The sequence below is a fragment of the Panthera pardus genome, unplaced genomic scaffold (assembly GCF_024362965.1).
Source record: "Panthera pardus isolate Hobbes unplaced genomic scaffold, ASM2436296v1 HiC_scaffold_16, whole genome shotgun sequence".
Classification (NCBI taxonomy): domain Eukaryota; kingdom Metazoa; phylum Chordata; class Mammalia; order Carnivora; family Felidae; genus Panthera; species Panthera pardus.
Window position 1 is genome coordinate 115,609,453 of NW_026526721.1, and position 70,518 is coordinate 115,679,970.

The window sequence follows — 70,518 nt, forward strand, 5'->3', positions numbered from 1 at the left end:
AGAGTACCATAGATAATGTGAACCTTTAGTGGCTTAACTGGCATAGATGGGATATATCTTTTCATTGACACTCTATTTTCAAAAATTCTAAAACCAGAGAGTGCTGTCAACTGTAACCATCTTTATGAAAGCAAGACTTTTTTTTTTTTTTTTTTTTTTTTTTTTTTTTGCCAATAATAACACAAGGTTCTAAGAACTACACTTGGTGCTAGGAGGAAGTGAGAACTCTATACCTAGAGAGGAGATAAATTTCTAATTAGTATTTCACATTAAAAAAAAAGAAAGAAATGTGAATTGGGAATCTCTGAAATCTGATGGTTTCATATCTAGTTCACAAATAATCAAAAGCCCAAGCTCAGGGCTTTCCTTTTGAGTTTGCCAGACTATATATAGTTCTCCCCAACCCATGTTAAACTGATGCTGTTCTTTAGGGACCAGGGCCTTCTCCAAGCTTCTTCCTGGAAAGCAGTATGTTTAGGTACTAACTACACCAGCACTGATTCACAAGGGATCCAGCACACTGGTTACATCTTGGCCTCAAAAATGGGCTGTCTGGAAGGCTTCAGAGCTGGGGAGTACAGTTCTGTTGCCAGCCCTTAAAAGTTCTGAGAAAACTTCACAGTCAACAAATAGAAACATCTAAATGCCAGGCCCATCACCAAAGAAGGTTAGTGCTATTTTCATTGTCAGCTAAAGCAAAAGAAAAAAAAAAAAAAGAAAAAAAAAAAAGAAAGAAAAAGAAAAAAAATGATAAGCATATGGGCCAATTGAAAGGTTACATCTTTCTTTTGGAGGTGGTTTGCTTCTTAAAGGTTAACTTGAATGCTTGACTTTAAAAAATCAAAATCATCAGCTGCAAATGCTTAAAGCAGTTGGGGGTAGCTTTTGAAGAAGAAAACAAAGGATCTGAAATGGTTGAAAATTACTTAGCCCCCATATAAATGGTGCTTGTATATTTATATGCTTATTCTGTAAATGTACACACACACAAACCACAACTCATTTCTCTTCATTTCTCAAATATGATTGCTTGTACTTAGGCATTTTTTTGTTGACACAATATAACTTTTTAATAACTTGTCAGCTGTTCCAATCATTTGGTAGTATCCAGATTACAATGCAGTTGAAATATGAATCAGGATGGCTTTCTACCTAAACCAAAATCTACAGCTACACACAGAAACCAGCCATTTGCAGCATCCTGTGCTCCTGCTAAATAGGGTCTAACAATATATCTCGCTGTTCACATTCATGTATTTCAAAACCTAATAGCCCATGAAGAAAAGTATGAAGAATACATCTCAAGAAGCAGACATTAAAGGTACCAGCAAAATAATAGGCTACATTTAAGTTTGAAGCATTTTTGTTAAGCATCCTACATCATTAATGACTTTTTCTTTGTGGTGGGTGTTGTAGAGAAGAAAGCATAAGGGGCTTTGGCATAAATATTGGCTTCTGCTGTAAAAGTTCCTTTCCTGTGAGTGTTATTCACAGACACACACAGTATTCCTCAAATGTTTTTTAGAGTAAATATTGACCCCTAAAATTGATATTTAAAATATCCTACTTAAATCATGTATCGTAGTATAATTATTATACAATAATATTAAAGTAATAACCAGGAACATAACAAATAATGACACATTTATATTTCCAAATTTGAAGTCAACTGCTTTTATGAATGGTCAAAAGAAAAAATGCACTCATTTACTATCTTCTCAAATATACTAAAAAAGTTAAAAAGTATTGTTATTATTGTGATTATGATCACTGTCATAAATACTCATGTCAGGCTCCCAGACATTCTGATTCCTAATGGGAAGAGAAAGGATTATTAATTGAGGTGTTTATCTGACTTTCCTAGAGAGATGGAGCTATCTTTATTCTTCTTTCCATGTTTAAAAAAATTATTGGGCCTAATGTCTGGTGTCACTTCAAGTACTACACTGTTAATCAATCTGGAACCTCCAAAGCCAATTGGGGCCAGCTTTTGGTCTCACAAATCTTAGGAGTTAGAAGCAATTCTTATGTGGGTGTTCAACTTCCTTAAATATCACCAAACCTTGCAAGGTGGCGCTCTTTTCATGGAAGGTTGGTATTTACTCTTAGAATCACAATAGTATTTTTTAAAAAGTTAAACGCCACCACCTCCAGTTTTCCACGTGCTAAATAAAGTGCAGCAATCCCTTCCGCCAATAAAACTTTGTCGGCTAAAAGTGACAAATACAAATGGCAGTAAATGAAAAGCCACGTCAACAAAGAAATTTTAAAGAGAATTTAACATTTTGATTTTGTAATTGGTCAATGGCATACTCTGAAAAATTAATGTCACTTTAAAATAGATGTGAGTATCTTAAGGGGTTCTTACACTTTTGTAGGGTTTCCCCCTCTTACTTTGCTTCACTGAGTCAATATGGCCTGTGATTCCCTGAAACACAGAGTATATTAAAAAAAGCAGGTCCAGGTTCGTCCTTGCCCACAGTGAGGTCAGTTTCTGCCTCCTGCTCTGACACATCCACACCCTTGCAGCTACAGCCAAGGCCCTGATTTGTGATCTCTCCTACGTTGTCTGCTTAATGGGGCGATCATGCAAGCTACAACCAGAGACAAAGAAGCTCGCGTTCCTACCAGCGCAGCTAACTTCGAAGGAGCAGCATAGCTTGCAAATCTATCAAACTAAACTGCAAGAAAGACAATCTGATTTAGAGAAAAGGCGTTCTGCTACAGTCATTAAGCACAAGTAATTTAGATTTTTTATATTGTCTCCTCATTTACAAATTTACTGTATCAACGCCAGCCAATGGAACGAATTTCTTAAGTAAATGAGAAATAAATAAAAGAGATAGAAAGATAATCAAATTACATAAAATAATTCTCTTCCCTAGATGTATTTTTGAAAGAACTAATAACAGTGGCAAAATTATAGGAATAATAACATATCATAGGAAGTAATTAATTTAAATTAGCATCACGTTTGAAGAAATATAAGTAAGACGCTTTATGGACGTTTACTTTTGTACAAAGAAGGAAGGTCTGTAAAAGCATGCGTCAACATCCTGAAAATTAGTTATAGCCGTAAATGGTTTAATTGAAGACAGCAATTTAAAATATGATATTGTAAATCTGCAAGTCGGTTTCAGCCCGGGGAATTTAATTTGGGGGGCAGCGGAACCCTCTGCTTCAAGTTCATTTGCAACACTGCAGAGTGAGCCCCTGAGCTTCTGACAATTCACCTACATTAATATTGATGTCGCCTGTGCAATCTATTTCTGTTATTTTTATGGTTGTTATTCTACGTCTGCAAAGGTCATTTAAATTATACAGCGGCCAAAAATTTGTTTCATAAATTTTGATATAAATACTAATTACACCCTCTCGGAGAGCCAGCAGGGTAGCGTTCATTTATCACGTTTATACGACCTGCGATGACAGAAAAGAAAGGCGAGGGAGACTGGAAAGCTTTTCTCAAGACCCACTAAAGCTGGCCGAAGAGGCAGCAGGTTGCTGGGGGTGAAGAAGAAATTCCTACCACAATCACTGAGATTTAAGAATCTTTAATAAGGTACGAAAGGTTACCAAACAGTTCTGGAAACTAAAGTGTACATACGAGTTTTTCTAGCCATAAATATTGAATAGCTGTAACATGAATAAACCGGCCCTTTACATGCGGATAAATATGGAAACTAGGAATTATATACATTATGTGGTTGTATCTTTTGCCAAAAGCAACGGACAGTTATAGTTTATATCTTTTTTAATATCACTTTACATAAACAAATGGAACAGTTTGACACGCAGATCCAGGCTCGTACTATACGAATTCTTGACAGGACGTGAAACAACATTTTACTGCACTAAAGTACTTAGACTTTGGGACGAAATGTTTGCACTTTATACAAAAAAAAAAAAAAAAAAAAAGCACATTAATACCAATAATATTCTGTTAGGTCGACGTGGAGACTGAAATCGTACAAAGTAATTCACATTTTGGTACACATTTACTAGAACATTCTTGCCATTCAGTACAAACAGTTGGCTTTCGGCCGCCCACCCTCCCTCCCCTCCCCCACCCACCCAGCCCCTCCCCCCTCCCCCAATGCAAAGACCACAACGCCACGAACCCACCCGCCCGCTCCAACCGAGATATAACTATTTACAGAATCCAACAGTACATTTTTTAAGCTAGTAATTCTGTATTTACAAGAATGCAAAGAAAAACAAAAACAAAAAAACAAACAAACAAAAAACAAAAACGGAAGCCCAGAGAGCCTGTTCGATTCCGACGAGAAACTGGCCCTCGGTCGGGGTTGGCGGCACTTGGTCAGGCGGCCGCCTTCTCCTCGACCACCCTCCCGCCCCTCGGCTACCAAACCTTTGCCAAAAAAAAAAAAAAAAAAAAAAAAAAAAAAAAGGAAAAGAAAAAGAAAGATAAATCAAAGAAAAAGAAAGAAAGAAAAGGGGAAAAAAATAAAGGTTTGGGGTATTCTTTCTCTTACTCGGTCCTGGGTCTTTTGGCAGGTTAAAAAAAAATAGGACTGCGGGGTCTGGGGCGAGGGGGTGGGGGGGCTGTGTTGATTCGCAGGGTTCATTCAGTAATATTTTGTGTACGTGTGTGTTCAGTCTCTTAAATAGGGTTTTGCTCGGTGTTTTGTTTCTGAGTTTAAACGTACCATTCATTAAAATTGGAAGAGAGCGCGCTGTGGCCGGCTGTGTGGTGGACTGCGGAGGAGGAGGGCGACAGGGAGCTGGTGGTCGGGTTGTCTGTGGAGGGAGACACGATGGTGGGCGGCGTGGAGGACTCGTAGCCGGAGCTGGCGGCGGGCGAAGGCTGCGAGCCCTGCGAGGAGGATTCGTGGACCTGCGGGAATAAAGTCGCGTTTTTACGGAGATACCGAGCGCGCGCGGCGGCCGCCCAGCAGGGGTGAAGGCCGCGGGCCGCCTCCCCACGCCGCGCTGAATCCCGTGCAGCTCGCGGGAGGCCTGGCGGGCCGGAGGGAGGCTTGCCCGCCTCCGCCCTGCGAAGGCAGCGCTCCAGAGAGGCACAGCGCCCCCGGGACTCACAAAAGAAAAATAGAACTGGGAAGACAGAGGCTGGACTGGAGGCCAGAGCCCGCGATGGTCCCTCCCGCAGCCGCTGGACTTTGCTTGCTCAGAATTAGGTAAGCAAACGCTCAGGCCTGCGCGCAAGAGCCCAACTCTTCTGCCGACGCCGGCGGCTCCAATGGCGGCAGCTTCGGCAGAGCCAGCCCGCCGGTACAGCCCTAGCTCCCTACCTGGGCCAAACTGCCGCGGTTTCTGCTCCAGTGCACACTTCTTTTTACTTTTCTCTTCGGCGGTAAACTTAGAACGCCCTGGGGTGCCCCCACCCCCCCCCTTTCGAGCCCCTGCCCTCTCCGCGCGGTCCCACTCAGCAAAGTGGGACCGGTTCCTGTCTGCCTGCGCCCCCGCTCCTCCCGCCCGGCTGCCACTCGCCGCCCGACCCTGGCCGAAGAGCAGGGCAGGCCCCGGCTCGAAGGCGGGCAGCGAGAGCGCGGCGATTACCTTCATGTGTTTGCGCAGCGAGCTGGGGTGCGTGTAGGACTTGTCGCACATCTTGCAAAGATAGGGCTTGTCGCTCGTGTGCACGTGCATGTGCTTCTTGCGGTCGCTGCTATTGGCAAAGCGTCGGTCGCAGCCTTCGAACTCGCATTTGAAGGGCTTCTCCCCTGGTGCGAAAGGCAAGGAAGAAGTCTGATTAGAACAAATCCTGCAACTGTTTTTAAAAATATAAACCATGGAAGAAAGAAAAAAACAAAACAAAGCAGCCCAGTGTTAATACTTTGCAAGTTCAAAAACCTGGGTCTTCAATAAAGTCTTATATCTTCAGCGGAATTATTGGTATCTGAACCATTTTAACTCCTAATCCAATCAGATCCGGATTTAATTTTTTAGTATTATTATAAGTAGTGGTAGTTTTCCTAGATCCCAGAGCAGCAGCAGGTCTGACTGCTGGTTTTTCTGCCTGAGGCTATACAGACGATTTCCGGCGGCTTCTACCTAGCTCTTGGTTTCTAATTTTCGCATCGCGAGCTGCTTCTCCTGCTGTTTTGCTCTTCTCTCCACCCCCTACCCCCTCCCCGATGCTCCGCACCCCCCTGGTCGCCTCCTCCACCCCACCCCACCCCCTACACACACTCACATTTTATAAGGTAATCGGGGCCGAGAGCTCGGCGCCGCAAATTCTTCCCTCACTCCGGCATTAAACCCCAAGTTCCAAACGCGGTTCACAGAAATCACCCCGGCAAACCAGAATGGGAAAGCAGACAGGATTCCCGGCCTTGTTGGCGCTAGAGGCCTGGAATGGCCTGGGACTCAGACCACAGCCTTGAGCTCGCCGCGAACTTTTAACTGTTCCCGACCGGTCTCTTTATTTTTAAAGGCCAATGCAGAATATTCGGTGTTTTGAAAACTACCTCATAGAATCTAATTGACAAAAAAAGACTTCGCCTTCCGCCGACTATCCCAACTCTTCAAGCCTACTCAAAATCAAGTCACTGCTAAAATTGGGCTCTTTATGCAGAAGTCTCCAAAAGCCTCCTCAGGCCCAACTTACTTGCTTTCAATCCTCCGCCCCCCCTTTCGGTTTTTGTTTCTTTCTCTGCGCCTTCATCCTATCTCTTCCAATTTTCTCAGTTCCTTCCTTTGACAAAGTCCTCACTAAGGTGCGTGGAGAGAGATGTTGGCTGGAAGCAAACGTTTAGATTTGTCTGCAGCTGGAGCGGCTGGCGCCTCCGCCGCCGAGAGCCTGCCACCTCTCTCGGCTTCGCGCGCACCAAGGTCTCCGCAAAGCTGGGCTTGTCTCTCTGCTCTCCCAGGCTTTTTAGTCCTCATTTTAAAATCTATATTCCTAGATACATCTTGTCCGATCCTTTCTATGCCTCTTCATAATTTCAAGCCTCAAACTGAAAACAACAACAACAACAACAAAAAAAAAAAACCAGCACACACTTTTCACTGCCTGCCTACTGGAAAATGACGCCCAGACCCAATCGCGGCCGGGTTTGTGCGCCCCGGCCGCTGACTTTTGGATTTCGGGTCCCAGACCCGGGATGAGGGGTGAGGATTCAAGAACAGCGTTTTCGTACCTGTGTGCGTCCTTTTGTGGATCTTTAAGTTCTCAGAACGCGCGAAGACCTTGCCACAGCCAGGAAAGGGGCAGGGGAAGGGCTTCTCGCCCGTGTGCACGCGGATGTGGTTGACCAGTTTGTATTTGGCTTTGAAGGGCTTGCCCTCGCGCGGACACTCCTCCCAAAAGCAGATGTGGTTACTCTGCTCAGGTCCGCCGACGTGCTCCACAGTGACGTGCGTGACCAGCTCGTGCATGGTGCTGAAAGTTTTGTTGCACGACTTTTTCGGGTTGGCCAGCTGCTCTGGCTCGATCCACTTGCAGATGAGCTCCTGCTTGATGGGTTGGCGCATGTAACGGAAGAAGGCGCCGGCGCCGTGATGCGCGGCCATGTTCACGTTCATGGGCCCATAGCCGTGCAGCTGCGGTGCTGCATAATGCTCCGAACGCGGGCTGGTCACCTGGCCGTACTGCTCGGGCCGCGGGTACATGTCCCCGGAGAAGCCAAGCCTCATCTGCCCGTTGACCACGTTGGGCGACGCGTGGCCCGCCGCCTGCTCGTGAAGGCCAGGGAAGAGGAGGTGGCCCGCGGCGTCCGTGTGACCGTGTGGGCCCCCGAAGCCTCCAGCTGAAGCAGCGAACAGACTGTGCTGAGCGCTGGCTGCCGCTGCCGCGTCGCCAAAGCCCCGGTTGCGGAACAGAAAGTCCCGCGTGGAGTTGAAGGCTGCGCTCGAATAGGAGCCGACGTGGCCCGGGTGGTGGTGATGGCCCAGGGCCGCGGCAGCCGCGTAGCCGGGCGCTTGAGACGTGAAGGCCGTCTGGCCGGCGGAGGCCAGCTCGTGCGAGCTGGGGTTGAGCTTGAAGGCGCCCATGCCGTCGGCGAACGGGTTGATGCCCAGGCCCACGTCGCGCTCGGCCACGTCGCCCGCCGAGTGGTGGCGGGACGCGCCAAAGGTGGTCACGCCGATCGCGGGGTACTGGGGGCCGGCGTCCAGGAGCATCGTGGCTGCTCGGGGCGAGCCCCGGCCTCCCCCGCCCCCCCCACCCTCGCCCGCCGAGGAGGGAAAATCAGGAGGAGGAGGAGGAGGAGGAGGAGGAGGAGGAGGAGGAGGAGGAACGGGAGGCGGAGGAAGAGGAAGAAGAAGAAGAGGAGGGAGGAGGAGTCGACCCACCTCGCGAAGTCCTAGCCCGCAGGCAGCGGCGCGACGCGCCGGGACGCCCGCCTGACCAAGCTCGGGGAAGCCGGACGGCTCCGGGCCGCAAGCAAGGCGGGCTCCGGCTCCCGCCAAACAGACCTTGCCGGCCCGGCTCGCACTTTCTCGCCGCTCAGTCTCTGCCGAGAGGACCTTGCGTCAAGGCTGCCCAGGGAAAGGCATGGAGCATCTCAGCCCCCCAAAAAAAACTTCCTCCCGGATTTGTAGCATAGAGGAATGTGAGCGCCGGAGCCGCGACTGCTCGCCCTTTCTCCGCCTCGCGCCGTATGCCCCTCCTTACTTCTCCACTAGCCCCTCGCCCTTTCTTTTCTCTCTCTCTCTCTCTCTCCTTTCTCTCAGGCTCGCCTTCTCGCTCCTTCACTCTCCTTTTTCCCCCTCTGCTTTTTGCGAAAAAAAAGGGGGGGGGAGAAAAAAGAAAGAAAGAAAAAACCAAAGAAAAGGCGCAAATCATGCACAATATTGTCTTTTGCGGTTTATCTTCCTGGGGAGAAACTTTCACCTCCTCAGCCGGGCGGTGAGCGCGAGACTGATAGCAGCAATCATTCCTGCAGATAAATGAATTGAAAGGACGACACCGTCCCCCCCTTGATGAATGGGAGCAGGGGGAGGTGTCACGTGCTGCTGACGCGGGCGCCCATTGGTGTGCCCACACTCCCCCCTCCTGTAGCCGCCGCGCCAACGGAGGGCGCGCCGAGGCGCCGCGCGCCGTTCATTGGCCCGCCCGCCTCATCAATCCCAGGTATTGTAAAGCGCTTGACATCCCCTTTTGACAAACAGGGCTGCCAGGAGTAGCAACTTTTTTTTTTTTTTTAGCCAAATTTTTCCCTCTTCTCATGGAAAAATTGTTTTGCCACGATTCCTTTTCCTTCTCGCAGTGATATACACTCCTTCTCTCTTCTGATGCCTCTCTGTCTCCCATTCCCTCTCCCTCTTCCACTCCCTCTCACTCTTATTTCTATCTCTATCATCTCTCTCTCTCTTTTTCTCTATCTAGTCCTTCTTCAGACCTGCTCTTAGCTGAGCGATTAGCTACTCCGGGCGTCTCCGAGAGTAGGAGGTGGGGATGGGGCTGGTAAACACAGCTAAGGCACTTCCAGAATGTCCCGATTCAGCAACTTTCTTTTCTTTCTTCTCCCCTCTACCCCCACCCCTTCAAGGGCAGCAAAGGAGGCTTTTGTTATTTGCTCCTTTTGAAGTTTGCTTCCCTCTTGCCTCGTCCCCCTCCTGTTCATAATTTAAGATCTCGGTAGCACACGGGCACTCCACTATGAATTTACAAGAAATGTGATTTCTGAGGGTAATCGGCTGCCTCGATTTTCTCACTTTTATCAAATAAACCAGGCTTCCTGCGCTTCCCTCCCCCCCCCCCAATAAGCACAGGTGGATGAGCTCTCTTAACTTTCCAGATTGTTAAGGTGACATATTTTTGTGTGTGGCAAATTGGAAACATTGTTGCCGAGTTGGGTTTTTTTTCTCCTTCTCCTGGGTTATTCTTCTTTTTTCTTCCTTTTCCTTAGTCTCCCTGGTTTGCCCCCGCTAACCCCCTCCCTCTGCACTCCTGTTCCCAACCGAGGCCCCTTTCATTCAGGTAAAACTGTAAATTTCCCAACGCGCCATTGTTCTTCAATACTGCCCAAAGCTCCCTAGAAATCCCCGAATACTTTTTTGGTATTTAAATCCCCGATAGATAGGACCAATGTAAATTTTGTGACATTCAAACCTTTTCTGGTTCACAAATCAGTCACCCTTGTCACAGTTATTGAAATTCCGCAACTCGCCACACCAGGACGGTGGAAAAAGCGGGCGCGGTCTTTGTTGCCGACCAGGCTTTTGATCGCCAGAGAAAATTTACTTACCTTCAGATGAGTGAGCAGAAAAAGAAATAACACTCCCTTTGATTTAGTTAGGAAAATGCAGACATTTGGATTCAGTGCAAACATACAACACTCGCTTGTTTTCGCGATGCGGCCCTCGATTAACCTGTCTTTGCCCAGCGCAAAGTCTATTCAACAACTGCGCGTAGTTGCTTTTTGTCCCGTCCACAAAGAGCCATTGACTATATATTAAAATGATTGTTGAAAGGTAGAGGAGTATGGCACTTAAAAGCAGGAAAAAAAAAATCCCTGTGACTCAATCAATTAAGGCGAGCAACATTTATGCATTTCAAAAAATGCACGCAGATGCGGGGGGTTGGGGGATGAAGGTTGCATTTCTGGAAGCTCTGTTTAAAACCCAACAGCTCCGGCCGGCCGGCCGAGGGTTTAGCTGTAGCGTCTGCATATTCATTAGGTCTAATTATTTTCTAGTAAGGAAAACACAAAAAGCCAAGAGTCGGAATCCTTCAATTTGCCCTTTGTTTCTAACTTCATTTGGCTTCTTTGCAGCTGAATCAGAGCCCTAAACTCTTCTCAGACAAAGAAACCTCAACTCATCCTTTCACTGGCGGCCCCGTTAGGAAACTCACCAGTGCCCCGGCGAGAGGAAAAAATGAAAATGAATATTTTTTTGCCCAGTCGCCCGCGCGGGCCGCACCGCTGGGAGGAAGGCAGGGTCAGCGGCAGCCTCTCCTCGCCTTTCTAATTTTCTGGTCTTTTCATCGACTAGATTATCGCTTGGTGTTGGCAAGATGAGTTGCCCTTTCCCTGGGCTCTCCCGGCTCAAAACTCCGCTTGTGTATCTGGGATGGTTTCCCGGTGTCTGAAGGGACCTGGCCAGCATTTGCGCTTATTGTGCTGGGAAACAGAAATTTGAGAAAGGAAAAAAAAAAAAAAAAATCATATGTCCTGTCCCCAGCAACAAGTCAGTATAGCAGCCCAGTATTCCCCACCAACTTTGAGTGGAACCAGGTTGGGGAATGGAGGGAAAAGGGCTATGGCTAGAGGGGTGGTTTTTCAAAAACAAAACAAAACAATTAGTTCGTTCAAAAGATGTATCAGAACTGCTCAAGGGGAAGTTGGATCTTGCCTTCATTTCCGTTGTAAAAACCTTATTTGCAAGGAGAAGTTTTCTCTAGAGGCTGTAATAGTGTTCTCACTAGGGAGAACAAATATTGAACCCACCTCGCCTGCCGTTCAAAAAAAAAAAAAAAAAAAAAAAAAAAACAAGGGAGGGGACCTGAGGGGGAATGGTAGCCGTTGGGAGGGGGAGAGGGAAAATAATTCTTCAAAAAAGAAAAGTCAGTGCTCTCTCTCCAGTCCGTGGAAAATCCAAGGGGGACGTTGACAAGAGGGTATTTTTAGGAAACGCTTCCAAATATACAGGGTAAGAGTGAATGTGAGGAAAAAAAAAAAAGTTGTGGGTTGTAGAAGTTATCAAGTGGGATTTGCGGCGCTCTCTGCAGGAAACGCAAGCGGCTCCAGTTCAAAGCCACATGCACCAACGTGACATATAAGCCATTAAAATATCATCCTGACGGCTCATTTCTGCTTCATCATACATTCCCTAACTGCTTCCCGAAAGCTGGAAAAGGAGAAATGAAGGATGACCGCCTCGCTGGAACCACAAAAGAGAGGCTTGGAGGGGTTTGTGGTTCCCCCTCGGCCACCCCAAAGTGATGTGCAGAAATGAGGCGATCCCGGCAACAGGTGGAGCGGGGTAAGTGTGTGAGTCCAGGGGGCAGATAGATGGGACCTGTACAGCCAGCTGCCGGGTAGCAAGCGCCCTTCGCGGGGCCACTGGCACCCAAACCCCACTGGGGAAAGAGGCCCAGCTAGACTTTCTCCCCATCCCCTCCCTCATTAGCCCCCCAACCGTGGGCATAGGCCCCACCCCATTGACATTGAGGGGAGGAGGGGGCCCTTCCGCCAAGGGCAGCGCTGGGGATGAGTCCATCTTTTCTTCCCAGGGAGGGGGGGGGGCAAGGAGGACGAATGGGTTCCCACTGGCACCGGGACCAAGACCAGCTTCTTACCCACCCGCCTTTCCTCCCCTCCTTGTAAACTGCCTGGGTGCCCCACCATAGGCACAAGGAGGGGAGTCGTGGCGGAGAGCTTTCTTTTCTCCAAGTGAGCGGGACCCTCTCCAGGAGGAGGACCCCCCCCTCCAGGCAGCTTCTCGCCCCGTCCCTGCGAGGATGGCAGGGAGGGACCCGGCTTCCCCTTTCCAGGGTCAAAGGAGCTAAGTCAGCCTTGCTGGCAGCAAGATGATGGAACTTCTCCGCCCCAACCGGAGGGGAGATGCTGGCTGGGTCAGCCGCGGGGCCCGGATCCTCGCCCTCGCGTATCCTGGTCCTGCTTCAGGAAGTTGACCGCTGGGATCCGCTCTCTGCGCGTAGCGGGCCACGGGTTCGGGGCTTGGCTTTCCTTCTCCCAGATTCGAACGAGGGCTACGACTAGTTCTCTGGGGAGCAGGCCGCAGCCGCCTAGAATTCTGATCAGTATCTTAGACATTTAGGGACACAGAAAATTTGGGGCAAGTAAGGCGGGAACTGAGTCGAGATGTGAGAGAAAGCTAGGACTGCCTCAAAGGCTCGACCGGAAAGTTTTGGGTTGATGAATGAGGTTGGCGGTCCATGGGGACAGCTGGAAGCCAGCGAGGTCTTAGGAATGGAGAAGGGGTATTGAAGGGCTGTACTTTGGCCGGCACTGTCTGCAGGAGGCTCCCTATGGATTCCAAGGCCATATTTCTACACACTTTCGAACAGCATTGGCCTCAGAGCGACCCAAGGCGAGGCACCAACTTCCTTTCCTCTATCTAGCTGCCGGCAGGTGGGGGTCGGGGGTGTTCAAAGAGACGGTTAAATGTCCCGGCTTGTCCTGCTGGCAACCCACTAATGCATACTCTTCTTTGAGCCCACGGAGGTCACCCAGCCTTCAGCCCGCAGCCGGGAAACCCCGGAACTCTTTCCTCAAGGGAGGAGAAAAAGGCGAGAAGGCCGTCACACAGTCCAGCCTTGTCTCTGTGCTAAAGGGCCTGATGGAGGGGAGTCGGGGAGATGTCGGTACAGCTGGCAATAGCAGACTGCGGGTAGAAGCCAGGAGCTTTTTTTGGTTTTGGCTTCAGAGCTCCCTGGCAGGCTGAAGGGCCCCTGTTCTGCACCGTCCCAGCTGAGCCGTGGCCGAGAGGCCGGCATGCCTTTGCCTGAGTGCCTGCCGGTTAATCAGTGCAGAGCAGCGTTCATGGCTCCCGGACTAAAATCTCTGGCTTGGAAAGCAGGCTGTAGGTGACCTCTGACCTTGAGCAGGCTTGAGCAGTCCAGGGTGATCCTACAACGTTCAGCCTCGGTGTTCCCCCAAAGAAAAAGTGTCTTTTGCGTGTACCCACCGGCCCACCTGCTTGGCTCTCCCCCAAACCAATTAATTACGGCGGCTGGCTGGCACCCTTTCCTCTTCTCAAAGTGTGAGGAGGAAGGTAAGTTCTGATGTCTCCAGGTTGTGCTCCTGACTCCTGATTAAGTCGCCATGGGAGTGTGCGGAGACAAACCAGGAGCAGTAATTTGAGAACTTAGCCAAGCATTTTCAGAGCTTTTATATCCCTGCCTTAGTGGGGAACTCATGTCTAGGGGCCCAGGGATTGTTCCCATATTCTTTCACCCCTCCTTCAGTGAGATAACTGGCTTGCTAAGTGGGACCAGAGTTTGAACCAAAGGAGGAGATATTTACCCTGGTTCTCTACACCAGCCTGGTGATGGAGCTGCTACAGAGCAGCATAAGCTCTCAGCTGCCAGGCTGCCAGCCCAAAGCCCAGCCTCTGCAGCATTTGTTTGCATGCCTGTGGGTTTGTAATGCACAAAAGACTGCCAGGATCTAGGGATAGAAGCGACCCAGGCCTCTTAAGCAGGGAGGGACTTGGGCAGCATTGTGGGTGGATGGGGCTCTCTAGGGAAACACACCCATTTTCCTCTGAAGCAAAAAGGTAAATTCTACTAATCCCAACCAACCAGGATGTTTCCAGTGCCAGATATCCTGCCATGAGGAAATTTAGAGCGATGATGCCTCCCGTGCCAAACTTCAGTAGGAATGTAACGTTGCCCCCCCCTCCCCCCCCCCCGCCGTTCTTTCCTGATTTGTGCAGGGAAGAGCTTATTACTTTTGGGGATAGAAGCCTTTTGTTTAGAAAAAAATTGAAAATAAATAAAACCCTCTGGGAAAAGGTGAGTCTACCCCCCCCCCACACACACACACCCCTCAGGCTTGGACCTAGAAAAGATAGAGGAAAGGGCAAAAACACACAAGCTAGTTCAAGCCCAGGTTGAGGGTTGAGGGAGAGAGAAAGAGATCTTTGAGCATAGAGAATTGGAAAGCCTTTGAGATAGCAGAGCCCCATTTGGATTTGGCCTGTGGTTCAACAAGTTAAACAATCGCTTGTTCTGTGGGCTGGAGTGTCAAGACAGGCAGACGTCCTCATTGACAGAGGGCGTGCTGTGTTTGTCCAGCCTGAGACCTTTTCAATGACTGTTTGTCTTTCTAGGCCAAATTGAGGGTTGGGGCTGGGTGGATCGTCTCTCTTTGGCTGTTCCACTGTCTTTAGTGTTGCCTGACAGATGCAAAGGTCCCCAGGATGGGTTTCAGACTTTAAGATGGCCAAAGGTTTGGTAGCATTATCCACAAAGTGAATTTGATAAGGGATGCAAGTATTACGGGAGGGGGGAGGGGTTGCAGTTCTGACATTCTTAACTAAGAACTGCAGCCAACCAGGACCAGATGACAGAAATGATACTTCCCCCCCCCCCCATTCTGGTGAATTTTATACTAACTTTAAAAAATCAACCGATGATGATTTCCAAATGGGTTTGAGGGTGGAAGCCATGTAAGGATAAGGGATCCCACACCACTATGGGCAAGATCTACAAATCCACAAAGAAATTTCTCTCTTCTCAATTTCAATATTTGTACCTCAATTTTTAACCTGTCCACCTCCCAGAGGACACCTAGCCCTCCTCATCACATTTTACTAAACTCAGTAAACTTAAAGAAAAAAATGGGAACTTCTCATGCATTAAATTCAAATTCAAGAAGTTAGAGGTATTTGAACACTGGCTGGTGCTTAAATCCTATTTACAAGGGAAATCAACAAATGAATTTCACAAAAAAATGTCTAGGAGGAAAATGATTTTTAATATTTTGTATCACGAAGGATATATTGTTTTGCAACGGTAGTTCCCAGCAGAGTGCTTTCTCTCACTTTAAAATTTGAAAATGGTTTAAGAAAGACTGAAAGACTCTTCAGACCACACTGTTTTTCACTCATATATTAAGGCCACACAATCTTGCCATACAAACATGTATGAAATTGTTTAACCAGTGACCATCTCTCTTTTCTTCTCAAACAGGCTCAAAGTCAGAAAATGAGATACAAGACTTCCTTGGTGATGAGGAAAAGATTACGGCTTTACCGAAACTCCCTAAAAGAGTCTAGTAAGTTAAAATCCTCTTTTGAATATTGGTTTGCTGAAGTTATTCTTTTATAGTGGGAAGTTTTGTTTGGTCTTCTGGTTATGTTGAGTTGTGAGCTTGGAGATATTTCTTGAGTTCCAATGAAACTGAGAACACCTTGGCGTTTGATGCATTTGCACACAAATCAGTGACACAACATCCCACCAGCAGCCAGCTAATCCCCCTCAATGCCTACTCATCTGGACATTCCAGAATTAATATTTGACGACTCTCTCATTGAAACAACCACCCCTGACCTTCTGCAGTTCCACTGTCACATTATTCTATGACATATTCATCTTGAATTCATTTCCAGACGATTTGATTGGAATGAGGTTTGACATGTATTGGCTTCCATGAAAGGAGCAGACTTTGATCTTGGTGATGGGGTTTACATGATATGCATCATCTTTACCAGGGACACCAGCCTTCTGCAATGTGGCGGCAACTACGTTCCCACAATGTGGTGCCTGAACAGGGAGTGACTGACAGCCACTCTGTCAGGAATACCTTCATTGTGAAGAATTTAATTTAATATTCCATTTAGAATAAGCATATGATTTAGGGTTGGGTGTTTTCCCTTCCAGGCGCTTCTAGTTTTCCTCATTTCAACTATACCACCAACTGACGATGCTTGCCTCCAAGGTATTCCCTTGGTGGAAGGAAAATCAACCTTCTTAACAAAAGTTAAATGGACAACTCAGGAAATGGCTTTCTTCTATTATTTTGGGATAATTCGATGGTAGAATTCTCAAGAGAGATGTGCTTATTATGTAAATTCACTTGTTTTAATCCCTCAGTGCTGTTCTGGAAGGTCTTTGACCATGTTTCTTAATCTTTTGTCAAAAGATGTTTAGCAGAACCCTTGCTTGGAAATTAAATTTTACCCAAGTATATTTTCTTTCATACTCAGTTCCATTAATGATGACTAAAGCCCAAACTTCCATAGCAGAGGAGGGAAATCTCTTCCTTTATCTCCAAAATCCTAGATCTCATCTCCTTTGTACAATTTGGGCTGGGACATACAGGGGGCTCCTGGGGCTGAAGTTATTATTTTTTTTCATAAGACTAGAGACAACCTCTCACTGCAGGAATCTAAAGTCTGTCTGTGAATAGCCTATAAAGAGGTATGTTTCTTGTTTGGGGTGGTAACCTGGCTAGAAACAGGGAAGAAAGGATTGAACAAGTGACTGCAGATCTAGATGCAAATATTCAGACAAGAAGGCTTATTCTCATCTAGGCTCTGTGTGGTGGCCCTCAGCTCCTGAGACCCTGCTCTGGGCATAACCTGCAACAGATAATCATCAGTTAGCATTGCTTAAAAGATCAAAGTGGAAAAATAGCCTAGCTATTGATCTGAAACCTCCCCCATTTCTTTCTTTTCCAAAGGAGAGAGGTCAGACATTCCCCTATTTGAACCAGTGATGTGAGGAGCTCTGGCAGATGGCAGGGCCACCAAATGTCATATTTCTATACAACAGGGCTAAAAAATCACTTTAGTGTATGCTGTTGCTTTGGCCAGGCTGAGGTGAACAAAGGTTCTTAGGGCAGGATTCTGGGCACTGGATGGATGTTTGGCATCTGGTAGTGGAGCTTGCTCCACACAGGCCCCTACAAAAGCCTACAGTGCTTCTTTGAATTCTGCTGAAGATCTCTGGGCTGCAGAATGTGGTGGTTTTTCTCCTGCAAATCAAGTAGGAAAGTGAACTCAACAGGGCTGTAACTCCCAGCATGGTTAGAAAGAGAATGCTCCAGCCAAGCATTTGGTATTGGGAGTCAGTGTGGTGAGATAACTTTCTGAAAGAAAAATTGTGAGCACCACTGAGGAACACCACTCCTCAGCCTGCCCTGTCAAGTCAATGAAGTCAGGACTCTTTGATACTTGGCACTGGAAGACTCAAAGAAACCACCCCGAAAACTAAAATATACCTCCCTGCCATCGGCGTTCCACCTGTCATCTGTGGTTACCTGGATACTGTTTTGGGTCTTATTTCGGAGATATGCCTTAAAGACCCTCATGTAATCACCTAGAGTTCCCTGTCTATATTAGTGGCTAAATGGATTTTTTTCCCTCCCTGTCTCTGTCCCTGGGAAAATGTCCCTCTAGGAGAATTCCTTGTCCCATTTCTGTGTTTAGCCAACGTGTAAACCATGTGGCTCCAACGAACTTGCAAGGATCAGACAGCCTTACTGACCTGCAGGTCAAGTAATCCCTGGCTACTCAAGAAGCATCTACCCGGGATGGGTCCATATGTTTTCAGTACTTCAAGAGAATGCTGCATCTGGGAAGGAGCTCCATGGGGCCAGGTTACTATCGGTGAATTTGGCTGAATCAGACATATCTGCCCTTTCGCTGTTGGCACAAAAAGCCACGCACATGTTCAAAGTTTTTCAAGGGTAAAGTTAGTAAGAGTATATAGCGTACTAACAGTCTACAAGTATAAAACCTCTGCTTCTTATCCCTAGAGTCTACAGAGTCAGGGCTTCGAACTTAGGGGGTCCACAAACTTGAAAGGGAAAAATTGCATCTTTATTTTCACCACTTTCTAATGGAAAGTTACATGTTTCTTCTACTATATGTGTTAACAAAAACAAGACTATTAGAGTCCACTGGCTTCACAAAGCTTCCAAAAGGGTCCATAGACTAAAACAATTTTAATACCCCTGTTCTCTGCTGTTATTCAAAGCTTTTGATGTAGTTGAGGTCACAGTTATATATTGAGGGACCCATTTTTGTGCAAATCAGAGATTTAATGGGAGCAAAAGTGGATGATGAGTTTGACAAACATCCTGAACGGTAGGTTGTCGATCATGTAGGTTCAGGTGGAAAAGAAGATATTTTTATTGCTGGACCACTGCAGAAGTATCCCTGCACTTAGGCCTGAAAGCTACAGGAGGAGTTGACTAAGCTCTATGTTCAGAGTTGGTTAGGAGAAACAGCTAGGCAAGGGGTCCCAGGGAGGAACACATTCATTTTGGGTTTGGGTTTTTTTGTGTGTGGGGGCTTTTTGTTTGTTTGTTTGTTTGTTTGTCTTTAGAAGCCCTTCATGGGTTTGGCCCACACTTGCCTAGACAACTGCGCATTCAACAGACACCTGAGCAGTGAGGAGCCTTGAAACCACTAAGACTAGGCCTGGCCATCACAAGGGGGAAGGGAAAACAGAGTGAGAGACAGGAGAGGAGGCTTCTGTGGCAGAAGGGTAAATCCCAGAAAGAGAGAGTATGGGAGGAGGTAAAACCCAGGAAGGAGACAAATCCTCAAAGTCTAGTCTCAACACTATGTACACATCCTTGGTTTCCAGAGCAGAAGGGATTCAACTGTCAAAAGCTCTCCTTCAACCTTTCTTTTCCTTTTCTTTTTCTTTTTCCTTTTCCTTTTCCTTTTCCTTTCCCTTTCCCTTTCCCTTCCTTTCCCTCTCTTCTCTTTTCTCTCTCCTCTTCTTTTTTTCTTTTCCTTTCTTTCTTTCATTTTCTTTCTTTCTCTCTCTCTCTCTCTCTCTTCCTGTCTTTCTTTCTTCCTTCCTTCCTTTCTTTCTTTCTTCCTTCCTTCCTTCCTTCCTTCCTTCCTTCCTTCCTTCCTTTCTTTCTTTTTCTTTCTCTTTCTTTCTTTCTTTCTCTCTCTCTCTTTCTTTCTTTCTTTCTTTCTTTCTTTCTTTCTTTCTTTCTTTCTTTCTTTCTTTCTTTCTTTCTTTCTTTTTCTCTCTCTCTCTCTAACGCAGCATCTATTGGTCGCATTGCTTAAGCTCTTCCGGCCGGTCAGAGGAGCAAAAGACCTGGACTTGTCAAAGCCGAGGGAAATTGTGTAAGTTAATCCCTCGCTAAAATGCGGCCCGAGCGGGGAACAATGTATTAAATGAAGAACGTCTCAAAGAATCTGCCAACCATTATAAGTAAGTTAATTATTTTTTAAAAAAAATTTAAAAGAAACCCTTTTTACTGACCAGGAAATGTATAAGAATAGTTCTCCGTGCTGGGGGTGGGTGGGGCAGCTCAATCAACTCCAAGTCAGAGTTCCTTGCAATCTGTCCAAACTTCTCACCTCGGCTAGGGATACGGGATCTTTTACTCAATCCTTACAACTTCTCTTAAAAATCCAAGCTTTCCTCTGCTTTGGAGGCCCTTTCTATGGCCGCTAGGGAGGCCCAAGTACCTAAGTTGGCATTTTTGGCTTCAGAGAGCAGGGCAGGCGTTAGGGCGAGCAGCCCTTTAAATCGCCAAGCTGTGCAGCCAGCCCTAGCCGGTCGGCGGCGCAGACAAAGGACACTCCCCCCTGTTCAGGCGGTACTAGGCTAGGCCGAAACTGAAAGGTTTATTTCCGCCCGCCGACCCCCACCCCAAGACGGTGGAGCCTCAGCCTGGGAGGGCGTCCGGCGAAAGGAGGCCGTGGGCCCGCAGTCCCTTTCACAGCCTGGGCTGGGAAACTTGGTGTCCACTCTTCTCAGAGCCCTAAGGGCTAGCGAGCATAGACGCAGAGACTCCGGCCACTGGCAACAAGTGGAGGGAGCTGAAAGTGGAAGTGATCGCGGTCCCCTTTCCCAGAGGCTCTGTTTGGCGTCAGGGTACAGAGCTCAAGACTGCAAATTGACACGGGGAGACCCGGGGATGAGGACCTGTTTCTCCTTGCAACGTGCCCCTCGCCTCTGTTTCTTTGGCCAGCCGGCCCGCGGGGCGAAGGGGTTTGTGGCGGAGAGGATTCTTAGCCCCTCTCGGGAGAGTGGCGTGGGTTCGAGGCCAGTCTCTCCCAGGTCGTTCTGGGTCTGGTCAGGGCCGGAATCTTGGGTTTAGGGGTCTCCGAGCGCCACTTGAAAGGAGGGTCTGGCAAGGCTAGGTGGGAAGGATAGAGTGGGGAGAAGGGAAAGGGTCGGGGAGTCCAAGGAAATGAGAGAGACATGAGGGACACGAGAAATTTCGGCAAAAGCGAGAAAAATAATAATAAAGCTCAAGGGCTGCTAGCCTGAGAGATTCCTCCGCTCCCAGACGCGTAGTTTGCAGTCCCTGGTACAGCAGCCCCCTCCCCCCCCTCCCCCCGCCTCTGGCTCCGGGGACAAACCCACCAAGCAGGTCGCCATCCCCTCGCGCCCGGTGCTGCCCCGTCCGCAGGGCTGGATCTGCCCGTCTAATAACCCGAGTACTTTACGTAAGGCGCAACACCCCCTCCCCAAAGTCGTGGTGAAAGAAGGCATAACCCAACCCCTCTCACTTCCTGGAGCAGTGAGGCAGAGCAGATCTACTCAGCTGTCCAGAGAGGAGGGGGAGGGGGCTCAAGAGGAGAGAAAAGAATCCGTGCCCGGGTCAGAGCGCATGAGCAGTAGAAGCAAGATATGTTGGGGGTAGGGTGGGGTGGGGTGGAGAGGCGCTGGAGCAGGAGTGTGTGTGTGTGTGTGTGTGTGTGTGTGTGTGTGTGTGTGTGTGTGTGTGTGTATCTGCGTGTGGCGGGACCTGTCATTGCTGACGTCGGGCCCGGCTGCGGGCCAATAGGCGACCTAGGCGATTGTTCCTCTCCGCGGGCCCCGGCCATGGCCCCGAATCTCTATTCACTTCCTCACGCGCCCCGCTGCTACCTCTGTAGTGTACGGGATTTCAAGTAGGCATTAAAGACTGAGGGAGGGGGGAACACACCCCGAAACTTGAAGGGGAAAAAAAAAACTTTGCATAAGTTTTTTGTGGTTGTTCTTTGCCCTCCCTGCTGTCAGGTGACTGGCCTGAGCGACCTGACCTAGGGAGCTCTGGGGAGCCCCGGCCAGGATCCAGCAGGCCGCCCTCTTTCAGCAGAGCTGGGCACTGAAATTAAAAAAAAATGGCTGGGGCGCTTCCGCACCACCACCACCTAAAACATCACCGCTTCCCTCACTGCCATTTCCCCGCAGGGCTCCGAGACCCCTGAGTGCTCCAGGGGATTGGCTGCCAGAGCGCTCTGGGGGCGCAGGTCGGGCCCCTCTGGAGCACAGCCCGGGGTCCCCGAGCACCCCACTGCCCTTTCCACCTGCCCTGCAGTCTCTCTCCTTCTCCCGCTCATGGAGCGGCAGGGGGCTCTACCGAACTGCTGCCCAGCCGGTCCGCAGTGGAGGTGCTTGGCCTCTCGCTGTCCACTCCTTTCGCTGCTGCCTCTGTCTGGCTCGCGGTCCCGGCGCTGACGGCAGAGGCCGTGGTGTGGCTGGGCTGGGCCTGCCCCCCGGGGCCCGGTGGAATGCTCGGCCCACGCCGCCCGTTCTCACGCGCGCTATTTGTCTCCACAACAGGTAGCAGCTCCGGACACCATGGCCCCCAGCTTGCTGCCGCCTCCAGCCCCTCGGTGTTCCCGGGCCTTCAAGAGCAGCCACCGCAGGCCTCCCCCAGCGGCACTTTGAACGGACTCCTGCGTCTGGGGCTCCCTGGAGACATGTACGCGCGGCCCGAACCCTTTACGCCGGGACCGGTGGCCCGCAGCGACGCCCTGGCAGCTGCCGCGGCCCTGCACGGCTACGGGGGCATGAACCTGACCGTGAACCTCACGGCGCCCCACGGTCCCGGTGCCTTCTTCCGCTACATGCGCCAGCCGATCAAACAGGAGCTCATCTGCAAGTGGCTGGCAGCCGATAGCCCCGCGCCCCCGCGCCTCTGCTCCAAAACTTTCAGCACCATGCACGAGCTGGTCACGCACGTCACCGTGGAACACGTCGGCGGCCCGGAGCAGGCCAACCACATCTGCTTCTGGGAGGAGTGTCCGCGCCAGGGCAAGCCCTTTAAAGCCAAATACAAACTTGTAAATCACATCCGCGTGCACACGGGCGAGAAGCCCTTCCCCTGTCCTTTCCCGGGGTGTGGGAAGGTGTTTGCTAGATCAGAAAATCTCAAAATACACAAAAGAACTCACACAGGTCAGTATTCGGCACTGTCTGTCTCGTGCGGACCCTCTGGGGGAGCAGGCGGCCTCTTCTGGGACCTCGGGGCTGGATTTCCTCAAGTTCCATCTGGGTGGAGGGAGGCTATCTTGGTATTTCCATGACCCAAGTCCATAAAATACTAATTATGCCCTTCTATTAGAATCACAGAAGTTTCCTGAGCCTGTGTGTGGAGGAAAGCAAGTGATTTCTGCTCTGTGAGAGGGGGCGAGTGTGAACATACTTGGGTCTCTGTGTGTGCAAATGTGTGTTCGCTGATCGAGCTTGATTTGCAGGTTTTAAAACAGCACTATTCCCCAAAGTCATAAGACATAGTACCAATTTCATTTTCTTGGTCCTTTTGGAATCCTGAGGCAAGTGCTCTTCCCCTGGTGGACTTGACAACCTGACTAGCACCTGCACTGAGGGATCATCGGGCCCTTGGTGTCTTCTTGAGGATTTGGGGGTCTCATGGGCTGACTTTGCCCAGGTTTTGGAGCCTTGGTGACCTGACACTTGGGATGTTTGACAAACTCCTTTGCTTTAGCAGAGACCAAGGAGACTCATCTGCCTTATATGTCGTTTACTGAGCTGTTAAGTGAAATGGGGACATGTGTCAACCACATCTGTTAGTTCTAGTTAACAGAAAGAACAGGAGCCTGCTGAAGAGCATGCAAAGTTGAACTCCTCTGGCCAGAAGCATCTCTAATTAATGCAATTGCAAGGAGAAAGTTTTCACACTTCCCAGAACAGCCTGTGAAGTTACATTAATTAGTTTAGCAGCCGATGTTTGTATTCTCTCTAGCTAGGGTTTTCTCACCCAAACACCCTAGAAGTTTAAGAAGGCAACATCTCCTCTCCTCTATTTTGGGGGCTGGAGAGGGGGACTGGTGGGGAGAGGAGAAGATAAAATAAGTTCCAGCTTGGTGCCCCCCGCTTCTCTTACTCTCTTGGGGCTGTACCTTACTCACCTCTCTTCTTGGTGGAAATATCAGCAAGGATTGAAGTCAAAGGACTCCCCCAGGCTGTTACTGCTGGGGAAAGAAACTTGCAAATCCTGATTTCTCCCCCAAGCCCTGCAATCTTGGGGAAGGTCCTTGGCCAAGACGCTGGCACAGGTGGATCCAGACCAAAGTCCACTCTTAGTTTCCTTTATTTCCATAGTATATCTAGAAATGTACAATTTCCCCCCCACTGTTTCCAGTATCTTTCCCACCCCTTCTGCAAGCAGTTGTTCCCCTTTAGCGCTCTCCGAGTTTCATCCCAGAGGAGGGGAGGAGAAGTGAGGCCCATCACCTCCCACAGGCCCGCTGACTCCAGGAGTTGATGGCCTGTACTGAGAAGGTAGATGCGCAGTCCTGAGCCAGAGAAGGAACTCATTTTTAATGACGGGTTTTTTGTTTTTGTTTTTTTTTTTTTTTTTTTTAACAAACAAACTTTTACTGCTCTTTGCCGGCCTACTGTTTGAAGTCCATGAAGCAGAAAATGGTTAAATTCTTAGTGCAATCGACCTACAGCAGAGAAGCAAGTTCAGTGCGCCTGGGCTGGCTCAGGTTTGCGTCCATTCAGGACAGAATTTTAAGTGCGTCCTTTCCACTGGCAGTCCTGACTCATTATCTCTGGAGTTAAAAAAAGAAAGAAAAGAAAGAAAGGAAGGAAGGAAGGAAGGAAGGAAGGAAGGAAGGAAGGAAGGAAGGAAGGAAGGGATAGAGAGAGAAAGAAAAAAGAAAAAAAAAAAACCTACTGAGATCTCCTGCTCCAGCGTTTCTCTCAAACCCCCCCTCCTAAGTAATGAAAAGACAGAGAGAGGGGGGGAAAAAAAACAACAAAATGTTTCTCAAATGGCAATAGACCTCACTACAAATTATTCATGAAGACAGTTCTCGATTCAACAGGAAAATAATTGCCTTTTCAAATATTAATGGCGTTTCATTTCCTCGAGTCGCGGAAGCGGCGAACAGGAGCTGATTTCTCAGGAGTTGAGATTCTCCCGGATCTGAAGCCCGGGCCCGGCTTGGGAGGCAGCTGCCCCAAGCCCCATGCCGAAAGGTTTCACTTTGTGGCGGTCACAGCAATCCCGGAACAATGGTGCCGCCGCGAGGGAGATGCGGGGCAACCGCCGAGCTCCGGCCTGACCCGGCCGCCTGTCCCCCAACCCCCCCTTCTCGGGACCCCTCAGCTGCGGGCTCGCCCCACCTTCCCCGCCAGTCGTTAGAGAGAGACAAGGCGGGGGGTCCCAGGTAGAGAAGTGACCGCGCCGCTACAGAGATGCTCGGTAACCTGGTCCAGCCACAAGTGCGAGAAAATGGCGCTAGCCGAACTGCCCCGCGGCTTCCGAACTTTGTCCGGCGGGCCTGGCGCAGGGCCGCGGAGGAGGCCGCTCCCGGGTGCTGAGCCTCTGGGAGGAGACTCCCGGCCCCTCTTGACTTAAGCCTCAGGCCCCGGACGCTCCGGACCGGCTGCAGGGTCCTGGCCCTACCCTGCCTCGGCACATCCACCCACCCACCGACCCAGGGCGCAGCGCCCGGACACTGTGGGAAGGGGGGGGGGGGGGGTTGGGAAGCAGTGTATGGGGGTGGGGGTGGGGGCGCAGTGTTAAGCGTGAAGTCCAGGGGGCCTCCTGCAGCTGGGGAGAGGCCGGGAGGGCGCGAGTGGGCGCGGCCTCACCTGGCATCCCTGGGGCCTCAGAACTTCCAGACTGCTCGAAGGGCCATGCTTTTTCCCCTCTGCTCCTCGTCTGGGATGAAATCATTGTTTCTGTTTTACGTGAATGTCCAACGAGGTGCTGGCAAGATGGGATAGGTGTGCAGGGGAATATTGGGGAAGGGGGGCGGTCAACCTCAAATTCTATTCCTCCTCTGTGTTTTCAGCAAATCTTGTTTTCTTTTGCAGGCCCTGAATTGCATGGTTCTTGTAAGTAATCTTAGAAAGAAAAGAAGGAAGGGAGGAAGAAAAGTTTTAGTTTTGCAGATGCCAACAGGGATCAGAGAGGAGAAAACAAGGGGCAAATAGGGACACTGATGTATTCTGCATCTTTCTCGTTTTTGTTTTTGTTTTAATAAAATGGTACCAGTGTGCCGAGAAATGGCAGATGCCAGCACCGCCCAGTGTTCCACTGTATTAGCAGTACTCCTGCAGGGTCAGAACGCAACGACCCGGCCCTGCCAGAACCCTGGGCTCACTATCCGCAGCCGCACGGAGGCAAGGGTTGTGCGCAAACCTCTGACTCCGCCTGAGCTTCAGCCCGGCTCAGGAATAGGGGCTTTGTGTGTTCAAACCTGCCCCAAAGCACCCAGCCTTCCTGGAAGCGGCGGAGAAGCGACCACAAAGGCAACAGTCCTCCAGCCATGCATCTCTTTCTTAGCCAGACGCTTGGTAGCCTTTCTCTCAACCCTGGGCGCCCGGTGGCATCCATTGTTTAAAGCGCCTAGACACTTCCTCTCCACCTTGCCACAGCATCTGCAGCTCCAGTAGGAACCTGGGCTTCCGGGTTCTTGGGGTCCTTTCCACCCCCACATTCCAGCGAATCCAGCCGCCAGTGAGCTCCAGGATTGGGGCTCGGTCTTCGGCGAATACTTCCACCCTAACGCGCGCTCGCGCCTTCCCGCGGCTCTATAGGGCATCGCACCACGAATCCGAACCCCTCGCGGGTCTACCCCGGCTGCCCGCTTGTCCTGGCCTGGTCTGATCTCAGCAGCTGCGCTCATCCCGAAGCCGCCGAGCTCAAGGGTGCGATTACGCGAGAGGCCTCGGATCCCGCCTGGCGCGGGCAAACCCTGCAGCGCCAGCCTCTCAGCTCAGGCCTGCAAGGCCCGAGAGCCGGGCGTGGGTGGTCTGGGGAGGCTTTTCGACCTCTCAAGTCAGTTCGGACTGGGAGAGCAGGCTGCCAGCGGCAGCGTCTCCGGGAGGCTGCTGGAGCAGCGTAATAAAATATTATTGCCGGCGCGCGTATCTGGAGGGATCCCGGACGGTTTAGGCAAGATTTGAAGAATGCTGCTAAATGTTTGCCCTCAGGGGGTAGAAGGGAAGGGGGAGGGGGCTCCATTTCCCGTAAAAATCGCGTCTGAAGTGAATCATTGCTCAGAATACCTTTTCCTGCAGCACGAATCCACATTATGCACATATCGTGTGCAACGGCTGCGCATCTTTAAATTATTCCATCACCTTGGCGTTTGCACAAAATCTACTCTAGTAAATAATTTGGGCCATGGTAGGGTGCGTGCGGGGTTGACTACTGTGTGTGGGGGGGGTGTGGGGGTGTGTGTGGGGGTGGTGGGAGGAATACAAACGTTTGGCTAGAACAGCAATTTTAAAGCAAACGGACGCTAGCTCCTCGGTCAACTCTATTCTCGGGCAAAGATACTTCTGGTTCCGAGTGGAGAAAATTTGGAGGAAAACAACCAGAGTGGATCAGGATGGAAACTCGACAAAGATGGAGTCTTCATCGCTCCTCCTCCGTACCCTCCCCCGCCCCCCGCTCCGGCCCGGGCGGGAGAGGGGGAGGGGTGACGGCGTGCTGGAGGAAGCTCGGGGCGCGCTCTGAGCGGGCGAAGGGGGTGCTAGTCCTGAGAGGCCAAAAGGAAAGAAGGTTTATGAAAATCTTCTGTGGGTCTTTTTCTAAAAATGACAGAGAAATTGAGAAGGGTGGTGAGGCCAAACTGGGACCACGACCCACGCGCACTAATGTCTCTGCGTTGCCTCCACCAGGGGAGAAGCCCTTCAGGTGCGAGTTCGAGGGCTGCGAGCGGCGCTTCGCCAACAGCAGCGACCGCAAGAAGCACTCGCACGTGCACACGAGCGACAAGCCATACACGTGCAAAGTGCGCGGCTGCGACAAGTGCTACACGCACCCCAGTTCTCTGCGTAAGCACATGAAGGTGCATGGGCGCTCGCCGCCGCCGCCTAGCTCTGGCTACGACTCAGCCACGCCGTCTGCCCTGGTGTCGCCCTCATCGGACTTCGGCCGCGACCCGCCGGTGGCCTCCTCGGCGGCGGTGGCGGCGCGTGGCGCCGACCTGAGTGAATGGTACGTGTGTCAAGGCGCGGGCCCCTCCGCAACCGCCCCCGCCGCACCCCCAAAGCCCCAGCCACCACCTGGTCCCGCCGCTGCCGCTGCCGCCACCGCCTCCGGTTTTAGCGCTGCTGCTCTGGTTGCCGCTTCCGGTACACTGACTGCTTGTCTAGGCGGGGTTACTGAGTCTTGAAGAGAGGGTGAGGAAGGAAGAAAGGATGGAAGGGAAGGAGGGAGAGAGGGAGGAAGGTAACCGCTAAAAGTTGTTAGAGCTCATTGAATATGCTAATATAATATCCATTATTTTAAAATATAAATATGGTTCCCATATTTATTCCGCAATCACACCCAGCACCCTCCACCCACCCCCATCGACGCCTTCACGACTGAGTAGCGTGACACCAGTGTTTGGGTGGAGAAAGTACAGAAAGAGACAGACGAAAGAAAAAAAAATACACATTAGGAGAGTTTATGTGCGAACTTGGCAGCTGCAGGCGGTGAAATTAAGACCACAAAGTCCTCTCGTGGTTCACAGAATGTGAAATGTTTTCCTCGAGGCCTGGGCTGCTGGGACTGCCACCGGGACTCCCTTCCCAGCTTCCATTGGGAGCCTCCTCGAAAGTTCCAATAGCAGAAGGTGGCAGAGGGAATCCCTGAGCCATTATCGTGCCTATTTCCTTCTACTTCTGCCTCCCTACATTCTCTCCTCCTTCAGCTATCCTCTCAAACAAAAATGCACAAGTCCCAGGTCCCAAAATTTCCAACTACTTATACAAAGGAGTTAAAAGGGAGAGAAGTTTAAGCACCTACCCCTGTGGATCACATGCCATTCTCCCAAGAGCTGGCCCAAGCACCCAGAAATATCTGCTCCCTATACTTCTACCTCTGGGATAAGGTGTGAGTCCTAACAACCGAAAATGCAGACAAAGGAGTGCTAGAGGGGCTTTAGGATTCAATGCTCTGAAGCCTCCTGGGAACAATCACCCTCTCCCCACCCCACTACCCTTGTAGAAGAGCTACCTTTGAAGTCTTGTGGGTGCTTTGGCATTGGGGGTGCAGAGTGGGCCAATGACGTCACTAGGCCAAGGCCTCCACAGTGAAGGGATCTGGCCTAGGGAACAGTGCCTGGATGAATCTCATCAATTCTGGGATAATCTTTGTAAAAAATCATACAATTGTTCGTCTTATTTTTTAAAAGGTGTGGGGGGGGGAGGACAAGAGAGATTAACTTCAATAATAAATGTTTTAAAGGCAAATACCCAATGGGCCTAGATCGAATGAGTATTCGATATTCTGGGGACTTGGTCCCCAGATAAAGAACCAGATGTTGGGGGCAGAGGAGAGGAAAGTCTGCAATTGTTGCCAAGGAGGGGAGGAATCAAGGCCTGTTGCCCAGTCTCCCACCCTCTGCAGGGAGGATGGGGCTGCCCCCAAATCCTTGCTAACATGAGGGAGGGGGTTAGAAAGAAAAAAGAAGGGTGAAAAAGCTTTGGTAGACCTATCCCAATCCCCTAAGAATTGGAAGATGGACGCTCTGGTAGTCCCACCTAGGGGGAGCCCGCTAGACTGCCCAACAAGTCCTGGCCCTGCAACTCTGCTGGGTTTTCTTCTACAGTCTCCCCTTCAGACACTATTAGACAATTCTCACTCCTGCCCTGCAGCCTCACAATTTCATCAGATAAACAATGTCCTAACTGGAATGGGAGTGTTTTCAGTACCTCTCAAAAAAAAACCAGAATCTTCCAAACACACACTTAGTGAATCCATTCTTGTGGAAGTGGCCCCGCAATCCCCTCCCCCCACTCCTCTCACCCGTACAATGGAGTCCAGAGGCCGCCTGGCCAAGGGCCGGCGGCCTGCAGCAAACGACTCGTTCCCATCGGGGAAACACCCGCCCCACCGCCAAGGTGGAGAGGGCATCTGCAGAACTTGCTTCTTCTGACGTTTAAAAATTCTTCCCTCTACAAATCGGACTCATTCCTTTCTCTTCTGTTTCTAGGCCCCTGTTTGCCTTCCACTCCCATCCAAAATAGTGAAATAAAATAAAAATGCTTGGTCGGCCCCTAATAGCCTTTAATTTTTCATTTGCTTGTTACAGATGTCCACCGCGTTGCTCGCAAGGTAATCTCGCCCAACGCAGCTGAGCGCCCGCATCTAGCGCCTGCGACATCAAAGGGTCCGCGCACAAAGCAATGTTTCTTCGCCACGGTGCATCTTCATGGTAAGTTAGGATTTCTATGGCAATGGGCAAGTTGCACTGAAATCCTGAAAGGCCGAGCCTGGAGCCCGTCCAGGCTTTTCATTAAGGACATAATATTTACGTCTAACAGGCCTTTTTTCTTGTGTATACAAGTATATATTTTTGTTTGACGCGGACTAAATCATTTTCATTTAATTTCCGGTAAACAAAACCCACGCGAATGGGCACTTGTTCCCGATCATAATAAAAATGGATAATAATGTGAGGGAAGAAAAGGGCCGCTTGAATCGCCGCTCAGCCCCCTTTGTTTCTGCTTTCTGCGGTGATCAGAGGGCGCATTTGGGTTTGATGGCGAGTTTCTAAAGGCGAGGAAATGGTTTGTAAGAGGGGAAAGAAAAGGAGAAAGGTCTAATCAAGCTCGGGTTGTTCAAAGAGTCGGGTTTTGGGGTTGAAAGTGTGAGTTTGACGGTGCATCAGCATGCCGCGTTAGGCTCGCCATGGAAATGCGCGCGGGGAGCGGCCGCTTCAAAGGCGGCACACTTCACTGCAGACACTCTATTAAGATACATTTGCGCTGACCTTTGCTTTCACGCCATTTAATACTGTCACTACGTTCTCCAGTATATACTTCCTCTTTGGAACCAGCGTCGCCCGCGTTTAGGGGTTCACCCTACACTCCTGTGGGGAGGGAGCATTTTGATGCCAGGGACGCATTCAGGAAAGGAGGAGCCGGACTCCGTGCACCTTGACTGCGCCCCCAAAGAAGCTCCAGGGTCAAGAGTAAATAACTTTAGGGCAACCTCAGAAGCTTAACAAATGAGCATCCCCAGCTCGATTTTGTGCAAAACGCCTCTCTGCCACTTGAGCAGGGTAGAGGCCTGAATTTGAAAGGGACTTGTAGAGGGGACACACTGGATGAATCTAAGGAGTTCAAACTGTGCCTTTGGGACATTACCACTCTGGTCCCCAGATCAACCCATTCTGCCCCCTCTATCCCAGAGGTCTCTTGCAGGCCCCCATATTGTTTCTCCCTAGTGTGGGGCATAGGATACCCATCAGGCCTAGGCTGGCCCTGGGCATGAACTCAAGAGCCCAAGGCCAAGGGGATAGGGAAGATGGCAGGAAAGTTAGAAGTCCATGTTCCCTTAATTGTCTTGTTGTTTATTTTATCCAAGTACCCCAGTGAATAGGGGAAAAATAAACACGGTGAAAAAAAAAATCAAACAGTAGAGTCTTCTTTAGTGCCAGTCCTTGTGGTTGAATAAAAAGGATGGTCCGCTTTCTATTGAGCTGAGAAATCTTTGAAGTGGGAGTTATTATCTGAGACATTCCTGCTTGTCGTCCTAACAACGCTGATGAAACGTAAAAGGTTCTTTGTCAGCGATTTGTTCTCCTCTCTGTCAAACTCCCTCTGCCCCGTTAGTTTCAAACCGTTTCTAAAGAGATAAAATCAAACTTCTTAAAAAAAAAAATACATGCACAGTACACTAACTGATAACTTTAGGACTCAGTCCTGCTAAGGAAAAAACAAAAGCAACACAGAGACATCAGGCCCAAGGTCTGTGGAGGCGCACAGATGTTGAGGGGCCTTTTGCAGAGGCTCTGGGACATGGGGGAAAGAATGCAGAGGAGGTGTAGGCAGAGGGTACATACCCCAAGCACCAACTGTGTGTCCACTTCTCTCTGTACTGGCCTGCACTCATCAGTCCCAGTCAGGTCACTTGGATGAACCTCCTTTGGGGACCCCTCAAACTCCCAATGTTCTTGCCAAGGATGCTTGGAACCTTTGACTGCAGCCAAGCAATTGTTAATATTTTCTGCTCCTTCAAAGACAATCTCTTCTAAAAATAGACCCATTGTGTGTTTCTTCCCACTAGCAGCAATCAGCAAGCCCTTTTTGCCATTAATAGAAAGTAGAGTGGCTTGAAGGAGAGACATTTTTATCATTTCCTGTTTTCTTCAGAGTCTTGGCAATTGGAGTTCAGAAAGTTCAGTTTACAAGATAGTGTCCCCAAAGTGCATGCAAATACCCTCCTCCCATCCACATATGCAGTTCTTCATTTAATATTGTGCCCAGGAAAGAAAATTTCACCCTGTCCAGCTTTCCCCAAACCTCCCGATGTGGTTTTAAAGGTGGTTTACATACATAAGGATGTACTGGCCTCCCTACTCTGTGTGTGCTGAATAAATGATTTGTAAAGAAGTTTCCCCAAGCTGTAACCCATGCTGTTATTATAGTTGCTGCAAAATGTTGTCTCTTATATTGATTTTTATTTGTTTACTGGAAGTCCCCATATGTTTGTTTATATCACTAATTTATGGGAAATGTAATGATTGCAATGAATGTGAATTATACAGACAGGCAAATGTTTTGTAATCATAAATTCACACACACACACACACACACACACGCACGCACACACACACAAGAAGCCTGACTGAAACCTTATACTATTTGGTACATCTCTACCCACACTGTTTGTGATTTATCATCTCTCCCCCTTAGATCCTTAAATTATGAACTAACCTGAAAGAAAAATAAAAGTTGTTATGTATTTGATTGAAAGTGATTGTTGAATGAAAAAACATAGTCGAAAGCTGTGGCTTCATCTTGCTGTAAATATGTAAAAATGGATTAAAATCTGTGATTCTCTTTCCCTCCAAAGAGCGTTGTGTACATGCAGCTCCATTTTGCTACTTTCTTTGGTAATAAATGTTGTGACGTTTCCCTTCCTCTTTTGAATTCGAGTGTCCTGTTATTATTTCATCATCCAGGGAGAGAATTGGGGCCCTCCTGAAGCCTCCAGTCCTTTTCCCTGCCTCTCCCTCAGGGCTTTACAGAAACACCTCGGAAGCCTAGTGGTTCAGGACAGCAAAACGGAAGGGCCCCACCAAAGTGGCCTTTGTGAAGGAGGCCTTCTCCGTCCCCAATTTCATCCCACTGACACTGGCACTCCCCAACCAATTTCCGTCACAGAAGACGGAAAGGTAAAACGATGCTCTCAATGGCTTCCTGGAAAGGTAGCCTTCCCACCGCTGGGACAAGTCGCACCCTTTCACAAACCACTTTTCACTTCCCAGACAAGAGCCCAGTAGTCATCGGGAATAAAAACAGGCAAAGAACAAGCGAGAGTGAGCTGGCTTCAAGCCCTGCCTACGTCCTGATGGGGTACCTCGGGCACAGTTGCCCGCAGGAGTCTTCCTAGCTGGATCCCACTCCCTCCCGAAGTGGCGGGAGCTCAGACCTCTCGACTCCCTTCAGAGAGCTGCGAAAGGCCAAGCCGTTAGACTGGCTAGAGCCCACAGCGACTCTTTCCTGGGTCCTGACCGGGATCTTCAGTGGGCTGTAGCTTCGAGTGCGGAAGCCCTATTTGGTCCTGCCACTAGAGATTTCAGATGTGTCAGAACCCCCTGAATCGTCAGAGCCTTGCTCCCACCTTCACCGCGCTCGCAGAGCCTGGAAGGCTCCTGCGAACCCCTCGCCCTGCCCCCCCTACTGCGCAGGCGCCGCGTCCGCACACGCTCCGCCTGGCCTCTTTCAACTGGTTCCTGTGGGTCTGGCGGGGACCGGGGGCTGCGCTCCGTGGAAGGGTCACAGCTGTTGGGGTTGGGGTGCTAGGGCTCCATCGAGAACACCTTAGAGAAGCAGCTCTTGGGGCAAAGGCTGCAGTACCGAAGAGAATGTTGGGGGAAGGGCCCCGGCTTGCAAAGGCGATAGGGGGACGCGCGCGTGGGAAAAGAGCGGCCACAAGGGGAAGGCCCCTGGGGCCGCCAAGACCCGTCCGAGTCGCTGGGAACCGCGAGGGAGGAGGGCCATAGGATGTTAGTACTGGGATTAGCGCCCCCTCCCGTCCCTCTGGAGGAAAGGTCCCCCTCCTCCGGCTCAGGGACAGGTTAGAGGGGCCTGCCTCCACTGCCGCTTCCGTCTCCCCGACCCGGCCTCCTGGAGAGAGCGCTCGTTAAAGCCGTTTCACCGACAGAATCGCTGCGCTGGGGAGCATGGGGGTTGGGAAGGAATCTCGGGCTCAGCGCTTCGCTCGGTGCGCGCCTGGAGAGAGCCCAGAGCCAGGCCTTTCCCCTGCCCTCTGCATCCGTCTCCGGACAGCAAAGTGCCTGCCACGAGTGCCCCGGGGGGGGGGGGGGGGGGGGGAGGAGGGTCGGGAGGTTAGGGCTCGAGCCATTCCTGGGAATGGAGGGAGAAGTGAGTGTGAGGAGGGATGGCTGCCCTTGGCAACTCGTGCTGGTCGTGCTGCGAAACACCTCAGCAGCCCCTGACGCCAGGAGAGCTCAGACTTCCTTCCGGAAACCACTAATTTTTGGCAGAAAGTTGAATGGGGTAGCCTCTGGGGGAGGTTGCATTCACCGGTGCCCTAGTGCCCTTGGCTAGCCTCACCCTAGGAGACGAACTCACGTGTCCTCTGGGGATTACCCACCTCCCACCGCGCAATGGCGGCGCCAAGGGCAGTTTGGGGGTATCTTAGCCTGCTAGAGGTTTCCACTGAGCTTTTCCTCCACTATCCTGTGCTTCAGTTTCCTCATCTGGTAAAATAGTTTGAAAGACTCTCCTTCACTTTGTTGGGTTTTTTTTTTTTTTTTGAGCGTTAAATAAGATAATCCTTGAAACATTTAACGTTGACATGTTAAGTGCTTGTTAATGTTACTCTCGTTACTTTATCTGACTCCGACTGCGACTTTCAGACATGTCCCCTAGTTCCTCCCAGAATCAGATGTCCAGACCTGACCGGAAAATGTACCGCCAGGGGCCTCAAGCTCCATAGCTGGGTGTACCTCTCCAGACAGCCCCGAGGCTAGAGGAGGGTTCTGAAACCAGGTGAGGTAACGTTCTCTGAGAGTTCCAGAGCCTGGTGCAGCAGGGCGCTAAGGCAGAGACATTTATTTTTTAAAAGGTCCAAGAAAAATTAAAGGGAATCGAGTTTATTTCGGTGCGAGATGAAGCTGGAGAAACCCAATCGTCTTAATGTCACCCCCATGACTTGTTAAGACACTGGCACTGCAGTGAACTCTACGGCCTGCCCGGCCCAGAGGTTGATTTATTTTTGTCTTAGGTCGGTTGGGTTTTTCAAGATCCGGGTGAGAAGAGAGGGAATATGCGATGGGGGGGGGGGGGGAGTGCCAGGGTGGGCAACGGAGGACAGAGCGTTTGAGCAAAAGTCACAGAAAAGCATATTTTTCCCAGGAAGTCATCAGAACTTTTGTTTTTAAGATTTTTTATTTTTAAGTAATCTCAACACTCAACCTGGGGCTCAGACTCAACCCCAAGATCAAGAGTCGCATGTTCTACTGAGTCTCCCCTAGCGCGCCAAAGCCTTTTTCTATAATTATAGTTTTCTCATACTGATGTTTATTGTGGGGAAATTAATTATGTCTTGATCATTAAGTGACCAAAGATCCCATGATAGCATGTTCACTTTGTCACCAACTTCCTGTTTGGGCACCAGGACAGCACCACTTTTTTGCTCAAATATCTTCAGTGAGGAAAATGCTTGACAGTTTTCTAGGAATCTTATCAAGTTCAGATCCCCAAATCATTCAGGAAAAGGAAACTCATTAGACAATTAGGAGTGGTCTTGGGGGTTGCTTCTGAATCTTCCAGTAGTCTTGCAAACATATACAACAGCTGCATAGAAAAAAAGAGAAAGAAAAAAAATCATCTTAGGATGCAAGTTAATCAAATGTAAATAGGAGGAGGGAGATGGATTTGAAACTTGTCTTGCATTTTTGGCTTCTTTAGATCCAGTGAGACTCTGTATGAGCCAACATGCAGGGCAAGAATATTGATCAATTCAAAACAAGTCAGGCAGGGCTGTGCATGGTTCTGAACCTCATAATGAATGGGCAGACTTGGGAAATGTTTGCAGAGGGAAGAAAGCAAAATTGGGTAAACTTCTATGGGTTTGGCTGTACCATGCAGTTGTAGGATAATGGCAAAAAGAAGGGTTAAAAAAACACTAGTAATATTGTTGGATGATTTATATAGAATATCAGAAGGATGACCCAGTTTTTCCGTGTTTGTGGCTGACGGCTGGCCCAAGCAAGATCAGATTAGCCAGATGAAGATAGTGTTTCTTGCCAGAACAGGGGAGAAAATGCAGACAGCTCAAACTCCTTGGCTTAAGCCACTGCAAGGTCTTGCTCTGGGGGAGGGCAGGGTTAATGGAGGTCTCTAGCTTTTGCACTCATCAATGTATTCAGTAAGTGTTTAAAAATGCACCCAGCATATTCTCAAAAATGTTCTGCCTGAAATGTGCATATTTCTAAGTCATGAATAATAGGTATCTGCCCCTGAAAGATTTGCTTATTTATTTCCTCTGAGGGAAACAAGGGAAGTTGCCTAATGCATGATGCACAGAAACAATTCTCAATCACACTGCAGCCACTTTCACCTGAGAACGTTTAAGTGTTTCAAATGCGCTATAAAAATTTCCCCTACATTTTCTGCTGGTGCATTTAGTAAGCAAGAAATCCATAGTCAAATGCTTTCTATCATTCAAAAAAACCCTGCCAATTAAAAAAAAAACTGTTGTAGAAAATCAGAGCTTTCTTTAAGTGTGAAATATCATTTCATTGTAAAAAGTTAAAAAAAGGAGCGGTAATCCAACTTCCGGATACTGTTCTGAATTATTTCACCAGACCCTTTTAAAAGGGGATTAGCGGGGCTTTGGGAGCAAAATCCTTCTGTTTTATTCAATCTCTGATTTTATGTTATAATTACTGGTTGTAAAGACTCTGGAATTAGTATGCAGGCACCGTCAGGACACGATGCAGGTGCTATTCTAATGGTTCAGCTTTTTTAATTAAGAAAAGAGGTAAGAAAATTGAATCATAAAAACACTTTTGTGAGAGCTGAGAACATTGAAACGACTGCATGAATAAAGCCTTTATACCTTCCCCTGACAGGTCAGCTACCAAGGCACTGACTTACGACCTTTTCAGGGCCAGACAATAGTTAATAGCTTTCTCACCTTGTCCCCACCAAACCTTTTCTTTTAGGACAGACCTTATGGAAATCGCTTTAAGTTGCTTGACTTCCACACACACACACAAATATTGCAGTTAGAATAGATACATATCCATATTGAAATGCCTGTTCCTAGGTTCTAACTACAGATGTCTTATTCTCTGGATCTTTTCTCATGAGTGGAGGAAGAGGGGTGTATGGGAGACACAGATAGTGTATGGGGGAATGGAATCTTCCCTGAAATACCCATATAGGGTATAGGGAGAAGCAGGACCAAGGCCAAGGTAGATGCCCCTCTCAGTTATTGGGAAGACAAAACTAGAAAGATTGGCAGGGGCTGCCTGCTGTTCTGCACTTCTCTGAAATGGGCTCTTCTTGGAGGATTTAGCTTGAAAGCAAAGCTCTTCTTGAAGGCAGCCTGTCAGTGCATGTGTCTTAGTCCTTTGTAAGTTCCTCCAGCTCTCCAGTCACCCCTAGATGGTCATCATCTTTGAGTAAAGTTGTTCTTGCCCGTGACACTTCAACACATGTCCCCAGCTCGCCCCCAAAGTAATGTTGGAGGCCCAGCAAACTTGCCACAAGACCATGGACCATGGGCCTATTCTTGGGCCGGGGAACTCCCATGACTCTCCTATCCCAGATCTGAACTCTCAGGGAAGCCCTCACTCTGTTCTCCTTAGGCTCCTGTAAAACTCCACCCATCACTTTTTCTTTTCTTTTCTTTTCTTTCTGAATTCGAACAGGGTATGTGACTGGGGACCTGGTCCACGACCAGCAACCCAGGCCTTGCCCTTTCTGAGGAGGCCTGTCTCGCCAGGGCCCAGCCTAGGACAATGCGAGTATTAGGATATCAGCCGCCCTCGCAATGATCACGCGTTCAACGATTTTGTTTTCACGGCTGAGGGGGCTTTTTTCCAATGTAAATCAAGCGCTTTAGTTATTAAGGCCGAACACTAATCTCCAACAACCTTGACATAATGTGGCCGGGCGCGCCGGCCCACTTCGCACCTGCAGTCTGAATAGGGCGCCTTGTCAATGGGGGACACGCTTGTTGCCCCGGCTTGCAAAGGAGGGGAGTGAATAAGTCAAGCTTTGTGAATGCCCATGCGCGCTCTCCCTCCCGCCTTTGATCACGGAAAATGTCTTCTAATTTGTCCCTTTTTCATTGTAACAACGTTTTCAAGGCCCTTTCTATTTTTTCCGATCCACATTTTTATAAAGAACATAAATCGCCCCCCAAAACAAAAGGGGCGCGCCCCGGCCAACTGGCGCCATCACGCTTCAGTGTTTTGTGGCCCTGGAAAGTTTGTTGCTTCTTGAAGCTGCCCTCATGGCAAACCCTGGCTGGAAGGCCCCCACAGTCTAGAGCTCCAGATCCCGGTTTCTGGGAGGAGAGTGATAACTGGCTGAGGGAGTGGAATGTAGAGAAGGCTTTATTTGGGGGGGAGGGGAGAAGGATGAGGCCTAGGGTAGGCGTCAGAAGGGCCTTGGAGCTAAGATTCATGTGATCAAGACCCAGAAGCAGATGTGTCCCTAGGGGAGGTTATGCCACTTCCTGGCCTCTCCTGAACTCAGCAGGCAGTTCCCCGACTCCGTGGAAGTGGAAATGAGTTATCCACCTTTTATTACGCGAGGCACACGTAGGTGCTCACAGCACTCTAAGCACAGCATTTCTCAACAGCTTCTCCCCTCTCATCCTGTTACTCCTGCAATTGGCAGTGGTTCTGAATCCTCCACAGAACCTGGGAACTGGGGAGGCTACCTGCCTGCAGACACTCCCCTAGGTCTAGTGTGGGAAGCCAAAGCATTTTAGATACACTCTCTCCCCATAAAAATCCTACAAGAAAACAGAATCGGTGCCATTTTATCCAGGGCCATGAAGCAAGTTCTTTGCGGAATGTGGATTTTATTTGCAATTGACTCAAAAGTCTCTATCTGTGAACCCACAGGCATTAATGAAGCTGATGTCTCATTTGGCGGGATATTAATTATCAAGTTGCAAATCAATGGGAAACCTCTGCTTCTCCTCCCCCAACCCTACTCCCAACATTAAGTTTGGATTTCCAAATGTTTTACGGAAGCTTTTGCCAGGAATACTTTTATCCTAGAGTTTTAACTGTATCCCTTTCTCCCAGATTAAATAATTTTTCTTAGAGGCAGGCAGACTCCCCCCCCCCCCCCGCCTTTTCTCTCCCTGTTAGTCATTATTTTAGCGCAGACTCAGGGTAAGAAAACTAACATAACCCACTAATACAGTTTAAAACACTTTGATGTCTTGCCAAGAGACACAGTTCCTTCAAGAGAGAAGTCAACATTTGTTTTTCACATTAAATGGCGTTTAGTTGCCATTGGAAGAAAAAATAATTCTAAGGACCACTTTTTAATTCGATGGATAACAACCGCAGGGGTCTAAAAGAAAATAACGACGATAGCTATAGACACAAATAACTAAATTACCAAAACGTTAGTATATCTCCCGGCTTCATTAATATGTAACAGACTCCCCAGTTAATCTCCAAAAGCTAGTGTTCCCCCTGTAAAATAGCACTCTGGGACGAATTGTACATGAGATCAATCACTGCTAATGCAGGAAGGTTTACTGCAGGAAAGAAAAAAAAAAAGCTATTTACACCTTCAAATAGAAGCTTTTCAGATTTAAGTGTAAGAGCCATACATCACCAAGAATAAATGATTATGAATTGGTAAATGCGCCCTCCAGCGATTAGCTATGCGATGCTATTTATCATTTCTTGGGTGGTGATGGTGGTGGAGGTTTTTTCTTCTTCTCCTTTGCCTTCTTTTTAAAATCATCTGACTGTTTGGAAAGAAAAGCTTGACAAGCAGAGGAGAAGGGTGGGGGGGGGGGGGAACACTGCGGGGAAAGTTTGTTTTTGCATACACTCTAAGTCATCAAAACATGGCCATGCAGATATAAACAAGGTCATATAGAGAGTGAGTAATAGAAAACAGTGTAGCCCTTTCATTGTTTCATTTGTTATTAGGAAATTATTTGCCCACTGAAGTTGACACAACAGCAGGTTTTTTTTTCTCTCCTCCCCTCTCTTTATTGATCCCCTTGTTCATTATATTTCTCCCTTCATCTAGTCCACGCATTCAGGTAGCTCACCATCAGCATGTTTGTTGTTTGTTTGTTTGTTTGTTTAGGAACTTTTCTTTGTGTGTGTGTGTGTGTGTGTGTGTGTGTGTGTGTGTGTGTGTGTCTGTGTGTGTGTGTGCGCGCGCGCGCGGGGCGCTGCAAGTCTGCGCTGGCGCTGGTGTGCGTGGCAGTGTGCCTGCGCTAGACTACCGCCCGGAGCCCGCCCAGCCACAGTTGTCCGGGGAAACCGTGCTCCTGCCAAGGCATGGGGTCAGGGACTCCTGGGGACCCCGCTTGCTGTTTGCAACACAAAAGCATATGCAGCCCCTAAACATTCCAAGAGAGACAAAGGCTGGAGCTGAGGACTGACTTCACCCTGGCTAAAACTAACCCACAGCCCACCTCCTTGGTCCAGTGCAGATCTGGAGGCAAGGGAGAGGGGCTGAGACTCTGCTAGGGCCAGGGGCTATCAGATTTAGGCACCGGCCTTGGCTGGGGTAGGGATCGGTGTTTGCGGTGAGGGGCGCGAATCCCAGTATTAGAGTCAGAATCTGTTCTAAAGCAGGGTTCAAGGGCGACCCACGCTACCAAAATGGTGGTGTGGCGGTCGGGGATCAGTCCCGAAAACTTAGGACCCCTGGGCTGCGGAACTGTCCCCCCAGCAATACGGACCTGAGGGATCTTTGGTGGGACGGCGGCAGCACTAGCTTCACCTGAAGGTGGTAGAAACGTTAATTGTCAGTTCTGAAGCCAAATGTCTAGCAGGAAGCTGGGTAGAGCAAAAGTTTGTAGGCGGGGACTCACCTGCCTACTGCTGTCGAGGCGATGAGGACACGTTAGGCCATGCCCACCTCTAATAGCTGGAAGGGTCTCTATAGGCACTCTTGAAGGGCCGCAGCCCCTCTGCATCCATTTGTGGGGTGTTGGGCGTTTGAGGTGGGAAGGAGGGGGAAGCTTTGGGGGCCAGTTACTGTGGGCTGCTGGGACTCCCTAACTGAAAGAGAAGACCAGGGCACAATTGTTACATGCACCCAGTGACCCACAAATTCGGCTTTGAGTGGTGTCAAAGTCCTTTTTCTTTAGGTTGGAGAGATTTTAATAAGGCTGGGAGGGGAGTGATGTCTGTAAGCCTGTCATAGCAGGTAACATTCCCCAAGGGATCTTTCAAGCAAACATACAGCAGGCCTTGCAGATAGTCTCAAGATTGTGGAATAAACCCAGGGCATGCCCTCCATAGGCAGGAGAAGGGCCCATTTCAGATTTAGTTTATGGTTCGCTTTTAAAGCTAATGCATTTACAAAGTGTTGTACGTGCACATACAGGAGGAAGGATGATTCCTGCCCCAACCCCTCCACCAACAAAGAAAAGTTGGTAAGAATAGTTAAGAGGCTGAATCTAAAGTATCTAACCATGCATTCCCAATTTTAAAATATATTATGGAGTTATTACAAAATAAATTAATGTCTAGGGAGTTGGGAGAGAAATGAAACATCCCTCATTTTTATTTCATGCTCTATTACATAAACTTTTCTTCCCTTTCCCCCCATGGATTCTTCTCCCATTTTGATAGCTTATGACAGGCTGGTGTAGAATGTCTGCTTGAAGGATCAGTTCAGACATATTGACCTTCAGGGAATGGATTTCTCTTTTACTTTTCAAAGCTGGTACAATTCTGTGCTTTGGGAAAGAGAAATGGAGACAAGGAAAGAGCTCAGAAGTTTGAAAGAGGGAGCGTGCATTTGTCTTGTACCTCCCTCCCCAGAAACCTTTAACACTTTGCACCTAATATTGACTCCAGGAAGGAAAAAAATATATTGATAATAAGCTCTGTGAAGTAAGCAAATTGTCATCATGAAGATTTAATTCTGCAGCTCCAGCAAAGCATATTATTCATTTACTTTCTATTGTTCTTCAAGATTTTATTCTTAATTTTAAATTTTAATGCCATTATTTTCTTCTGTACAACGCATTTTTGAAATAAAAGATTCCCTTTATGATATATTTTCAATAGCGAGTCTCTAAAGATCTATAATATTATTATTTATCTGAATTTTGTAGCTCTGAGGGCTGTATACACGATGTAATTGCTTTAACATGTTTTCATAAATTACATTCAGAAATGTGTCATAGTAAATTACCTTTGTAATAAAATGTAAAAAATGCAAATGGCTGTTGTCTTTATTACGTTTTAAACCATTGGTTTATCTGCACTATTTCACTTGTCACTTGCACAATATGTTGGCTAAAGGGGCGGCACAGTTTGATAACAGAGAGCTGGGTCCTGTGTGTAATCTTGCAGGCACGTACAGTTTGGGTCATTTCCTCATCTCCCGCAGAAAAGACATTATCCCGCTCATATTTACATACTTTTCAATATTTGTCAAACAATCATAAATTATAAATTAATGAAATGTTCGACAGTCTTCAGAGATCAGACTAATGAAGACATTTACCTTTTTGGTGATTTTGAGTCTCATCTTTGTAAGTTTAATGACATTTTGACGCTCACGCTTTATTAGGCTTTATTAGATTTGTCCTTCACTCCCGCTGTCATTCAGATGTCTCTGCAGAAACATCACCTGCTTCAGGTATAAGAACAAATCAACTTCGACCAGGAAACCTTCAAAACAGGGACTCTGCAACCTTAGCTTAAGAATAAATATTGACGTCAGTCTCAAAGACCACTAGACATTTTTACAGTGAAATTTTTTTGGAGACTGCTGTTACATTTATTTCACTAGCAAGCAATAACATGGAAACTCAGATGCAAGAGTGGCTGAGATATATACACTATGATTTCAAAGTGATTTACAGTAGCAGTATCAGGAATGAGGAAAAACAGCTCTGATCTTGGTTTTCATCTTTTGGAATTTTATGAAATTTCCTTCATATTGAGGGAGGGTGCACCGTTTGTAAACCTTCCCTTGAATTCACAGGGAGGAACTACATTTACAACCTGGCCTAAAGCAGCCGGTGGGCACCATCTCACCCAGCTTTGGTTTCTCCCAAATGCCATGCCCATTGAGGGCTTCACTGACCCTTTATGCTCAGAGGGAACAGCAGGTGTGTGCCTGCTCAGCCTAGGACAGGAAAGGGATGGTGTAAGCGCCATGTGTCCGTGAAGTTGACACATTTTCCTGGAAAATGTTGACTCCCTATGCTCTCATTATGATTGATGGCCACAGGGCTTTTTAATAAAATTATAGGTGATGAATTTAATTCAATTCAGAGAGGTCAAACGATCAGCCTTGACTTAAGATTCAAATAGTAAAGCACAGAGAACAAATGCACATCATCACCACCCATCCCAGCCTCGGTGGAAGTGAGCTGGGGCTTTGGCGCCATCTTACTCTAAACAAAGGGCAAGGAGCCCAGGAAGTCAGAATGTCAATGTCTCTGTCATCAGGTTGGGTAATTTTATTAGCTCTCTTGCAAATTTTATCAACCCGTGTTAGTACACACTACCCCGCGGCGCCACCAGACGCCCTACTTCCCTTAGCCTTGCCCATGAGGGGCATGCATCCTTTGGGACACAGTGTCATTTGTGGAAGTGAGAAGGGGGTGCTAGAATGAGGTAGGACCCACAATCTCCCAGGGTTATGTTTAAGTAGAAAGAGGTGTGTGTGTGTGTGTGTGTGTGTGTGTGTGTGTGTGTGTGTGTAAGAGGAGAGAGAGAGGGACGCGAGAGCGAGCGAGCGCGCGCACGCACGCGCGCGCGCGCGAGGTGCCAAAGAGACAATTTTAGCAATTTTAGAGGTGGCTGCCCCCCTGCAAGCCTTTGTACAAGTCCATTACGTCCTCTTCTGCCACCTCGGCTTTGAGCATACACGCGAGGCATTAGCTGTGGAAAGCAGGAGGCGGACTCCAGTTCCCTCTCAGAGCACGGACTTGTAGTTTAGCCTTTGCCCCTTTATAAAATATATATCAGGAATAAAACGGCGGCCTATTAAAGGCCACGATCAGAACCTATAAAAATGTTGGGAGCGACTTCGAAATATTTCCAAACACTACTATTTTAATACACAACGGAGAGTTATTAAGCGGCTTCTTGGTGAAGCGAGCATGACTTCTGCAATCATCAAAAATTGATATGTACCGCTAGTAAAGTAATTATGCGCCATCCTGAGGATAAGGGAGCGGGCAATTGTTAATCCACTTGCACACCCGTTGACTTGCAGCATCAAGCTGCAAATAGCTTAATTAAGTCATACACGTGGACTATAACCATATTGCTCCGTTGCTTTATGCACACTATATCTCAATTTATTGGGACAATTAATGCGAAGCTCCACCTCGGGCGGGTACGCCATCCACCCTGTGCCCAAGTTCCTTTCGATTGATACTTGTGCAGAAAGCCAGAACCCATCCAGAAAGCCAAGGACAAGAGAGAATTAAGAGAGAAAGAGAAAGATGTCGGATGGGGGGTGGGGTGGGATTTGTGAGCAAACTTTGGCCCACCGGAGCTGTTGGAATGGGGGGGGGTCATAAAAGCGGAGGCAAAAACGAGTGCTTTGGACACACCATGATTCATCATGTCTGAGCTGGTCACTATAAGCAGGGGGAGTCCCCAATAGTTTTATTATAATTGTAAAGTACAAAGCAAAGCCTATTAGTCTTAAGAAATCTTCAGCCCAGAGGGGAAGGGATCTGTTAGAACAGTTACTTAAATCCACCTGACCCCACAAACATCAATTGGCTACAAGCAGTTTGTTTGAGTTCCGACTACAGAAACCTTCGGGTTAAACCAAAGCACCATACCACTATGTACAAATGACCAAGACCCAAACTTCCGACAGGAAATTCCTCTTTCCCATTTCCTTTTTGGGAGGTGTAAAAATATTCAAGGTGAAGAGCCGCTGGAAATGCTGTCACGGGCTCTGGAAGGAGCCTTGGCGACAGCAAGGAGTGGACAGAGAGGGGGAGGCAACTTGACAGAGGGTCCAGCTGCCTCCAAAGGTGCGAAACTCTGAGAGCGGTCGGAGGTGGACTTTGGTACCCACCCATTGAGGTCGTGGGGAACCTGAACTCCTTATACCAGGATACCAGGCAGTGCCCTAATTTGAATCTGAGGAGTGAGATACCCAAAGGAGACAAACATTGACAGGAAGTCTAGTCCTCATGGGCCCCTCAGACCCGGTGGAGACCAGAAATCGACCTTTCCACACTTAAAACGTCACAAATAAATGGGGGACTCCAAAGCGGCCGTCAAAGGGCTTCTCATAGATGTGCCACTAAACGCTGGTTGAAGCAAGCTAGCCCCACATCTTGTGGGGTTTTAGCACGGTTGCCCCCAAAGATGGGGCCATTGACTTTGATAGCAGATTTCAGAGGTGTTATCTTGAATTCCCAGCTACTGCTATGCCTCCTTCCTCCAGGGTCCGGGAGCAACGGGGGCTGCGACTTGCATTCAGGGACCGCGCCCCATTCCCCCAGCCCCCAAACCTTTGCAGGTCAGCTTTTAAGGAGGAAGATGTCTTCTCCCGGCATCCTCTGCGAAAAATAAAAATAAGTGAGCGGGAAAACCGAGGTGTGAACTTGGGGTGTGCTGGGCTGACCCTCTCAGTCTCCCTGGCATCTTTCTCCCGTTCTTTCTCTGGGGTGTTTTTCCTTCACTTCCAAAAGGTAGAAAAGCAGCGTCTCGTCTTTTCCAGAAGGGCTTCTCCAACTCAGCTTTGGAGGCTTGTTTTCAGGGTCAATGCGCCTTTAAGGGACCAGAGTTGAGGATACTTCACGTCTTCCCCGAGATACCTGGGGTTCTGTAACATGCCCAGGAAAAGAAAAGGAGCAGCCAGGCACTCAGTGGAACTGGGCTGGCGCGAACGGGGAGAGCTGGTCCCATTCCTGAATAGTCCAGATCTCTGCCAGCTCCAAGGATCCCAGACTGGATGCATCTGGATCTTCAGAGCCAAGACAGTGAGGACGTGGGTCTGGAGAATCACTTATTGTGAGCTTATGCTATGAGGTACCCTCAAGGGCAAAGCCTATGTCAGCATTTACAGCAAAAGACAAGAGCAGTAGTAACAACAACAACACATCAGCTTAAGTATTTATCGAGCACTTTTTATGCCCGTTTTGTACTCACAGTCCTATTTCAAGCAAACGAACAAAAAACAAACAAACAAAAACCGCCACCATTTGAAACAGGTTCTATTTCTGTGCCCATTTTAGAGATGAGGAAACAGAGTTGTAGTTTGAAAGACAGTGTTCAGGGTCCCTCAGCCGGGAAATGACAGAGCCGGTATTTGGAGCAGATTGCGGTCAAAGGGCCCACTGTTCTTCCCTGGTTTGCCTCTGCCCCTTTGAGAAAGCTGGGGTAGCCAAGGTACTGTCTGCCCTTGGCGCGGCAGGCTCCCCGAAGTCGATACAACTCTAGTGTTAATCTTTGCTCCCCAGGATCCGGCCCTTTTCCCCACACAGGTCCCCAAATCCCCTGCAATCGGGGGTAGGGGTGGTATCTTCCAGGTTTGGACGTGCGTTGGCAGGATCCAAATCTTCAATCCGTCTGAAAACCCGCCCCTTCACCACACCCAGTTCTCCCGCCAGTAGTGCGTCAGTCAGGCTAGGGTGGAGACCATCCGGAGGACTTCCCGGAGGTGGTGGCCAAACTCGTTGACCTGACTAAATCTTTTCAGGGCCGATGTTAAGGAGTAGTATCCTCAGTAGCTTCAGGCCCTTCCTTCTATCTGGAAAGGAAGAGCTCCAGGTGCTGTAATCGTTTATTACTCCTCCACCTCCCCACCCCCCACGCCCTATTTGTTTGTTTAACAAACATCTGACTCCAAGAATGCAGCTCAAGAAGGATGCACATTAATTTCACAGTTCCCACGGAACCTCTGTGGCCACACCAATCTGTGGCTCTCTGACCCCGAAGAATGTTACAGGGAACCCCTAAGAAATTTACCGAGAATACATTGCTCTGTGGGTTGGGAATGCAAAGGAGGGATCTATCTACAAGGGTACAAGGCGGAGTAGTGAGCCAAACTCTTCTGATTTTCCGCGGTGGCAGCGAGGTAGGGGTGGAGAATGAGGTGGGGTGGGATGAACATATCTGCACTTCTATTCCAAAGCTTTAGTTGTCCCGAGACGTCAAAGGCCGGTGGCATTTGAACCAAGAACCTGACGAAGGCCCGCAATGAGCGGGGCCTACCGCCTTCACAGTTTGCTTTGCTCTGCGCTCAAAAGTTTAACTCTTTTATCAAAGGGGAAATTGAAAAGTGACTTCTGGAAATCCCAAGATGGGGTCTCACCAACAACTTCTGGGGTGGGGAGAAATGTGGGGGACCAAAAGGGAGGTGAAAAAAAGAGCGGGGAAATCAATTGGGGAAAGAAAAAAAAAAGATACACGCGGGATTAAATAAACTAAGAAGCTCAGCCGGCGAATTCTAGATCTGGGTTTTGAAACCAAGAGGGTCCCTCTACCTTTGGCCATCTGGCTGTTTTAAGCTCTGCCCCATGCTGTATGATTTTAGCTGAAAATCTCTTCCGTTGCAGCTTCTCTTTTATTGAATTCATCAAAAGCAAACTTTCCCTGAGTTTTTTTTTTTTTTTTTTTTAAGACGGCTAAAATAATACGCCGACCACTGTGACATTCTCCGCGCCCAGGCCATTTTTCATAACGCCGCGGATCCGCTTTTGTGCCTCTGAGGCGACTAAACAGATGAATAACGAGCAAAGTCTCCCGAAAGTAAGCTAGCAGCTTTTCTCAGCTCTAAAAAAGTTAACTGAAATGAGAGGTGCATGTAAAAACCCACACCCAAAGATGGGGCCACACTTTTATTACTCTGAATGACAACGACGTCTTTTTAAAAGCAACTAACTCCCACACTCACACACGCGCGCGCGCGCGCGCGCGCACACACACACACACACACCAGCACACTTGCTCACACAAACTACACAAACTTTAAGCCTTGTGAAGCGTGTTTTGGAAATTTTGGTAAAGAAAGAAGGAAGGAAGATGTATTTGAGGCAGATTTCTAGCTGGCAAGAGGTGAGAAGGGTAAAACCCGGATTTATTTAGTTTTAGATTTTTTTTGTTTTGGTATTTTTTGTTTGTTTTTTGTTTTGTTTTTGTTTTGTTTTGTTTTTTTGTTTTTTGTTTTTGTTTTTGTTTTTGTTTTTTTTTAGCCGCAGCTAGTTTGAAAGTTGGTTTCTGGCAAGAGGCAAGAAAAGGCTGAAGCACTAAAGGAAGAATCAAAGTGTTAAAGGACGCTCAAAATGTAGTATTGTGGCAGGTCGGGGTAAGTCCCTTTTTTTTATCCCCCCCTGTTTTCTCTTTGGTTTTGGAACACAGTAAAAATGCACTTCGAGTAGAGTTTTCCTGTTGTTTGTAGGGGAGAGAAAGTGTGGCCGCCTCCAGCGACTTTGCTCTGGTTTTGCGAGTGTTTTACAGGGAGGTGCTTTCTTCCCGAGCCCTGTCATCACAGTCCCAGAGGCCCGCGAGCCCTGAGTGCTGGGGTTTGGAGAGCCACGCTCCAGCCACAGAGGCAACAAGTCACGGACTCTGGCTCCGGGCAAGCGCCGCGCCGCTCCGCAGCTGGGCCAGTGGCTCGCCAGAATCTCAGGAATGAATATCGCACGTGTAAACTACTGGCTTGTGGACGCGCACAGCTGCGACCCTCGGGTTTATCAGGGGAAAAAACTCTTCCCTTAAATGGACGGTTTGGAAAAACCCAGCCATTGGTTCTCGCCAGATGATTATTGATGCAAAGTAAACCCTAGGGCTGGAGCGCGCGCGCGTTTGTTTAACCCTAAAAGTATTCCACTTCGGAGTTGCTCAAGTTGACATCCACTTGAAATCGTTTTGTATTTTTTCTTTCCAGGGGCTAGGAAAAGAACTAGGAGTGATCTGTGGGAGATGATGTAGATATATTAGTGTGGGAAGCCTATTTCCCCGGAAAGCAATGCCCTGTGTTCGCTGAACTGCAGGAAAGTGGCCCCAAAGAAACTCGAAAGGCGGTTCCGTGCGCGCGCATACGTTTCCACAGACGTGTGTTACGAATGCGTAGTTATATACACTTCCCTGTCACTAACCTGAGGCTCTGGGATTCGGTTCAGTGGTATGAATACTGTTGATGGTGCGCCGTGTATTTCATGGCATGGATATATGGGCGCCTGCGCCGAGTGGTCGTTCATTTAAGCGGCAAACAGCGACCTGCAAATGTCCGCCGTGAGCCAGATTTTATTTATTATTAGTTCTTCCCTACTCAGGAACGTGGAATAAATACGTGCTGCGCCAAAGATTGGGCAGAGCCGATCCAGATGTTGGCAAATGCGACCTTGCCAGTTATTTCTGAGAGAGCCGAGAGAAATTGACAAGGGAGTTGATGGTGGATCGGAGGCGATTTTGTTCATTAGCAGGCGCGACTTCTGCGCCTGGGTCTGGCGGGGCGAGCATATAAAATGCAACTTTTGCCCCATTGGTTCGCTAGGTGAATTAGCGCATACTGGGACTGAACAGTCCTTGACCTTTGCCTTTATGTTTGCGCAAATGTTTGCCTAAAACACAATCGGCCTTGACAAGGGAGCATGCTACCGTGTGACACCGCCTATTCACCAGATAGATGTTCCCTGCCACACACGACCCAGAGCAGCCTTTTAAATAGCTTAGGTATTTGTACAAACCGTATAAATTAATGTCGGATGATTGCTAGTTGCTAGTTAAATAGAAGACAATTTAGACGTGGGATACACATCCCTCTTTAGTCTTTTTCTTTTTTCTTTTTTCCTTTCTTTCCAAAAAGTCGGTAAGATGACCAGGAAACACAGCTGTTACTGGAGGAAAGTTTATGTTTAGGGGGAGGCAACAGATTCTTGCCGATAAAATGGGCACAAGAATGCAGTTACCTTACGAATGACTTTTCCACAAAGATGGGGAGTGAATGAAACAAGAGAGAGGAGCAGTGGGGAAAACTGAGGCGCTGGTGCTCAGGACAATTAGTAATGGGGAGTTTTGGAAAATGAACCTGAAGATCCTGGAGGATGTATTGTTCCTGGAGGGGCCATGAGAGTCAAGAGGCTCTCAGGGCTCCGGGAACCCCGTGGGACGGGGCCAGTTTTCCCCATTCCTCAGCTTTATGGTTCTGAGTATTTCCCCCAATAATAAAACTAAACACTTTAGCAGGAGGAGAAAACATCTTGTTAAAAAACTAAAATTGGTTTAAACCTTATTTTTAACCTGCACATTGTAAGTTTGAAATGATTTAGAGAGCTTAGCTGCCTTTCCCTGAACTTTGACATCGGAAAAAAAAATGAATTTCCCTTAGCTGTGGTTTCTAGCTGGGTTCAGAATTTTCCACATTCCTTTCATTACCAGCAAGATGGCAAAACCTCACTGGTTTCCAGGGCTTAATTTCTGGGGCAGATAAGATTGCAGAGACAGGGAGGACAAATTAAGAAAAACAGGGACATTTGCAGTATTCCTTTAGGGAGTGTCATTCCTTTGGGAGAGAGGAGTATTTACTTCCTTCGTTCCAAGAGGAAGCAGTGGACCAGGACAGCACCAACTCAAGCCACAGATTTGAACGTCTGAAAGCCATAGTGGTTTCTCCAAACATTGGCCAGGTTCTTTCAGGCTTCCTCTAACCATCTGCAGGTGGTGGGTCACCAGCTCTCCCTTGGAAGCCCTTTCTCTTGTTCTCTGGGCAGAATTTGCCTCCCTTCTGGTGGGCTACGGGTCAGAGCAGGGAGAAGTTTGTTAACAAAAAAACAAAACAAAAACTCTGAATTTTGACGTTGCACAAAAGTAGCAGAAAGGCATAAACAACAGCACCAGAATGCAAGAGCGAAAAGATAAAACTTAAGAACAAGCACCTTGCAGAGAACTGTCATTTGGAGAGACTTGCAACAAGAGTAAACATAAGTGATCTAGAAAATAATTAAGGAGACTTCCTCTGTTTTTCAATAATTCCCTCCTAAGAATTTCTTAATTAACAGATCAGATTTGTTAGTTTACCCTCATTATTTAATTAATAATGTGTCAGATAGGAACCATTTCAAAAACAGTTCTGCAAGCTTGGCAGACAATGTGGATGGTAACCTATGTAGTTTGGCTTTAAGTTTAGAAATGCAGGCAACTGGATGTGCACAGAAATCATATTTCAGTTCTCAGAGGATATTTGCTCCTTTTCTCAGACTTGTTATCACCTTAACTATTTTTAAAGAATTGTTTCATTTAAAGATGAAATGACTCTGGGTGGTCGCTTCTCTCTCTCTCTGCCCTTCTCATCCAATCTTTTAAAGTATTTAGAAGTTAAAGATGTAGAAATGCACACTTTAGAGTTCTCTTCTCTGAGATCCTCTACAGTGACATGGAGAAAGCAAGGCAATAATAGATTTCTAGCCTTTAGCAATATGTTCCTAGCTATCTTGTAGGTGTGCTTGTGGTAGATGACGTTTATTCAGGCTTATGGGTGAGTTGGGACCTCGAATTTTTAATCCATGATGATAGATATAAGCATCACAGGTTCAAACTAGTTGTAAAAATCAGTTTGGGAGCTCAAGAAATTTCCAAATTTGTGTGGTTTGAAATGGATGTATATTTAATAAAACATATTAAGCTAGAAAAAAATCAACATCTTAGATAAAATATATTTCACATGTATCCTAGATGTCAACTATTCAGGTATTTAGTTCACATACTCATTTAGTTATTCAATTATAATGAATCAAATTGAAGATAAGAGATGATCAGTTTGATTAATTTATGATAGACATCTAGAAATTGTGCATATTTCAGGCCAGAGCTGATATACCATTAAATATTTATATTGTGAAATCTGTGGGTGGTTTTATCTAGCTGTGCTCAAGAGGACATATAGTAATTAACTGATGCCAATAAAGACGTAGCATATTGCCAAAACTATTCTTATTCAAGTGAGTATCACAACTTTCAATGGAGAAGAAAGGAGGAAATTTCTTTTATTATTGTTGGAAATAAGCTTTTACAGCAATGTTATTTCTCTTAGAGCAAAAAGAAATTTAATAGTAGTAAAGGTGTAAAAAAACCTTAGTTTATAAGTGTATTTGAAAACTTAAGGTAACTGATTTATTCTTATGAGTATTTGCGAAAAATCTCGGCTGAAAATCATTTGCATATGACATTAACATTCATTAAAGGTAAAATGTGTTACCTGACACTGAAACTGTAAATTCTTTTAGATGACTCTGTAGTATATGTTAACCTATATGTTAATAATTTTCTTACTGGCTTGATTATGAAATGCCATCTGCCAGGATCGGTGAAACTTTATATTTTACTCTGCCTTGAAATTAAGGTGAAGAAGTAAATTCAGGTTTCAGGTGCTGGAGAGAGCACCCCAGACCTCCCCCACCCATTCTCTCTCCTGGAAGTTAAATTCTTTCCCCCTAATTTATGTAGACACAGCTTATATTGTTTAAAAAATCCTCAACAGTTGTTTGCTATTAAATTCCATTCTACTCTGCCTATGAAAAGTTACAGATGGCTTGTAGGCATGTGAATTTAACTATTAATTACCAAACTTGAGTTGGAATAGCTCAAATTTGTTCATATGAATGGCTAGGCCTTGCTAGAGTTGAGGTTTAAAGAGCAGACATTCCCTAGTTGATGAGAAGTCGAGGCTTTCTTGGCATAGAGAAAGAAAGGGTCCTTCTTACCTCCATTTTGATTCACAATCTCTGATCAGATAAATTGTGCTCTGATTTCCAATGCCTATTGCCTCTGACATTAGGCCTTAATTACCTACTCCTGGCACAGACAATGGAGCTTGTAGGGGATACTGAGCAGGGCTTGGGTTCCAGAGGGCTTTTGGAAGGGGCCAAGCCAAGCTTTACTCAGGAAGTGAGATTTAAGACCTGTTCCTATGGGCAGAGAAATTGTTCCTATAGATAGTCAGGTAAAAATTATGGACTTCGAGACGGGGTCCCCGTCCTCTTTTTTGTAAAAGTTGTGAATTCAGAATTAAAGGAGAAGGGAGCTGTGAAGACATTAGAGGGGAGTGCAGGGCCCCTGGCAAGTGCCCACACCTGAGAGGTGTGGCAACCACGTTCTCACCAGACTTCCAGGAGTCCTTAATGTGATAACATGGGGAGCCAAGCGCCAGTTGTTAATCAGTCACTCGGAGAAGCCGATTCCCATAGGGAGCGCCAGCGTGGCAGGTACTCAGAACGTTGGGAGGGCTGGGGTCTCATCCTCTGACTTATTTGAAAGCAGGCTGGTGTGGTAACAAGGGGTCAGGAGTAAGGTTTCTTCCGCTCCTAACTCTGTCTCTTACACTGATCTGGTCACTACTCATTTGTATTCCCTGCTTTCCCATAGCGGCTTGGGAGACGGTCTGAGCCGCTATGGTGCACCTTACCCACTCCACTCTCCCCATTCACCTTCTCCCACCTCCCCTGGTGCCTGACACCCTCTCACACGCCTTCAGCACTTTCCAAACCTTCTCCTCACACTTCTTCACAGTCCCTCCTAGCCCTTCCCCCCTCTCCTCTCCTTCCACTCCCACACAAATCCACAAGCCCTCAGATCTCCTCAACCCTCCTTAGTTCTCTCACTTTGCTCAGACCCCTTACCACCTCAGTCCTCTTCAGCCCACACTCCCTTGTATCCCGTGCACCCTCTCACAGCCCTGTGACATCTCTGTCCCCACCCACATCCTTTCACATCAGCCACTCTCTCCTCATCCTCCACACTCTGCACTTGCCCATGGCATCCCCCCACTTTTTATGCCCACCATATTCACATCTCCCACAGCCCTCACACTCAGACTCCTACTTTCACCCATGCACACAAGTCACCCCCTCAAACTGCCTTTTTTTTTTTTTTTTTTTTTTTTTGTCCAGTGGTATTTGAGCCCCTCTCTCTGTTTTGGAGAACCTAACCTCCAGCCTCTTCCCTTCAGACCCCTCCTCCCTTCACTGCTTCCTTCTATACCTGAGGGTCAGCATTTCTATATCCCCCCATCTGGACTTCTCTCTGAGGGAGGGATCATGGATGGCTGCCCCCCCCCCTTAACCTTTTTCACCCCTAAGGGCTCAGCCACCTTGGGCTGGAAACTGGAGAAGTTACTCCCCAGGGCCCTGAGCTGGGTCTGCAGGAGATCAGAACCAGAACCTCTGATCTGACGTCTCTGTTCTCTGTCCTCAGCTTCAGACAGCTTTTCCTTGACTCTCCTTCCAGTTTGTCTCCAGACTTCAGGAACACAAACTCATAAGCATAAAATTTCCATCAGCGGGGTGGGTGGTAGGTTCTTTAACCTGGCAGTTTTTCAACTTGATCAAGCCTCAGAATCACCTAGAGTCTGTTAGTAAAACAAAACAAAACAACCGTAGATTGTGGGGGCCCACCCCCAGAGTTTCTGATTCAGTAGGCTTGAGGTAAGACCAGAGCATTTGCATTTCTAACAAGTTTCTAGGTGATGCTGAGGCTGCTGCTCTGGGACCATATTTTGAGGGAATGTAAATGACATCTCAGCAGAATGAAGTGATCTTATTGTATAGTTATAAGACAGAGGGAGGTCTAAAGAACATACAAGTTCAAGAGGGGAGTGATGCTGGCTGGCTGGGAATGGTGCAGCCCAAATTTTCCAAGCCAGAAGACACTGTGGAAGTGTGGACTTATTCTGATGAATGTTTAGTTTCTCAGAAAATGACCAAATTATCTTCATGGTTAGGGTTCCTTCCATGAGCAGATGGGAAAAAAAAAGTTGTGTCCAGGACATGTCTTTTCCGAAGACCTCACTGGCCATTTTCAATGAAGCTACTAGTGATTAGAATTGGGAATAATTGAGTCTTGGGTCACTGAAAGTGCTAGTCTCTCTGGGGTAGATTTATTGTTTATGAATTGTGTGTGTGAGTATGTGTGTGTCTGTGTTACAGGGTTTGCTGACTACCTTTGTGGTCAGGCTTCCTTCTAAATGGACAAGAAGAGGGCTCAGGACTCTGAGGCTCTTGTCCTCTTCAGGACAAGAAGAGGGCTCAAAAACACCTTTTCGACCTGGGTAGGGGTTCCCCTGGTTACTTCCTTTTTCCCTCTCCCATCTGCTTGTAAAGCCTTCACAGATTTCTCCCTTCAGTCCTTCTTGAGGGCTGGAAAGTGGTCCAGAAACTTTTGGCCAATTCATATTCTGCCTTTTCTATTATCTAGGAAATGGTTTTCTTAATTAATTTGGAACTGCAAAGATATGTGTATCAAGGAGGAAAAACATAAAAAAGAAAAACTAAATCCTTTAAATGTATCTTGTGTGTTTCTATGTGATATGCTTAACCAGTTAGAGAACACATACCGTAATCAGTCGTGATCCTGAACAGCAGTTTATTTTGTATTTGAGTTTACATAACAGTATAAATCCTAAATCCTAGTCACTTGGGCCAAGAATGTCTATACATTTGTCTCCCAGCTGGTTTTGCCAACAGTTTTCAATCCCATTTTCTCTAGGTTTAATGACCAAGGCAGAAATTTCTAGTCTGATTTCTAGGAATTGGATCTAGGGATTAGAGCTTTGAGATCTTAGCCAGAGTGTGCACAATACTTTCACGTTTACGAATTCTTAGCAACAGTCCAATACCCCAACTTTCCCTCTCTTCTCTCCTCACATTACAAATAATTATGCTGTTCTAATATGCATTAGAAAAAACATAACTGCATTAGCATGTTTCTCTTATTATCTTGCTATTAAAAATAGACTTAAAAAGCCAAAATTTTGTTAATTCGTAGCTTTTTTCCTGGTTTAAAATTTTTTTAATTTTGTCAAGTGTCCATTTGATCGTACGTTTTCTGTTTTTTTTCCTAGCCAAAAAATTACAGACATTGCTAAAATGTTCCAAGAGATCATCAGCATACGAGCTGCTTGAGAAGTGTTAGGACAGACATCACACTGACCAAACAATCCAGTTGTCAGATTTTAATGGTTTCAAGTTGGTCCCAATTTCCTTTCTCCCACTTTATGATCTCTGGATTATTCTCTTCTTCAAGTTGGAGTTTTACCCAATTTTATTTCAAATTGGAGCTTTATAATATGGGAAAGCCAGAGGTTGCCAAAGGAATTGGATGTTGAGTCTAAACTGAGTATATTTTTGAAGTATATAAAATCCACATATTAACTTGAAATTGAGATAATGTAGTGTGAGTCTCTTTATGTTTTCTGCTATCAAAATAGAAGCTTCAGTGGGACAAAACCAATCTATAAACCTGTTGTCTGCATGTTAGACCCTGATGTAACCAGTTCAATTAATATTGCTACTATATTTAAGTTGTGAGTGATGAATATATTATCTAAATAAATGCTCCAAGTATCTCAAGGTTGATGATTTTACAATGGTCTTGGTTTTGGGAAAATGGTCCACATACTTTTAGTCTCAGAGATGGTCTTACCAGAAATAATTGTGGCAAATGACATCTAACCATAATGATAATCTTAATGTTACTCTCACTCTGGAAAAAAAACAACCACCCCGAATTTCATCTGTTTACAGGTGGTTTGGCATTTCCCCCAACCATCTAATCATACTTTATGGAAAAATATGGTATTGGGTCTTTTTTTTTTTTTTTTTGAGGCATAATTGACACATGTTAGTTTCAGAGGTACAACACAATGATTTGATATTTGTATATGCTGTGAGATGATCACTGCGATAAGTCTAGTTACCATCTGTCACCATACAAAGATACACAAATGTTTTTTTCTTGTAATGAGAATTTTTAAGATTTACTCTTAGCGAATCACAAATATGGAATGCGATATTGTTGGTTGTTTCTTGGTTGGTATGGTCTCACCACTCCTTCCCTTCGGGTAAACCCCCACTCCTGCCCCCTAGTGGAGGGTTTGGCAGTGCACCAGCAGCTAGGACAACCAGCAATTATTTATTGATCACCTGCTGCGTGCCAAGCACTGCGGAGGAAGCCGAAGCGTGTCCAGATTTGGGCACAGTCCAATGCTACAAAGGGCTTTGTAAGATGATTTAAGACTGAGCAGATACTGTAGCCTCAAGTCCTTGTGGGCTCCTCACCTGGGGGCCCCTTCAGAACCCTGACCTCACTCATGTTGCACTTGGAGCCTGACTGGAGGCATCTCTGGCCACCAGAAGCCCCTACAGCCAATTTTGGATGGAGAAGCTGGCTACTCCTTGGCAGGCCTGGTTATAATTTGCGTCCTCTTGTATAGAGCTGTCCAGTGTGACCTGTAGTTGCAACCAGTCTCGGAGCAGCATTGTCAGACCTGGGTTCCACCACATTCTGTTTGAAGAGTCCCATTTTGTGCAGTGGCAGCCACAACAAAACCCAACTTTCCTCTGTGACTTTGTTCTTTTGATTTTTAATAGATCAAAGACATGGAGGGAGGAAGGAAAAGCAGGGGAGGGGGGAAAGGGGGTAGGGATTGTTGTCGTGTCAAGATACAGCGCCCATTTGAGGCCACTAGCCCCATTAGAAGGGAAAAGTGCACGGAAAAGGGCGAGAAACCTGCGCTTGGCGCGGCATTGTTTGGGGGATTCGAGCTGCGGCCGCCCCAGCCTCCGCCATACAGTACAGTCTCCATGGCAACGCAACCTGCTGCTGCCACCGCCAAAGTTGAAGGCGCTTGAAAGGGCTTGAAGAGACCAGAATCACAACCCTATTTCGGTTCCCCGAGAACAACGGGGAGAAAATGAAGCAGAGAAAGAAAAGAGGAAGAAAGGAAGGAGAGGAGGAGAAGGGAGGGAGAGGGAGGCGATGGGAGGGAGAGGGGGAGGGAGGAGAGAGAGAGAGAGAGAGAGAGAGACGCGGAGAGGGAAAGGAGGAGAATGAGAATGAATATGAATGAATATGAATGAATGAGAGAGGGAGGGAAAGAGAAGAGAGAATATAGAGGGAGGGAGGGCGTGAGGGGGAAGGCCTAGAAAAACCCCACCCCAGGCCCATGAATGCTGGCATTGTCCCCTCTTTTCTGAATCTGATTTACCATATCATAACCCCCAGGAAGAAGAAAACATCAATATCCCGAAGGAATGGAGATGTTTCTATGGAAAACCTAGGAATTTTAGTCCATAACAGATCTGGTATAAAAAAAATCAAAGAGATCAAAGGCAGAGCTCCCCGGAGTATAGATGCGTCTCTGAATTAAAGATGGACGATGCAGACTACAAAGTACTTTTTCTTCTTTATTCAGTCCTCTGTTTCCATTTCAAGGGGAGGCGCTGGCTTCGTCATATCTGAACTAGACCATCATTTTGAACAATGTTATAAAGGGAAATAAAAAGATGAGCTGGGGGCACTAGGAACCCTGCCCCAGCCGGGTTTCCAGGTATCTTCTCCAGCAAGTGTCCGAGTAGGCGTTAGCTCAGCCCTCCTCAGAGAAGGAGCTCCTGGAAAAACCCACCCCACCCTCAATCCTACAGGGGCACTTAGGAAAAAAGAAGTCTGCTGAAATCAGGGGAAGTCTGCTGAAATCAGTGGTATTAGGCTGGCTCAAGAAATTAAGCTCAGGACATTATCAAAGGAAAAGCGTGGCAGTTTTGGTATAGGGAGGAGACAGCAATGTCTTTAGGGCTAGATATAGACTGGGGTGGGATATAGGGCACCCTGGACTGGCAGATCTTGGGGCAGCCCCCACAGCTGTCTTTGCAGATGTGGGTTCCTGGAAGTTCTTCCAAGAGAGTGGCCCCCAAAGGGGAAGACATTGGGAGGGGAGGCCAGTTAAGTGAGGCATTCTCTTGCTTGCTGGCCTCTCAATTTTCACACCTAAGAAGCAAATTCTAAATGCTTTTTAGGTTCTTCTGGCAAGAAAGACCAGCTGACTGCCACTTTTCTTTTTAAACCTAAGGCAAGTTGAGAAGTCAGGGATGGTGATTGCTGGGTGTATGTATCAGTAGAAGATCATGGAAAGGAGTGGGCCAGCAGCAGTCCTAGATGAATGTCTTCTCCATGTGCACAAAGAGAATTCTCTGCCTTGGCAGGCAACGTGTTGTATGTGTCCATGTTGGTGTGGGCAGGCTTTGGGAAGGGCTGTTCCCATCTGCAGGGTGGCTACTTCTGGACATCGAGGCTGGAAAACTAAACCAGTAAATTTTTAAAAGCCAGAGACTCTCTGCTTTCCCCGGAAAGAAGCCAAGAGAGTTAGGAGGTCTGGACATGTGTGGGGAGCCAACCCTCCAGAGGCCTCAGCCCTTTGCCCCAGGAGTCTCTCCTTCAGTTTCTCCAAAGCTAAAGCCAGCACATGAACATTAGAGAAGTCAATTAAGTTGTTTGCAAACACAAGCGGGCCAGCGCGGACCACGGAGGGGTGAAAGCCGGTTCCCAGGGTGGGATCGGCATCTGTACGGGCCTCCAGCGGACCTGGGGTCAGGCCCGACACTAAGTAAACAGCGCCTCGGCTGAGGGTCTCCTTTGTGACAGCCGCAAATGTCCAGCTGCCCATTGTCTGGCCAGGGCTGGAGACTCCATTGCTGCCCGTGCGCCAACCCCGTGCACATAGACAGACCAGGGCAGGCTGCACGCATCCCGACCAGGGCCCCAGGCCACCAGGCTTTTTCCTCTATCTTCCCTTCAGCAGCCTGGCCTCTGCAGGCATTTTGGGTTTTTTTCCTCCTTAACAGCAGAGATGCAAAAAAGCCCAGAATCTGGGGAAGGGTGGGAAGGATGGGGATGGGAAGAACATCATCACAGAACAAAAGAATAGGAGGTTGGAAATCACAAAATTGAAATCAAGAGTGATCTCGTTAAACAGGAATTCTTTGTCTATCCCAAGTCATCTATCTTGGAGAAATTGGTGTGTCTGATAGAGAAGATGGGTAACCGGGGACAGGGCAGTAAAAATTCCTGAGCTGGGGTGGGGGGGTCTGTAGGGGGTGGTCTTGAGTCGTGATGGCTCACTCAGGGGCCCTGACAGAAATGCCCCAAGGGTTCAGCCACCTGGGTGGCTCCTTGTGACTGAGTTTCTCCTAAGGATGAAACTCTAAATTCCAACACCCTCCCTCTCCCTCAGCGCCACCCCTCACCCCAGCACTAGGGAGATGTAATGGGGGACGAGGGGTCACTGAGTTTTTTAGACTAGTTTTGTTGGACTCAGACTCTCCGAGAAGTACCCTGTGACTTCAAGCTGTTCTGCCGAGTGAGAGCTCACCGGGGTGAAATGACTTCACCCCTGCAGCCCCAAAGCTGCATGACGTGTACAGGCCAAGGGGAAATTCGCAAAGCAACTAGCAGATGAAGAAGTAACAGGAGTGACCCCTGAGATGAGGCCTCCTGAGGCTTCCAGACCCATCTCCACCCAAACAAACTCTGCAGAGCAATGTGAGGGACACATTTCCCTGAATTATGGCCTGAGCAGCCAAGTCCAAGACTTGTCCAGGTGCCTCCAGTCTGCCTTTCAGGCCCTCACTGAGTCCAATGTCAACAGAGTGGTTCAGATCCTCAGAGAGCCAAGCCTGAGCAGCCTCAAAGCAGAGCCCTGCCCAAGTTCAGAGCTGTGGCTAATGGTACTTGCCAAATAGCCACTTGCCTCCTAGTACTGGGAAAGAAAAAAAAAAAAAAAAAGTTGTTCTGCTCTTGGTGCTAATTCCCTCATTATCCTCATTCTCTAGTAGAGAAAAAAAAAAAATCTTAAATTCCATTTTGATTAACAACTGCCTGCCAGACATTGGAGAAAAGACCTTTTATCTGGTTTAACTGGCTTGTCTCTTATTCCCTTGACTTCTTGAAATCCTAAATTTAGAAAGTTGGAGGTAAAACTCCTAACAAAATTTTAAAATGCAGTTAGGATGTTGCTGCTGAAAAAAATCCTAGAGCCTGACTGAATGAAAAGCCTCTGACTCAGACTCCAGGGTTTCAGAGGACTCTGGTTTCTGCCACCTCTCCATCAATGGTTAAGAAGTTGGATTGTTGTTAATTTTTTTTTTAATGGCCGAGAGAATAGCTGAAGGTTAATTAAGTGACCGCCAAAGTCCTGAGTAGCAGAAGCTACGAAATTCCTGATGTACAAATAGGAGAGAAATCGTTGAGGTCCTAGCTCATCTAAGGTTAATTGTCAAAACTGAATTAACAGGAAGAATGGAGGAGTTTGAAGCATTCTGACGTAGGCTCTGGTCCTGTGCTTGTGTGTGTCATTTGCTGTGGGGTGCGGTGGTGGGGACCTCAAACCAACCACCAGATTCCAGGAAGTCTGTCTCCTGGTTTCCCTCACCAGAAACACTGAAGGAATTCAAAGGAAACTTTTGAATGAGCTTCTGGTTCTGGCCCCCTGGGAATGGGATGTGACAAGCGAGCTTTTTTTTTTTTTTCTTTTATGTTTGTTTGTTTTGTTTTTTGTTTTTGTTAGTGCAGATTCCCGCGGGCAGATTACATGGGGACCACGAGCCTGCCAATACGGTCAGGAGTGTAGAAGTCTTTTCAGCCGCTATTTTTCTAGAACATTTATCTGCAGATTGCGGGGGCTTGTTTTTGTTTTGTTTTTATTTGGTGAGACATTTGCCGAGGACAAATCCGATGGCAAATCGTTCCTCAGGCGGTTGTCCAAATGCCTCAAATAGCTGGCGCTCGGGGGCGCGCGTGGCAGAAGAAACTGGAAGCCGCGCCAAGCGGCTCAGCCTCAACTTTGCAAACGCTGCGCTTTTCCTCCGCGTTGGACGCGAGCCTGCCCTGCTCCTGGGGGCTCCCCTAGGAGTCGGAGAGCACGTGGGAAAATATTGGGTAAATTTGCCACATCCCCAACGAATAAACAGGGTAATTAAAATGACGCAGATGCTGGTGTTGGATTTCTCGGTTTCTATGATCATTAAAGGCAGCGACTTAAAAAAAAAAAACTTAATTAAGACTAATGATGGAGCTTTTCTTCTCGTGAATAGATGGCGGGTTAAACCAATTAGACACATTCATCAAATTCTTTCCACGAAGTTTTTATAGACATTTATGTTATGTTCTCAGCACAGCGCAGAAAGTCGCATACTCACCGTCGTCCAGCGCAGGTCACATGTGGGAGGCGCCCGGACCCGAGTTAAGGAAAAGCACTCCCTCCATCGCATCGCGGAAGGCTGATTGCGTGGGGACCTGAGAGTTCACGTTGGAGTTTTCTAGTGTGGCACCAGTCCCTTTCCCGCCCAACTTCTTTCCCAAACAGTCGCTCAAAATTAACGCATTTTCCGTTAAGTCCCTCCCAGTGGCCAAGATCTCTGGGTGTGGGCGCGTTTGGCAAAATATAACTCTTCCTGGCATGAGATAGCACCTAAAAAAGGCCAGAAGTAAGAACCCTGAGAATGGAAATCGAATAATAGAAAAATAATATTAGTTCTCCTTTTGCACTTTCCCCAGAATCTCCTGCGGAGGCCAGGAGAGACGTGTTTCCAAGGGGCCCAGATCTGCACGGGGTGGGCGGGGGAGGGGAGAGAGGCGCAGAGAGAGGGAAGTGTGGAGGACTCCCCCAATAACCTAACTCCAACAGTTCTGCCCGCCTTGGTGCCCCATGATCGTCCTGAGCACATGTAAGACTTCAATTTCCTTGATTTCCTGGGAGCTCGGGACTCGCTCCGGAGAGCTGTTGAAGTTCAACTTCTACGGAGTTTTCCGTAGCCTGAGCTGCTCTGGCCTCCTCGGAATAGGAGTTCCGTCTGTTTTCTGGGACCCTGCACGTCTGCTGTTTGAACAAGGACTTCTTTCCATTACCTTGGGAGTTGATAGGTAGTGCTTGAGCCCTTGGGGAAGAGAGAGAAACGATTTTGGGTGCTAGGTTCCTGCTTACGGCAGCCACAGGCTTTTCAACCACAGGTAAAAGGGAATGGGATGCGGCTCAAAGCAGATTCTAGTATCCAGTGTGCTTCGTTCAACACATGTCCATAGGTGTAACGTAACTACACACGCGCAAACACACACACACACACACACACACACACACACACACTCGCATTATACATAGATATATCTGTATTTCTCCCACCTAGTATGTACCACTGTATTTGACGAATATGGACATATGCTTTCATTTTATTTTCATATATCACAGGACTAATTGATATGCGTAGTTGTATTAGGTGGTATATGTTTTATATTAGGATATATATGTAGATATGGTGATAAATATGTTAGGTGTGCATTGCCATTTTGGAATTGCATAATAAGGGACGACAGTAAAATAGCATTTAAGGGCCAATATTATCTAAACGGAAGCATATTATTATATATTAGGTTGTATATACGAGGCTGGAGATATATATGTTATTTATTTTAGATTGCGTATTTACAATTTTGGGCAATGCAGAGTGGAATCTTTTGAGCTCTAGCAGGAACCAACGCTGGTTGGCCGAGAAAAAAAAATAAGCGCCTTCTTTTTACTAGCGCCATTTCTAACCTCTGCTCTTGATCAGTACTTCTGTGTCCTATCCTTTATCTTGATGTAAATAAGGAAATAATAATATGTAAACAAAACACTCCAGCCTTATCCCTGCCTGGCCAAGTGTGCCCCATTCGCCTCAAAGCTAGTTTCTTTGGGCGAGGGGGTTGAGTTTGGTTCATCGTAGGGAACTTTCCCCACGCGTGGCGACCTTCCAGGGTCAAACTGAGTCAGCGGAGGTTCTGAGACCCAGGGCAAGGAGATCGAGAAAAAGGCACGACTCAGCCCTAGTTGAATGGGAAGAACAAATTTCAGGGTGAGAGCCAGCCTTTGGAGTGTTAGGCATGTGAGCACAGTTCCTAGGTGGAGTTTTTTAGAGCCAGCTGTTGTTGAATGCGAGACTGTGACACCAGGTTGCGGGTGAGGAGGGGAGCTGGGGAGAGGAAAGTTTGAAAAGCTTCGATTTGCAAGAGGACAAACTTTTTGAACTCTCCATGCAGATGGTGCAAATCCTCCTGTAATCATTTTTCAGCCCATCCGGAAGCTGCTCTCTAAGCGAAGCCCCAAAGTAAATAAACACCCCCCTCCCTTCTCAAAGTCATGTCTTTAAAGCTACCACCGTCGGCTTAATTACGCTTGAATTATGCAAGGAGCTCCGCAGAGGATGGAACTTTAGACAAATAATTGCGCCATTGTGCGCGGCGGCCGCCCCGCGCGGTCTCTCTCCAGTTTTCATCACTCCGCGCTCGAAAGGCGGCGGGGCTCGCAGCCCCCTGAAATCCGCAGCCGGGGGCCAAGCCAGAGACTCTTGCCTAATTAACCTACTTCTCCACCCGGTGGATGTCAAGATTTTAGAAAAAAAGTTGGGGTAGGGAAAGAGAGGGGCAACCAGGGTTTCCCCCTCCCCCCACCTCCCTGGAGACGAAGCAAAGTTACTTGGCCAAGTTTTGTTGATTCCTTGAAAGCCTTTGCACTTAAGGCAAAAGACTTGAGATGTCCAGGGAATTAATTGAAAAAAGCTTTTGGGACTATTGGGGGAGCCGTGAAGAGATGGAAGGTTTTGGAAAATGAACGCCTTCTGTGTTTCAGTAGTGATTCAGTAAATCACTGCCCCCAGAAAAGGCTCTCACAATTGGAGAATAAATGGGGAAAATGTGAACATCCCCATACTCGCTAGATGAATACTTAATTTTCTAAATGAGAATTCAATTAATCTGTGATATAATTTCCCGAGTAGCAAAAAATTAGGGATTTTAACTCAGAAAGAGTATACTCTCCTAAAAGCTCGGTGAGGATTACTCGGCTGAGCAGGAAGCTTCAGTTATGATATTCTACTTATCAATTTCCCATTAACTCTAATTTGGCTAGAACTGCAATTGTATTTTCAGGATGAGGAGTCTCCCATGTGGATCATGTTCTCGAAAAAAGAAATCTGTCTGTGTTGACCTCCAGACCTCATGAGTTCATATGGAAACTCTACTAAGTTGATTGAATAACACACTATTTAGCTTATCAAGTCTTCTTAAATACTTAGTGACATTCACAATATACTAGATTTCTGTGAAGGTAATTTTGGAAGAAGGTATACAGACTTTGAAATTTACAGAAGCTGAGGGCTGAATAAGCATTAGAACAGAAAACTAAGAGTCATTGTAGATTGTTGGAAAGATTCTCTTTTAATAAATATAGATGCTTTGCTATTCAATTAGTCCATCCCCTCCAGCTTTAGAAACTCCGCAGGACTCTAGCGAAAGGTGTACGCAAACATTTTCCCAAAGGGCTTATGTATATTTATTTATTCATGGAGCCCAAGGCAACCGGAGTTTTATAAGCAGGGAAGCGATAGGATGAGGGGCTGGAGGAGGTAAAATGCTTCTGAAGTGAGTTCCTGAGAAGCAAGTTCCTGAATGGTGTTCTTTCTTTAGGAAAGTTATTTATCAGCACATAAATGTTTCAGCGAAAATTGAGAAGATGCCTTTAGTTGATGGGTTATGAATCCCACAATTAACTGTACTCTGCCTTTTTCAGTAACCATGTTACTATACACAAACACAGATACACGCCTGTGTATGCACAGACATAAAGACAAACAAAAAAAAAATACCCAGAAAGATGAGTCATAAATACAGACATCAGAACAGAAGGTAGTGGGGGCAGAGTCAGAGTGGGCAAAATAGAATTAGAGGAGATAAGGGCTGTATAGATTATCAACTGAGTCTGTGACTTTAGAAAGTGCTAATTTGTGAAATTCCACCTGGCCGAAGGCACAGACATCCTTGGGTGGGCCCCTCCCCCGGCCCCCACAAGGTACCCAGGAAGTGAGCACAAGACTTTATAATTAATACGAGCTTTCTCTCTAGAGTAAGAACATGGTTCTCATCTCACATTTCATGAACACTTAGGATTTTAGAAGACTTGGCAGGAGCTGTTTATTTTGAGTGTATAGAATTAAATATTTGCATTGAGTGGCCATACTCTTCCTCAACTTCTCTGTATACAGTTTCCTGTTTGCCTCAAACTCCTTTAAACTTTTATGAGAAATCTCTGATAATCTACATAAACCCTGAAGCTTTTATACCCCACTTCTTGATCATCACTTAAGAACTAAGATACGTTCATCTCAAATAAATGATCTAATTCCTAGAATTATACAATGATTTAAATATTTTTTTCTATTGCCGTTAGTTGAATACCTCTGAATTTCCCTCTCCACAACTCTGGTTTAATATAAGGCTAATTTTTAGTTACTTGTAAATATATTTGTAGAATAGTTCTTTGACTAGAAGTTATTATTCTCAATGTTAGTTGTGAAGCTGTTTTCCGAACACTATAAATATCTGTAGCCCCTAAAATTTCACAAAGTTCTGGCCCACAATTACAGTCAGAGACTCAGGGTCATATTGTTCTTGTCATATATTCAGGCAAGTGAGTAAAACCATTATTTGGTTGTTAATAGAGATGATATCCAATAATTAAAATATCCATTAGATCTATTTTTTCCTATCTCTTGAAAAATATTTTGCTTGAAATGACCCAATATACCTTTTCTTTTAGCTTAGATATCTTCTCTCTCCTATGAAGATTTCAAGGCAAAATCATAGCATAGCCATTGGAGTGGAAGATGATAGGGAAAATAAAGTTTCCTAAATATGCATGGAGTTTGATCTGTGATTGGTCAGATTGTAAGAACGTGCACATAATCATTTAAGCTTATTGGTGGACCAAGAAAATAATTTCAGTTAAATTTTAGTATCTGGTATGCTTGGGAGTAAGGATGGGAATTAGTTGTAATTTCTTTCCCAACAGAAAATTTTCTCTGTAATATTTGTGTTTTTCAATATCAACAGACCTTATATTGAAAACATGGTTATGTGACCTTAATCGACTAAGGTGCAAGAATATAGATTATATCATGAAGTATAAATGTGAATTAAATTAAGATAATTATTCAACTAGTCAATATATATTTTAAAATATTAGCTTTATATATGTATCTGTATATTTATACACACACATATGTATACACCCACGTATACAGATTGATACAAATTTGTAAAAGTTTAAGATGCTTTAAAAATATTGTTCATTTATACAAGAATAAAGATACCTATAATTATTCTTTAAAAACTTGTTTTTAGCCAAAGTAACAAATGATAAAATCAACTGTTTTCTAAAGAGTAAGATTGATATAATATGCCATCTTCTCTAATGATCATGTTCTACTTCAAATTTTAGATATTCTGCCATCTTATTAAATAGGCTTCTGCAAGAGATCTTTAGTTTAGATATTGGTTGAGTCACACGTTTAATATGTTGGCATTTATTAAAAAACATAATATTACATAGCAGCTGCCTAAGAATAGTTTTTATATGCATATGCATTTGTAAGTGTGGAAAACATTCACAATTACATCTTTATAGCAAGTTCTTAAATCAACTCATTATATCTTTGAAACAGGAGATTTCTGGTATAACACAACTATGAAATAAAAAATAGAAAAGTAGTTTATTCATATTGGCTGCAGTGGTATTTACTTCACATTGGACACATTATATTTTGGAGTTGGAGCTGATATCCCAGAAGGTTGTGCCAACCTGCATGGAAATGCTCTGCTGAGAAACCAAGGGTGTAGCCCGCCTGACTGCATTCCTGGTAGCAGGGAGACTTTCATTAGCTGCCCGTTTTATTTATTATTATTATTTTTTAATATGAAATTTATTGTCAAATTGGTTTCCGTACAACATCCAGTGCTCATCCCAACAAGTGCCCTCCTCAATGCCCATCACCCATCCTCCCCTCTCTCCACCCCCACCATCAACCCTCAGTTTATTCTGTTTGCCCGTTTGTTTTTAAATTTTTTTTTTAACGTTTTTTATTTATTTTTGAGACAGAGACAGAGCATGAACGGGGGAAGGGCAGAGAGAGAGGGAGACACAGAATCGGAAGCAGGCTCCAGGCTCTGAGCCATCAGCCCAGAGCCTGACGCGGGGCTCGAACTCACGGACCGCGAGATCGTGACCTGAGCTGAAGTCGGCCGCTTAACCGACTGAGCCACCCAGGCACCCCAACCCCCCCGTTTGTTTTTAAAGTGGAGATTTGACTTGGTCATATGAACTTGATGGGCTATACATTCTTTGTATATAGTCTTTGAAAGAACACTCGGGCCCTTTTAGTTCTAAAAGAGCAAATACTTTCCTAATTTTCTATAATGTTGAGAGGTAAAAAACAGAACAAAACAAAAACAAAACATGGTGATTTCATATATGGAATTCTTTTTTTTCCTTTATTTTTAAAAATTTATTTCTTTATTTTTAAAGATTCAGGTGAACAATATGATTCAACAATTGTATACAGTACTCCGTGCTCATCACAAGTGTACTCTTAATCCCCGTCACCTGTTTCACCCGTCCCCTCCACCTCCCCTTTGGCAATCACAAGTTTGTTCTTTATATTTAAGAGTCTATTTTTTGGGTTGTCTCTTTTTTTCTTCATTTGTTTTGTTTGTTAAATTCCACACCAAACATGGAATTATTCTGACAAGCTTTGTTCGTATGAGTGTGTGTGTGTGTGTGTGTGTGTGTGTGTATAAACATATATGAACAAATCTGTTATACACACATACATACACACACTGAAAAGAATGTTTTTACATTCCCAGAGAGAATCACAGTTGGAGAATTAGTCATTTTCATGGTTTTATCCTTTTTATATTGAAATAAGCATTTAGAGACCTTTTATAAAACTAACATTGCCTGAAAGAATTTGAAGGGATACCTCTACCTTTAGGGGTATAGTGGGAGAAAGGTAAGCATGAAACCTGTCTAAAACAAAATATGAAAGTCTAGAGGATTTTTTATCATTTTCATCATTTAGACAACTTTGGGTGTAGAATATACTATTAGAGAGGCTTATCTTTGGTGGAGATTCAAGTATCACTTACACTGAATCCTTCATTTTACGGATGAAAAAAAAAATGAGGCTTATGGAAAAGAACTGATTCCAAAGAACATAGTCTGGGACCAGACTTAGGTCTTCTGGTCTTCATCCAGCTTCTATTAATGGGAATGGGCACATTACAGAGATTATAATTGTTTTGAAAGGCAAATCTGTGCTTCTCACGACGTTGTGGTACCTGTGCATGCTTTGGAACAAAAAGCTCTCGAAGCTTTCACTGAAAACAAAGAAATTAAAGTTCTGAGGGTGGATTGCATTTCTTAAGGATGGCAAGACCAAATCACTCGCTAGAAACCTATTCTGAAAAACTTGGAAAAACAGTGCAGTAGGTATGGCATGGGAATATCTTATTTTAGTGGACTCTTATTTGAGAGAAAAGGGGGCCCTCAGTCCTTGGTCCATTGAAAGTTGTGTTTCAAGGCTGAAATAAGTGCTGTAAAAAGACGTATACATGAAACACTTTTAGAAGCTATAAGAACCAAGATTAGTGCCAGAATATGTGTGTGGATAGGACTTGCACAAGAACAGCATAAACAGGAGGTAGAAATCTGAAAAAAAAAAAGCAATTTAGAATAGAACAAATCATCCAAATAATATCTGCTTAGTAGTATATAACTTAAAATATATGCTTTATTATTACTTTATTTTTCTGTGTATCATTTAGGGAGCACAGTGCTCTTTAGTCGTCTAGAAAAGCTATGTTGATTGCCTTGCATTTTATTTTAACTCATTTTGTAATAATGGGACAAATTAGTAAAATTTTGCCTTTAAAAATGATACATTGGGGGGCGCCTGGGTGGCTCAGTCAGTTAAGTGTCTGACTCTTGATTTTGGCTTAGGTCATGATCTTGCAGTTTGTGGGTTCCAGCCCAGTGTTGGGCTCTGAGCTGACAATGCAGAGCCTGTTTGGGATTCTCCCTCCCTCCCTCTCTCTCTGCCCCTCCCCTGCTTGCACTCTCTCGCTGTCTCTCTCAAAATAAATAAACATGAAAAAATGATGTATTGGGGGGCACCTGGGTGGCTCAGTTGGTCAAGTGTCCAATTCTTGATTTTAGCTCAGGGCGTGATCTCAAAGTTTCATTTCAGGCTCCGTGTCGGGCTCTGTGCTGTCTGTGCACAGCCTGCTTGGGATTCTCCCTCTCTCTCTGCCCCATCCCTGAGCACACTCTCTCTGTTTCTCTTAAAATAAATAAATAAGCTTAAAAATGATATATGAGTTATATTACAACTTTTTAAACTGAAAAAGGTGAATGGTTCCAAATCAAGTCATCTCCCCAGGAAAATATGGGAAGAAAACAGTGTTTGATCAATTAATGATTACACAAAAGGCTTTAAATATTGCAAGATTTATAATAGCTCTTGGCAAATGATTTATTATCTGAAATAAGTAAATGCTGATAATATTGATGTTTTGAAAGTCGAGTCATGCTTTCATGAACCATCAAGTATGTCTGGAGTATATAGTTTGAGTTGGGAAAATGATGTTCTTCTTGCCTATCAGGCAGTCAGCCATTTGCCAACATCTGCCTTACATGATCTAAATTTGTTGCTGCATTTGGGGTGCCTGGACTGCTCAGTCAGCTAAACGTCTGACTTTTGGTTTCAGCTCAGGCATGACGTCATGGTTTGTGGGATTGCTGCCAGCATGGGGCCTGCTTGGGACTCTCTCCCTCTCTCTCTGCTTCTCCCCACCCTTCCCATTCTTTCTCTCCCAAAATAAATAAACTTAAGAAAAAATAAAGTTGTTGCTGCATCCCTTTAAAATTTTTTTTAATATTTATTGATTTTTGAGATGGAGTGCAAGCAGGAGAGGGGCAGGGGAGAGCGCAAAAATAGTCTCCAGGCTCTGAGCTGTCAGTATAGAGCCCCACGTGGGGCTCAAGCCCCTGAACTACAAGATCATGACCTGAGAGGAAGTCCCACGCTTAACCAACTGAGCCACCCAGATGCC

The 70,518-nt window shown here is 46.8% G+C and overlaps 2 protein-coding genes across 8 annotated transcripts; one reads left to right on the top strand and one right to left on the bottom strand.

The window, feature by feature from the left end:
- Positions 1-4,105: 4,105 nt before the first annotated feature.
- On the bottom strand, positions 4,106-8,142 carry ZIC1 (Zic family member 1). Its single transcript, XM_019434486.2, has 3 exons — positions 7,125-8,142; positions 5,542-5,705; positions 4,106-4,858 (listed from the first exon to the last, which is right to left on the bottom strand). Exons 1-3 carry the CDS (start codon positions 8,104-8,106, stop codon positions 4,661-4,663), a joined length of 1,344 nt encoding a protein of 447 aa, XP_019290031.2. The 5' UTR covers positions 8,107-8,142; the 3' UTR covers positions 4,106-4,660.
- ZIC4 (Zic family member 4) lies at positions 5,047-32,506 on the top strand. 7 transcript variants are annotated; one of them, XM_019439009.2, is made up of 6 exons: positions 5,047-5,159; positions 11,660-11,913; positions 15,590-15,674; positions 21,932-22,549; positions 27,260-27,578; positions 29,662-32,506. In XM_019439009.2, coding segments are annotated over exons 3-6 (1,008 nt in total). In that variant the 5' UTR covers positions 5,047-5,159; positions 11,660-11,913; positions 15,590-15,604; the 3' UTR covers positions 29,663-32,506. The 7 variants fall into 7 exon arrangements, with proteins under 7 accessions (XP_019294554.1, XP_019294579.1, XP_019294548.1 ...); XM_019439003.2 differs by lacking the exon at positions 5,047-5,159 and adding an exon at positions 8,292-9,058; XM_019439034.2 differs by lacking the exon at positions 11,660-11,913 and having other exon boundaries at positions 5,048-5,159.
- Positions 32,507-70,518: the final 38,012 nt, after the last annotated feature.

Bases quoted from the DNA above. Each gene is read 5' to 3' on its own strand.
- ZIC4 (XM_019438994.2), top strand. From the start codon at position 12,495: ATGCTGGCTGGGTCAGCCGCGGGGCCCGGATCCTCGCCCTCGCGTATC. The intron at 12,603-15,589 runs GTTCGGGGCTTG...CTTCTCAAACAG, and splicing joins CTGCGCGTAGCGGGCCACGG to GCTCAAAGTCAGAAAATGAG. The intron at 15,675-21,931 runs GTAAGTTAAAAT...TCTCCACAACAG, and splicing joins AAACTCCCTAAAAGAGTCTA to GTAGCAGCTCCGGACACCAT.
- ZIC1 (XM_019434486.2), bottom strand. From the start codon at position 8,106: ATGCTCCTGGACGCCGGCCCCCAGTACCCCGCGATCGGCGTGACCACC. The intron at 5,706-7,124 runs GTACGAAAACGC...CTTTCGCACCAG, and splicing joins CCACAAAAGGACGCACACAG to GGGAGAAGCCCTTCAAATGC. The intron at 4,859-5,541 runs GTAATCGCCGCG...TTATTCCCGCAG, and splicing joins CGCTGCGCAAACACATGAAG to GTCCACGAATCCTCCTCGCA.